The 72089-nt window shown below is 40.6% G+C and overlaps 1 protein-coding gene across 1 annotated transcript; it reads left to right on the plus strand.

Annotated features, from left to right (window-relative positions):
- The first annotated feature begins 20687 nt into the window (after positions 1-20687).
- On the plus strand, positions 20688-22795 carry LOC148031069 (uncharacterized). Its single transcript, XM_087685665.1, has 3 exons — positions 20688-21645; positions 21814-21874; positions 21947-22795. Exons 1-3 carry the CDS (start codon positions 20909-20911, stop codon positions 22382-22384), a joined length of 1236 nt encoding a protein of 411 aa, XP_087541791.1. The 5' UTR covers positions 20688-20908; the 3' UTR covers positions 22385-22795.
- The last annotated feature ends 49294 nt before the right edge of the window (positions 22796-72089 follow it).

A 72089-nucleotide genomic window follows, 5' to 3' on the forward strand; every position in this document is an offset into this window, starting at 1 on the left:
AGAAAGAGAGAGAGAAGGAGAGAGAGAGAGAGAGAGAGAGAGAGAGAGAGAGAGAGAGAGAGAGAGAGAGAGAGAGAGAGAGAGAGAGAGAGAGAGAGAGAGAGAGAGAGGACTCACCTTGGATCTTTGGTGTGGACGGGTGGTGGCGTTGCTTCCTTCCTCTTCTTCCTCTCCTTGGTGAGTTGTTCTCCCTTGATGCTTACTACTTGTTGTCTCCTCTCTTTGCCTCTTGTTCTCCTCTCTTTTGTTCTCTCTTTCTTCCTCTCCCTGGCTTTCTTCTCTTTACATGTCTTCTTTCCCTTCTTGTCTCTTTGAAGTGAAAGAAGAGGTGAGTCATGAGGAGATGAGTCATGAAGAGACTAGTGGAGATAGATTGCAGGCTGAAATCAAGCTTCAGAACGTGCAAAAAACGTAGGAAAGGCGCAGTTTGAAAAGAAATTGCTTGTATCTTTTGAAATTTGAGGTTTGCGTCTATTTCTGCACGTATATGCGCGTCTAACTTTACATAAACGCGCTAATAGACGCGGAGTTAGACACGCAGATAGACGCATATGTAGACATGCAGTTAGACACAGGTATAGACGCACATTTAGCGCGCTTGCATTTTTATCATAAGTTTTTGTATTTAAGATAAGTTTTGATAGTAAGTTCTTATCATAAGTTTTTATGTATTTATGATAAGTTTTGTGTATTTAAAATTGAATATCTTAGAATAATTAATATGCCTTGAAGGTTTTATGTAAACATATTAATAACAAATTTGATGTTGTCATGAATTAGGTTTAACTCGTCATCACCTAGTGCGGTGCATGCTGATGAGTCAACAAGCACATCCTCAAGTGAGGAGCATGGATACAATGAAAAATTAAATGCATGTGTGATCATTGTCGAGGGTATATTTTTTGAGCACGTTGAGTTGCAATGTCACACCTCAGCATGTATGGAGAATGGGATCGAGAAAAATCATTGGTATTCATTGTTTTTAACACTAAGATTGCTAGTCTATGTTACTCAATATATATCAACGTACATGTAACTCCCTTTTGTGGTTGAGCAGGATGCAGTGCCACATCCTCAGATGCTCCCTCCCGGGCATCGAGAGGCTGTGAAACGTTGACGCAGGGAGGCAGAGTCTTCAAGAAGAGTGGAGACTGACGACCATGATAGTAGCCCTCATGAAATGCCCCATCAAGTTGTAGAGGATGAGATTTTGGACAACAAAATACACGATTTATTTTCGCAACCGGTTCGGGGAGAAGGTCACTCTACGAAGGCAGATGACCCACTATATATAGCATCATCTACTCCGTTGTATGACGGTTGTACGTACTCCGTTCTTCGTGCGTCCCTCGAGATACTTAACTTGCAAACAATTTATGGATGGAGTAATGTCAGTTTGAATGCGTTATTGAAGTAGGTATCAATTCAGTTTGGTTTATGAATCATAATATTAATTGTTCTATTTTGAAATCAGACACAAATATATGTTGGTGGTTTTTTAACTCACTTTTTAAAATATATATAGGTTATTATTACAAATACTTCCAAAAGGAAACAAATTGCCAACTAAGAGAGAGCAAGCAAGACATTACTTGACATCTCTCTGGGAGGCCTCGATTATGTCAAGGTCCATGCATGTGTTAATGATTGTGTCTTATTTTGTGGGATTCATGAGTTCGCACGAGAGTGTCCTGTTTGTGGTGAATCAAGATACGAAGTGGAGATGAAGTCAATGGATGTGCCTCGTAAGGTTTTGTGACATTTTCTGATTGTTCCACGTATTCAACTTATGTTCAAGTGTAAGTCTATTGGAAAGCTCATCTCATGGCATGCTAGTCATCATTCAAGTGATGGAAAATGGAGGATCCCTGCAGATACACCGACATGGCAACATATAGACAATTTGTGGTCCATTTTTAAAGAAGAGCCAAGAAATTTGAGATTTGGTTTAGGTATGGATGGAATCAATCCATTTGGCATCAAAAGCACATCATACAGTGTATGGCCAGTGGTATTGGTGAACTATAATATTCCTCCATCCATGGCAATTAAAAAGGGACATGTAATGTTGTCCCTTCTGATTCCTAGAATGCACAAGGTAAAAAACATGGACATTTACTTAGAGCCTTTTATTGAAGAGTTAGAAATGTTATGGGAAGGTATTGAGGTGCACCATACAAGCGCATCTGCATCCTCTAGAGATTTCACTTTGAAGGCCATGTTGTTGTGGACCATGCATGACTTTCCAGGATATGGAGAGTGTTCAGGTACATGTATATAACTCTATATTTGAAATTCAAGACTTGAATCAATTACATGTTATTAATTCACTTGTTTGTTCAGGTTTAACCACATCAGGATATCATGCATGTCCTATTTGTGGTCCCTCTCTAGTTTCCTCTAGGCCGGTACGTTTAAAGAAGGTTATCTATGACAATCATAATTGATTTGACCATCCCAAATATGTTCTCCCTACTAATGGAATGACTCCACAATCTCTAACCATTCGAGATTGGAAGGAGAGATGGATTAATGCCGACAGCCACCCTCCACTCGGCATGAGTCAGGAAGAAGAATATTTCTCTCGATTTACTTTAAAGTATTTAGCATCATGAATTGTTTACATAATATATTGTTTGTTTGTTAGGTTCTCTATATTTTTTCGTCTTTCATATTGGACTGAACTCAGGATCAATCACCTGTTGGACCCCATGCACATATTAAAAAATGTTGTATCTACATTATGGGATCACTTGATAGGGGCTCGTGATTTAGTCAATGTAAGGGAGGATTTACGTAACATTGGTCACATGAGACGAGCCTGGCCACGCATTGGACCTAGAGGAAAGATTGAGCTACCCCATGCACCTTGGATGTTTTCAAAGAACGAGGAAAAAATAGTGAAGGAACAGATATGTAGCTTTCAAACACCCACAGGATGTATGAGATGTCTTAAGGGAGCCTTCATAAAGAAAAAGAAAAGAGGTGTGGAGCAACTATCTGGTTTGAAGTCCCACGATTGGCACAAAATGATTCAAGTAAGGGTATCTCTAACCATGAGTATAGTAATTAATGAAGTAACTATGTGTAAACTTTGGGGTATGATGTCTTTTTCCTCAACTAATAATTTGATCTATGAATATTATTTACATTCAGTTCGTACTTCCTACTAGCATATCCCATTGTGTATCCAAAGATGTACGTGATATCATTTACAAGATGGGAGAGCTTGTGAGGTGTGTATACATTGTATTTTTTCATTATATATTGCATACATCATGTAGTGAACCTCTTTGAATTTCTACACAAAAATAAACAATTTTCAAATACATCCTGACAGATACATGAGCTCGAAGGAAATTGATCCAAACACATTACAAGATGCTCGAGTATTATCTATTGAGGTGGTTTGTTTGGTCGACTACTCAATTACATTTACTCGTACATTTGATTGATGAGATCGCACTTTGTGGAGCAGTTCATGCAAGGTGGATGTTTTTTCTTGAGTGCTTCATGAAAACCTTGAAAGATTTTGTGAGGCAAAAAGCACGGCCTGAGGAAAGCATGGCTGAGAGTCGGTTAGTGCAATCATCCCTTGTTTATATCTCTGAATATCTTACTGAAGTGGACCCCTCTCAACCACGACTATGGAAAGACGATGAAGACTTGAGGATGACCTCTATAATACCTCAAGGAAAAGGTTTCTAGTTATATTTTATATAATAAATTGACATGTTTGATCTTAATCTTTTACTACTAGTGCACATTATTCAATGCTATTTGGTGTGAGGGTAAACATCTTCGAACTCAACGTATAGATGAAAAGAGAAATACCCAAGATTGTGGTGTCCTTGCTTACTTCGAGGATGCCAATGCTACCATGGAAGGTTATTGTGGCTTGATCCAAGATATTCTGAAGCTTGACTTCAGACGATTTTTTATATATGTATTGGATGTGAAGCGGTTTAAAGAAGTGGTAACAAATGGTGAGCATTGCACAATCAGACGTCATCCAAGTGGTTTTGTAATCATTGACTCTACAAAATTTCACCAAAACAAGAATGACACATTAGTACTACCACAACAATGCAAGCAGGTATATATGTAAAAGCTAATTTTTTTATATGTATACATGTGATACATATACACAATATAATAAGTATTTAAGTTTCTTGCTTTTGTTTTTCAAATACAGATTGTGTATCATCCAATGGTAAACAATAACCGATGGTGGTATGTCATCCCTATATCTAATAGTTCAAAACCAATATATGGTAATATTACCGACATAGAGATAGCAAATGACAATCCAACAATTAATGTTGATGTACATGATGATACCATAATGGATGATATGCATGATATAGTACAAGATGAACCTCGCGAGGATGTTCAAGGAAACACAAAAGAGGACAATAATGTGGTTGATGATGATCAAGTTATTGAGCAATATAGCAACACATCTGATAGTGAGATAGACTTATTTGTTTCGTTACCTCTTGGTAACATAGACTAGAAGTAGATAATTTAGCAAGGGCTCATCTCATTGAAGATGAGATGGATCATTCATTGTAACATACTTAATTCGCTTAATGATTCAATGTGTATTCGATCTTAATTCTATGGAAAATATCATATGCACATGTGCATACTCAAGAATCAATAGTCAAGTTTAAAGCTAAATTGGATTTTCCATCACAAAAAGGAAGTATTTTTTATCATCTTCAAGTAGAGAAATTACGAGATACATGCAATGCTTGCTACTAATTGTATAATAAGGTTTGTGTCGACGCTTGCCACTAATTACTTATATCAGGCTTGTCAATTGGAGGAACTGCCATTCATTAGAGAGCAATGCAAAAATAATTATTAACTTTGGTTTTTTTATTATAGTAAGTCCAATTTCAGGTGGTTAAATAATTACACGTCTAAAAACGCGTCTATATTCGCGTTTATCTACGTGGATATATAGACGCAAAATTCACGTCTATTTACATGCTCTTTTACACGCGCATATAGACGCAATGATAGACACGCCCGACTTTGCGCATCTAACATGCGCGTCTATGCCTCGTTTCTGTTGTGGTGCAAGGATATTAGGAGTTACTAGATTCATCATTTTCACAAGTTGTTACAAATAGTAGCTGCCATGACAAGTAACTGCAAAAAATTGTAAGTGATGGTGACTAGTAGCTAAAAATACCAAGAAGTGACCAAGGCAAGGCCTTAAATAATAAAATAATAGTTTTTAGAGATATTAAGCCATTTTCAACTCTTTCAATTGTATCTTCATTCATTGTCCACTATCAAGACCAATCCACAAGTGATAAAATGCTCATAGCATGTAGAGAATGATTATTGAAAAAATCGAGTGTGCTAGTATCATACAAATAGTATGAACTTGCAAGTAAAACTAAAATCTACTACATGCTTGCACACACTAAATATCCCACAAGAAAAATAGGATTATTCAATGCACTCATTTTACTATTTGATGGCAAGCCACAAAGGCCCAATCAAAAGATGGGGCATTTTAAGTAGAGAAGAGAGGAACCAAAGGGTTGAGCATGCCTATCAAAAAGGAAACCCTATGCATATAATGTAGAAAAATTAATAGAGAGATCATTCTTGTTCATGCAAACTTTTGAGGTGTTACTTCCATCTCTTATTTCTTATTTCCACAATAGCTAAATCTTTTGTGTGTGTGTATGTGTGTGTGTGAGGGTGAAGACTTCTCTTGCTTCTCTTCTTCCCCCCCCCCCCCCCCCCATCTTCTTTTTCTTACCATACCATGTGGTGTGTTAGGCATTCATAGCTACACGAGGGTATACGATGTCAAAATGGACTGCTCTAGAGACATATGCATTTATCACCTTGATTGTTGCCCTCCACCTAACTCCATCTAATAACACCTTTTCTCAAGGTGATCATCACCTTAACTATATTCACCTTTACTCCACCTAATATTACGTCTAATGCATCCCAAGATCCCCACAACTCAACTACATCACATCGACTCCACCCCATTACCACATGAATATGTGAGCATCAACATTCGAGAGTTGTTTAGAAGGGGATCAATCACCTTCATAGAAACCATTGGGACTTATCCTCACCTCTAGTGCATTAAATCTTTAAAGACCACTAACATAGATAGGAAGTAGATTCATCACCTCTACCACCCTGAAGGGACATCTAATGTATCCACAAGACTTGGAAGGTGGTCATCCTAGTTTCGAAGGTGATAATCAAGTTTTAGAAAGTGAACATCACCTAACTAGAATAATGAATACTGGAGAGAGAGGTAAACACACATCACCCTACTTAGAATCACATTGACTCCTTTTTGGGCATAAGTTCAACTATGAAAAAATTTGTAGAGGTTAAAGAAAAACAAGTGTACATTTAAAATAGGTAACTTACAACTATGTACATTGACAAGATCAAGGATGAAGAGCTTTATAAAGACCTAACTGGCAATTTGAGTCTAGCCTACAAGAATAGTCTACATGGAGTGTTTGGTTTTAAAATTGAAAAGTTTGAGAAGGCAATAAACACAAGCAAAGATATCTACCTTTCATTACCATCATCATGCCTCACCTCACCACTTCAAGGAGACCCAAAACAACTAGCCATATAATAGTGCATGATCAAACCTTTCATTCTTGCCTAAGCAACACCACACCTGGAGCACGTCAAACACTAGGTACATGCGAGTAACTGTGATAAACGTTTCACAAAAGGGGATCACCCAAAGATATGAATGGATTGTATAGTTGAGAGGCTAGCATGATCAACATGATTCGAGTAGAGGAGCCAGTAAAATGGCATTTCCACTATCACTACAAGATATAGGCCTTATACCGACGTTTAAAGCGACGAAAATACAAACAACAAAATTTGCCCCCGTCGTAGCAAAAAGCGTCGTTATTAACGATGCCATAGAAACGTCGCTATCAGCATCGCAAATGCGATGCTGATAGAGACGTCAATAGCGACGCTGATAGCGACATTTTGCGACGCGCATAGCGACGGCAATAGCAACGCGAGCAGTAAAATTTGTGACGCTAATAGCGATGGTAACAGGGATAATTTTTTTTTGTGGCAGGGCAATAAGCTGCCCTGCCACATATAGCACTATGTGCTATATGAGAGCCATACAAAATAGTTTCTGTACTACTGTATACAAAGCGCTTGCAAACAAAAAGAATGTATACTGAAATCATAAAATTGATACATGAAATAAATACATAATCGCATAAAAAGGAATTGGTACAATCATGACAAGATATCACTAATACATAGAAAATTTCTACATAGATCAGGCGACTAAAAAATAAAGGTGTGTGAGCTCCAAGGATCCAAGGGTGAGCTACAAATCCTCGTCCCTCGAAAGCTCGTCCCGCCACCACAAAGGAGCATCGAACAGACTCTGCAGAAAAAGAAACAACACATCAATCCACCATACAATAATGCATTCAAATATCTCATGGTAACTACGGATAAGAAAGATGAGTGATTTACAAGGCCTCCGCGTCTATACAATCGGTCGATCAATGCATTGAGACCGTGCCTCTCTGCATATCAAGTCTCAAGGCCTATTGGATCGCGATTTTTAATGGAGTGCTGCAAAGAAAACAAAATGCTAACTGTTAGAAACATGATTGTCAGTACAAAGAATATTTCAAAAAAACAAACAAGCAAAACAAAAGAAAAACTTACAAAGTCCTCCAAATATGTCATGTGCCCACCACTCCCAAGATGATGGACCACTCCGGCCTCAAGTCTTGCCCTTGTCGCCTCGCGCTGCTGACTCCAACGTCCTGGAGAATCTGTAGCCTCCTCCCTCAGTCGGTGCCAGTTGTCTGCATCTAATCACTCGGGCTTTGCAGCCCCACTCTTGATTGCCTTGCGTGCGTCGGATCGTCTGTGTGACATGTATGCATGCATGCAATCCATCATCCATCCCGTAGAGAATTTATCTATTGCGGCTGGCACCAGAAACGCCTCGTGCAAGGATGCTACTATGTAGTCCTTGCTCCCCTCCGGTATGTTCTTCCAATGATCCAGGACGTTGTGCTGAAAAACTTGTTGGCACAACTCTCTCATGCGAGCCATCACCCTCCTCCCCTCATCATTCATGATGATGGCTCCTGACCTACTATCGACCAGATATCCATAATCCCTAGGAGTTTGCCTAAGATGGGTCCTCTCCCATCTGCGTCCACACTCCTGGGCATATCCAGGAGACCCCTCTACATCCGGTGTACCGACGGGGGTAATCTCTATCGGAGTGGCACCCAAAGGGGTGCCACCTGCTGACGGCTGCACAAAAGCCGGAGTAATTGGAGTAGACGTCCCCATAGGTGTGACAAATCCTGGAGGCAACGCAGCTCTAGCTGAACAACGAGATGGAGACACCACATCCTGACACAACTCCGCATACACTGGAAGGTTGATAGACATGTCACCACAAAAGAATGAGTCCGCCTCGTTCTCAAAAAATTCCTGGACTCCTGTATTTCCATCATTGTTAGCTGATGATGGCTCCAAGCTTTCGACGGCCTCCAGCCCTTGCAATATTGACTTCTCTATTTGCATATTATCTTCATCTATGCTCAAAACATCGCTTTGATCATATACTCTCGCACTTCGGGGAGTTGAAGGTATAACATACCACCATCGAGGTTGTCAGGGGTTTGGATAGAAGATTACCTATTCACAAACATGTACAAGAGAGTTCAAACCATTGTGACATAAACCATGTCGTAATACAATTAGCAAGCAAATGACTCCATGCACCTGTTCACAATGGGCCGGCAACACAAAGGTGTCGCGCAAATCCGTCCATTTTTTTTCGGAATCTATTTCGAGAAATACAGATGGACCTCGTCGAACTGTTGCTCCAGCTCCTCTAAGTACCACTTTGAACCACTGCACATCGAATAATATCATGGAGAAGCTACGGTAATCCACCGTAATAATACTTTGCAAGTTCCCAAAATACTCCATCTCATCCACAACCGTGTTTGGATCTGTTACTCGTCGCCGGCTCTCTTGCTCAAACCTTACCATGACATCACAGTCCATTGTGGAGCGCATTTTGTCAATATGCTCCATGCGAAAATGTCGTTCGTGCGACTATGCTGCACTATATATTTTGTACTGTACATTGAAACACTCAAATTAGATGTCACATATAAAATTTAGATACGACAGATTCTAAACCCCTCATCACCTTTGGACTACATCCCCTCGAGAATTCCCACTCCTCCATTGAGACCTCTATCCCTTCGCGAGATGCTGCAGTCAAGGCTCCATGCAACCATCGCGTTGACATAAACCACGGCATCTCCTCCATGCCTTCCGGATATCGAATCAGTCGATGACACGTACTACGTCGGAATTTGGCTCGCGCTTTCTCTCGATTTTGCCTTGCAATCTGGTACTTGGCGAGCCACATCTCCATGGAGGCATGGTGCAACATACAAAAGCGATTCACCTTCTCTTCCATTGAGGCATCCATTCTTTTTTCTACCCCATTTCCAACCACCACATCTCTAGTCAGTCTATCATCGTCCTTCAGCGTCCATAGCATTTCATTGTCTGGTTCCACCATTGATAGCCATTGTGAAATATACACTAACGCCTCTGACACCAACCAACCTTCGGCCATGCTACCTTCTGGCCGAGCTCGTTGTCGGACAAAGCCTTTCAGGGTTTTCATGAAGCGCTCCAGGAAGAACATCCATTGCATATGGACAAGTCCAGCAATCTCCACTTCGTCCACAATATGCACAAGAAGGTGGATTTGTATCGTGAGCATGCTAGTAGGTAGGCATTTCTCAAAGAGACAGACCGTCTCCACTGCTCCCCGCCTCGTGGATTCAATAGAGGACATCTTAATCTCTTTCTGTGAGATCCATTGCACCAAAGTCGACAACTTGTAAATGGCCCCGCGAATTTCTAGAGTAAGGCATCTTGCGATCGCGATCGGTAGGACAAACTGCCACAAATGAGAAAGCATTATGAATAATAGACACTTTCCAAATTGCAAAATGCCCACGCTAATTACAATCCATTCGTAGCACAAATCTAACATATCTTATGCCAATCATGGGATTTTAGCCTTGATAATTGGTCGTCTTTAGAAAATGTAGACCTGAAAGAATGCATCATACCCTTCGGAGTGCATATAGACTTGATTACTTGCTTCACAATGCACTCTTCTTTAGTGGACAAAACCCAAGGAGTGCGAGGAAGCTGCACGCAACCATCAGTACTCGACTGCGGCCAAAGCGCCTCCATCTTATCTACCTCCTTCAAATCCATTCGTGCCCCTATAGTGTCTCTCTTTCCTGTGATGTGGTCCCATAGCAAGCTGCCCACATTCTTGAAAATATGCATGGGATCCAACAAGTGGTTGACCTGTGAGTGGGTCCAATATGGCAACTCGTAGAAAACTAAGAATCGTCGCATTCCATTTGGATGTGATTCCGCATGGACCATTTTCAGCTCGTACTAGCTTGCGGCGTTCATACGTGTTGGAGGTCATCCAAGGAAACCTTCCCTGAGTTCATGATCCTCCGGCAAGAAAGCGGCATGTCCTTGATATACCATCTTCTTCATGGTTCGTGACCTTCGGGAGTCTAACAGTGGCCCGCACAATGGACATGCATGATAACCTGAGGTAACCAGACCTATTCCAACACCACGACCTAGTGAATACTTGATTGAATGAGATAAAATCTAGATATTACTAGCGAGAATGGAGGCCTGCTCACCTGAGCACTCTTCCAATCCTGGAAAGTCATGCATCGTCCACATGAGAATGGCTCGAATATTGGCTGACCGCCGACCATCGCGCCTGCTCATATCTTGCATAGTGACCCCCTCCTCCCACAAAATCTTAAGCTCATCGACTAATGGACGAAGATACATGTCCATATTTTTTACTTTGTAGCGGCCTGGGACGAGCAAGCTAAGGATGAGATGTCCTTTCTTCGTAGAAAGCCATGGAGGGATGTTGTAGTTGACAAGGACTATAGGCCACACACTGTAAGAAGTTGAGCGCAGACTGAATGGGTTCACGCCATCCATTGCAAGACCGAGCCGAAGATTCCTTCGCTCTCGTGTAAAGCCTGGAAAGGTAGAGTCAATGTGGCTCCTTGCGCGCGAATTCGCTAATATTCGTTGAACTCCATCCGTGGACCTATTCTGCACATGCCACATTATCAAGCTCGTCATGCCGGACGTACGAAACATGTGGTTTATGCGGGGGATGAGAGGAAAGTGTCTGAGAACTTATTGAGGGATGGTTTGCCCTTGCAAGTCCTGTCGATACCTATGAGCACCACACTTTGGAAATGTATCCATAGTCTCGTATTCTCCTCAAAATAGTATGCAATCGTTGATACATGCATGGATGTTATTGTAGTCTATGCCAAGCTTTCGTAAAACATGTCGTGCATCATCACGAGACTCAGGCATGGTATTTGCAGGTGGTAATATATGATATCTCAATAACCTGAAAAAAATCATAAAACACCTTGAAAAAGCACAAATGTTTGTATTAATAGTGTCAAAAAAAAAATCAATGAAGCCTATGTGCAAGGTACCTGAATAACTCGGTCACACTTGTATCGCTCCACCCGTATTTTGCTTGCACACTTAAGAGTGTAAGCAGTATCTTCAACCGAGATACTTGGCACCCATCATATAATGGTATGGATACTTCTTCTCTAAGCGGATCAGAAGTCTCGACATCCATGGGAATCAATGCATCGATCATTGCCTCCATCTCAGGCTCCAAGATTGTAGGTAGGTCTGGAAGGTTGTCTGTCTCCTCTGGCATTGACAATATAGATTGGCCTTGCGAGTGGTGGATTGGCTCCTGCACTCCATCCATCGCACGCCCATGAACTCTTCTAATTGGCCGCAAAGGGTGCACTCCCCCTTAGGACGAGACATCACCTCCCTGGATAGAAAATTTGCCAGCAAGACCCAATCTTATTGTACATGGTTTTCAATTAGCTTGCGAGTACAATGCATGCTTGATATTAACTTCAAATTACCGTTTGCTGAAAATCCGCAATCGCCTGATAAATGATCTTAGATTGAAACTCGCCAAATCGTCGTACGTGTTCTATAGACAATCGGTGTTTTCGTCTAATTGCCAACTTGCATTGAGAGCAAGGACATGGGACACGCTGATTAAGATACGCCTCGCGATCTTGAACAACAAGACCTTCTTCGTTTTCCATCTTATCTACATTACAACAAACAATTTAATGACTTGTAATACAATTTGGAAAAATGAGGCTCAAATGGATAGCTTTATGGAGATGTATGTCAAGTTGCTGTCAAGATTGTGGGAGAGAAGGAAGGAGTCTCACTTGTAGCTTTCTTACTTGCACAATGGGGGAATACACACAAAGGTGGAGGCTGAAAACAATTTTCCTCTTCTTAGTTATGTAAGCCAAAAGAACTCAAGTATATAGAAATAGAAGAACCCTATATATGGGTCTCAAACCAAACTCAACTAACTAAGGTGGCATACTAACTGAGCCATGAACTAGAGTAGATAAGGATAGCTGTCATCTAGCTATTATTCATGGGCGGTGTACCAACCTCATCTGCAACTGACAAGTCGGTGACATAAATGCACAACGATCACCGTGGCATATCACGAGTGGAGCTTGATATCTCAACACTTCCCCTCGAGCTCAATCCCAATTCCTGCACACCAAGCAGGTCTCTGAACCTGCGCAGCTTCTCTGCGCCCAATGCCTTCGTAAATATGTCAGCTACCTGATCCTTTGTGCTGACATAAACTAGATCAATAAGACCTAGTAAAACCCTCTCCCGCACATAGTGATGATGCACCTCAATGTGCTTTGTTCTAGCATGATAGATTGGGTTATTTTCTAAGTGTATACTACTCATGTTGTCACAATAAATTACAACTGGCCCATCTGTAGGCTGATGTATATCATAAAGTAGCTTATGCAACCAAGCTACCTCACATGTAGCCATTGCTGCGCCCCTGTACTCAGCCTTTGTGCTTGAAAAGGCAACTGTAGGTTGTTTCTTGCTGCTCCAAGTGACTGCAGCACTCCCAAAAGAGAACACATATCCACTGGTAGATGGTATATCAGAAATACTACCAGCCCAATCAGCATCAGTGTATCCATGCAACTATATCTGAACCCCAGTCTCATAAAGTAGTCCATACTGCAATGTGGACTTCACATACCTGAGTATGCGTCTAGCCGCATCCAAATGCAGTTTCCTTGGAGCCTTCATAAACTAACTTACCAATCCAATAGCATAGCTCAAATCTGACCTAGTAATAGTCATATAAATCAAACTTCCTACTATGTGTCTGTACATAGTAGGGTCTTCCAAAAGCTCACCTGCATCTGCGCTCAGCTTCACATTCTGCTCCAAAGGAACTGAAATAGGCTTACAGTCTGTCATTCCATATTTGGACAGCATGTCCAATCCATATTACCTCTGTAAGAGCCGTATCCCACTTGGTGATCTAATCACCTCAATGCCCAAGAAATAACGCAGCTCTCCCAAATCCTTCATCTCAAAATTCTGCTTCAATAGCATTTTTACATGAAGGATATCTTCATCATTGTCACCTGTCATAATCAAATCATTAACATAAATGACAAGTAGCATAATACATTTCTCTATTTTTCTCACATAAAGTGGGAAATCTGCCTTGAAAATCTGAAAGCCAATAGTGACAAGATATTGTCCTATCTTGTCAGACCATGCTCTAGGTGCTTGCTTCAAGCCATACAAGGCTTTCTTCAACCTGCAAACAAACTCAAGATGAACAGCATGCACATAACCTGGTGGCTGCTCCATATATACCTCTTCTTGCAAATCACCATGTAAGAAGGCATTCTTTACATCCATCTGATGTAAAGACCATTCCTTTGATGTAGCCATAGCAATGACTGCTCTTACGGTTGCCATCCTTGCAATGGGACTGAATGTTTCTTCATAATCAATGCCATATGTTTGTGCATACCCCTTGACTACTAATCTTGCCTTGTATCTGTTCACAGAACCATTTGCATTGTGCTTCACCTTATAAACCCACTTACAACCAATTGCATTCTTACCTTTAGGCAAAGGTACCAATTCCCATGTAGCATTTTCTTCCAAGGCATCCATTTTTTCATCCATGGCTTTCTCCCATTTTTCTTTTCCCATGGCTTGCTCAAAAGAAGTGGGTTCTGGTTCCTGTATCACTTTGACCATATAGGCATAGTGAATGGCTGTAAATCCATCATATTTCAGCCTATCCACAGGATACCTAGCTCTGGTAGACCTGCGCAAAGTAGGTTCACTCCCAGGTGCTCTCAAAACATCCCTGGTCTTCCTTACTCTAGGTGTAACAATAGAAGGAATACCCAATTCATCAACAATGCTTTGTTCTGAGCCATTGGATTCACCATCCACATAAGAATGACCTGCATTCACATCAAACATGGGCTGATCTACCTTCTTTTTTCCTTTTCGTGAAACCTGCATACCACTATCTGCATTGTTTTGAGGAGATTCTCTTGATCTCAATCTGCCTGGCCATGGCGAAGAATGTGAATCACTGCTAGAGGACACTCCAGGTCCACTAATATTTTGTGACCATTGCTGTGAATTCTGTGCAGTATTACCATTTTGTGCATCTACATCATCAATCACATTTACTGGTTTATACCAGCTACTCATCTCATCAAAAACAACATCTCTGCTCACTGTAAACTTACGAGTAGAAGGATTATAGCATCTATACCCTTTCTGCTCTGCAAAGAGTAACCAATAAAGATGCATTTCTCAGCTTTTGGATCCAACTTGAATCTCAACTCATCTGGCACATGAACATAGGCAATGCAACCAAAAATCTTCAAATGAGAAATATCTGGTTTCCTACCAGTATACCTCTCCTCTGGAGTCATCCCATGTATTGCTGCAGTGGGAGTCCTGTTCATTATGTAGACTGTTGTAGCAACTGCTTCAGCCCAGTAAAAATCTGGCAAGTCTTTTTTGTTGAGCATGGCACGAGATACCTCTCCAATATGCCCGTTCTTTCTTTCTGCAATTCCATTTTTTTGTGGGGTATGACTGCATGAATATTGCTACTTTATGCCATGCTCTTGCAGGAACCTTGCAAACTCATTTGAGAGGTACTCTCCCCCTCCATCTGACCTTAGGCATTTTATTTGCAGGCCTGTTTCTTTTTCAACCATAGCTTTAAGAGTTTTGAAATGCCCAAAAACTTCACTTTTCTTTCTCATAAAATACACCCAAATTTTCCGCTATAGTCATCAATAAAAGTGACAAAATAATGAAAGCCTCCAAGAGATGCAGCTTTAGCAGTCCACACATCAGAGTGGATTAATTCCAATGGCTTCTTACTCTCTTGAACATGTCTAGGAAATGGTTTCCTTGCCTGTTTTCCAAATTGACAGGCTTCACATACCTTATGCATTTCTGCAACCTTGAATTTAGGCAATCTTGCAACAATATTTTGGGCTTGCATTGATTTAAGTCGCTGTACATTAACATGACCAATGAGTTTATGCCAGATATCAATATCTGTAACTACACCGGTCCCATGTGCAAACATTGCTGCACTCAATTCAGGCATGTCTACATCCAACGTAAACATTCTGCCCTTCTTCTTTCCTTTTGATATCAAGTGACCTTTATTTTTCATATCCTCAACAAAGCATCCATGAGAATTAAATCTGACCTGCAAGCCCTGCTCAACCATTTGACCAATAGAAACCAGGTTCTTGGTGATATTCGGGACATGAAATATATCCGACAGGTATTTCTTTTTCCCATCTTGCATAGACAAAGGAAATTTTTCAATCTGCATAATAGGATGTGCAATATCATCACTAGTCTCCATACATCCTGGTTTTTTCATTTTCCTTGCATTCTGCATTCATTCTGCATGACCTGTCATGTGGTTTGATGCACCTGAGTCAACATACCATACATCATTTCTTTCTTCTACACTTGTCACAAAATTGGTCATGTGCTGCACCATAAACAAATGCTCATTTCTATCATCACCCTGTCTACTAGAAGATGCATAATTCCCTTGTTGCAAATTTCCATTCATGATGTCATTCTGCTTTTTATAGCAGTCTTTAGCCATATGACCCATTTTACCACAGTAGTAGCATTCAACATTGCTGTTTGCATTTTGGCCTCTTTGCCATCCACCACGACCTCTTTGGCTCCCCCTGCCTCTAGAGTTACCATGTCCTCCTCCATAGGACTGGTTTTCTTGAGTTTGTTGCATATTCTGATTTCTACCACGGCCTCCAAATTGGCCTCCTCTACCTCTGCCTCTACCTCTTCCAGCATTTGAGTAGAAGACAGCTTCTTTTGAAGTTCCTCCTGAAGAAGATGCACCACCATTTCTCTGCTCCTCAGAAATTAGAGGGGCAATCAACTCCTCAAAATCAAGAAATCTTTCACGGATGGAAATGGATGTTCGGAACTGTGCATAATCCTTTTCTAGACCATTCAAGGTCACAGAAACTAAATCATCATCTTCCACTGGCAACCCAACGGAAGCAAGTGCATCTGCAATCTTCTTCACCTTTATGTGGTAGTCATTGATGCTCATACTTTCTCTTTGCACATTGTACAACTTTTGCTTGAGCTACATTTTCTTGGCTTGCGTATTTGTGCTATACATTTTTGACAAAGTATCCCATGCCTCCTTTGGCGTACTTACTTGAATATGCACAATCATAGAGTCTAAAATGCTGATAGACAGCCAGTACATAACTTTCATGGCTCTCTCATGCCATGCTTTAAATGCCTGCATTTGCTGTTGATTGGGAACATCAGGAAGAATTGGTTCTTCTTCATTTCCTGCAACGAATTCCCAATATCCTTTTTCCATAAGGAAATTCGTCATTCTAAACTTCCATGCTTGGAAGTTGTTCTTGTCAAGCTTTTCAATGACAATCTATGAAAGAGAATCAGACGCCATTACAGAACACTGCAAAAAATTATATCACTGCAAAGAACAGAGCTTCAGCCTCACAAGGGCAAATCTGCAAAACTGACGAAAGTGGTATTTGACTACACAGTCACTTCCTAGTGACGATTTTTCATCAACAGGAAACAAGGATGATTCTGTAACTCCCAATGTCTCTGCGCACAGACATATGATGCAATTTCTACAGTAACTTTTCACCGATCTGTAGAACAGTGGTCGCCCAATATAAAACAGGGCCTTTTCCTAAGTGTGTGCAGAAAACTTCTGCCTCCAAAACAGGCCCCGAAATGGCCTCAAATAGAAAAAACAGAGCAACTGATGGGCTAAAGCCCTTGCCCGTAGCATATACTGCCCTCTTGCTACACCGCGAAGGGCGTCTTAATCTGAGACAATGCACTCTTGCACTTTCTGGCTGTGCTACCTGCAGAGACTTGCTCCCAAAACAGAAAAATGAAAGCAACACTGGTCCTCTTACCAGAATACCGCGAACTTGGTTTGCTTTCTTGAGCTCCTTACCACGAACAAGGCTCTGATACCATCTCAAGATTGTGGGAGAGAAGGAAGGAGTCTCACTTGTAGCTTTCTTGCTTGCACAATGGGGGAGTACACACAAAGGTGGAGGATGAAAACAGTTTTCCTCTTCTTAGTTGTGTAAGCCAAAAGAACTCAAGTACATAGAAATAGAAGAACCCTATATATGGGTCTCAAACCAAACTCAACTAACTAAGGTGGCATACTAACTGAGCCACGAACTAGAGTAGATAAGGATAGCTGTCATCTAGCTATTATTCATGGGCGGTGTACCAACTGCATCTGCAACTGACAAGTCAGTGATATAAATGCACAATGGTCACCCTTGCATATCACGAGTGGAGCTCGATATCTCAACAGTTGCAAGTTGACCATAAGCTCTTGCTTGAGAGGTTTTAGCCTCTGCAAGAGATTGATAAGAAAATTTTGTAAAACATTGAGGTTGATATTGATGCATCCATGGTGTTGAAATCTAAACTTCAAGATATAAGAAATGCTTTATTGATTGATGTAAAGAATGCATGGGACATAGTAGTTGAGAGATTTATTAATGTTATATCTCGGCCATATACCATGCTCAAGGATTTGTTTGTCCCGTTAGATAATTATTCATTATTGTAAAAAGAAAAAAGCATTGGTTCATAAGGTTCATGAGTTGAAGACTAAATGTTTGGACTTGACTAAAAGATTGGATAATGCCTTAGATGCTAAAAGGAAAAGTGATGAATATGTTACTTCATCATTGCAACAAAAAGATTGGTGACAAGGACGCTATGATTAATGACGTTCTTCACGAGGTGAATATAGAGTTGAAGGTGTCTTCTTGTATGGCCATTATACCTTATATACCTAGCTACGGTCTCTAGGTTATGTACTTTGAGTATCTTAGAGGGGCTCTACTAGGATTACTTATACAACTGCACTAGAGGACTTTGAGTATAAGTAATCTTAGTCAACAAAATTTATGAGCATCATTGAGGATCTCTTAGTCTAATAATAAATCAGTCTCAACAAAAAGCATCTTAGTAATGTGGTTTTTTTGTCCTAGGTCCATGTATAAAAAGTAATGCCATCTATGAAATTTATCAACTATAGTTATAAAATTTGTTCCAATCAATTCTACTCATAGTCATAACATTTGAAGAAAATATCCTATGCTCAATTTAAGGGATTTTTCTTCTATAGTAATACTTTTGGGTTCATTTTGACGAAGCACCATAATGACCATTAGCTAGGGTATCATTTTCTTTTAGTCTTTCCGTTGACTAATTGGCATAATTACAAATTTGTTATGCCTATAAAGTTAATACAAAAACAAGGAATTCTGCATATCACAATTAGATCCCCTACTTGGACATTATGAAGGATATGACCAAATTTAAGCCATCTTAAAGAGTCACCAATGTACGTGGCCCATGGCAAAGCACATTGCATACCATTATCGATAAGTCTATTATCGTGCATCTTAAATCTCCTAATTAGACTTTATAAAGTGTATGACCAATTTTTAGCCCTCTTAAGGAGTCGATGTAATGGTACCCATTAAAAAAAAGCAAAGTGCATACTATTACCATAATCATGGATATGTTATCGTTCCAATATATACACACACAGGTGGACTACATCTTGAGTAGACAAAAGTTATCCATTTGAGTAGACATACATCTCCATAAAGCTATCCATTTGAGTATACATCTCTTTCTCTTTCTCTCCCTCTCTCTCCCTCTCCCTCTCTTTCTCTCTCATTTCCTCTCCCTCTCACAATATATCCTAACACTCTCCAAAAGCAAAAGGGAGAGGGAGAGAGAGAATGCACTCTCTCTCCCTCTCCCTCCCTCTCCCTCTCCCTCTCCCTCTCCCTCTCTCATTTCCTCCCCCTCCCTCTCCCTCTCCCTCTCTTTCTCTTTCTCTTTCTCTTTCTCCTTCTCTCTCTCTCTTTCTCTCCCTCCCTCTCTCTTTCCCTCTCTTTCTCTCCCTCCCTCTCTCTTTCCCTCTCTTTCTCTCTCATTTTCTCTCCCTCTCACAATATATCCTAACACTCTCCAAAAGCAAAAGGGAGAGGGAGAGAGAGAATGCACTCTCCCTCCCTCTCCCTCTCCCTCTCCCTGTCCCTCTCTTTCTCTTTCTCTCCCTCTCTCATTTCCTCCCCCTCCCTCTCCCTCTCCCTCTCTTTCTCTTTCTCTTTCACTTTCTCTCCCTCTCTCTCCCTCTCCCTCTCTTTCTATCTCATTTCCTCTCCTAAACAAGCAAAAGAGAAAGTGATTTAAACCTTAAACAAGCAAAAGAAGGAGAGAGGGAGACTCACCGATGAGATATGGTGAGTGTGGGGCGGCTCCTCTTTGCAATGAAGGCTCCTCCTCTCCTTCGCGAACAACGGCGGCGGCGGCGGCAAGTCTTCTTCCTCTCCTTCTCTCATGACGGTCGCTCTCTCCCTCGCTCTCGCTCTCAAAACACAAAACGCGAAAACGCGAAATAAAGCCGCGCTCGGTTTCGGCCCGTTTTTTTTTCCTGTGGACCGTCACTATAGCGACACCGCTACCCGCCGTCGCTAATCGCCGTCGCTATAAGCTCAACTCCTTGTAGTGTATTGTCATTGGATTAACAATTATTATCACATGACAAAAAAAAGTTTGAGGTGATCGATTAGTTCCTAAACTAGCAAAAAGAGCCCTAGGGGGTTTGTGGCTTTATTTGATGGTGATTTTAGGGTCAAGAATAAATTTGCTTGGTAAAATTTTGGGTGCATGGTGATTTTAGGGTCAAGAATAAATTTGCTTGGTAAAATTTTGGGTGTTTATAAACAACATAGTCATTCACATTGATAAAACAGTCTATGCTTTCTAGTAGTCTATAATGTCACACAAAACTATTAGGAATGAAGGAAAGGATTGTGTATGTGGGGAAGGACTAGGTGTACTATGTTTCTCATACTTAATCCCTTGAGAAGATGTCATTGATAAAGGCTGTTGTAGACCAGGAGAATAAGAACACTCGAGGCCTCTCTGGCCTCGCCAACTTCCAGAAGACTTCCATTTGGCGTGCTATGGTGGAAGGGCCTGGGTATATTATGGTCTATGACCGTGCCAAGTGGTCAGCATGCCGAGAAGGCAAGATAAAGAGAGGATTATCGCTTCTATTTGGGTGACGGTCGATCTTCCGCACAGGCTTCCATTAAACCAACAGCAGTGTGGAAGTCAGTTTCGGAAGGAAGAAGGGGAGGATTTGTACAGTAAAGACCCAGGCACATCCGCAGAGAACAGGAGAGAGGAAGGCTGTAATTTATTGGAAGCAGACAGCCACTTTTGCATATCTTGTGAGGTGATAACAGGCAAGATGGCAGCCCCTCGCACTGATCCGCAAGTGCCCATCGTGCCCATCGAGCCGAAGGTCGACGGTACACGCCTTATGCGTGCCACGGAGTGGCATGGCAAGAAGAATATCAAAGTAAACAAGGCTCGCCCTATGCCGCTCGTCACTCACCCCGCTGATGCCACCCTCCGCATCACCAGCACCTGCATCTGTGGTTCTGACCTCCACCTCTACCTCGGTTGCATCCCTGGCATGCAGCCTGGGGACGTCATGGGCCACGAGTTCATGGGTGTCGTGGAGGACGTCGGCCCCGATGTGAAGAACGTCCGCAAGGGTGACCGCGTCGTGGCCTGCTTTGACATCGGCTGCGGCCGCTGCTTCTTCTGCGCCGACAAGCTGTACAGCTGCTGTGACCTCACCAACCCTAGCAAGCAGGAGCAGGAGCTGTATGGTGACCGCACAGCTGGGTTCTTCGGCTACTCCCACCTGACAGGCGGGTGGCCCGGTGGCCAGGCTGACTATGTGCGTGTGCCGCTGGCTGATACCAACCTGCTGAAGGTACCTGATGATCTGCCAGATGAGAAGGTTATTTTCCTCTCAGACATACTGCCGACCGCCTGGCATGCCAATGAACTTGGTGAGGTGGGTGAAGGTGATAATGTGGCGATATGGGGTGCTGGGCCTGTGGGGATTCTCACAGCACATTGCGCAAAGGTGCGCGGTGCAAATGAGGTGTTCCTCATCGATGAGCTTGATTACAGGTGAGGCCATTATAACAATGGAGAGCAGTCTCAAATGATCTTATATATTAATTGTAAATGGTGAGCAGAATCAAAGATCTTGCAGACTTCTGCACAAACCATTCGTGGATTGATGGGGTTTTCTTTCTGCACAAACCATTCCTGGGATTAATGAGGTTTTCTTCTCAGGCTGGAGCATGCAAAGGGCAAAATGTCCAACTTGAGAACCATCAATTTCAAGAAGGAGAAGGTATTAAACTCTGATAATTTGTTGGGTCTTTCCACTTGGAGAATATTGGTTCTGATTAAACAGCTGAAACAGGTTTATGATGCCATAAGGAGTGTGCTGCCATTGGGACCGGATGTTGCGATTGACGCTGTGGGGATGCATTACGCGCAGTCGATGTTACTAAAGGTGGAGATGGCAACAGGGGCTGTAACCGACAGCTCCGAGATTCTGAATGAAGCTGTCTATAATGTGCGGAAGGGCGGCAGGGTGTCGGTTATTGGGGCTTATGCGGGATACACCAGCCACTATAATGTGGGCGCCTTCATGGAGAAGAGCGTGACGATGCGCGGGGGGCAGACGCCTTGCCAACGCTACTGGCCCATACTGCTGCCCATGGTGCACAAGGGTGAGCTTGATCCCACCATTGTCATCACGCACCATGCCTCCCTCGATGAGGCGCCCCGCATGTACAAGATCTTCAATGACAAGGAAGATGGATGCATTAAGGTGGTGATGCACCCACATCAATAGGCAGCACGGTCGACTCGGAGTGTGCGGCATCCGTGATCTTTGTTTAGACAACACATCATACTCATCCTACACTCTTTAGAATGCCATGATCTTTGTTCAGACAACACATCATACTTGAATCCTACACTCTTTTCAAACTATGGATTCTTTGGTCATGAATCCCATGTACAGGACAAGCAAATAAAATACTGCGGATTCTTCTGTGAGAATCATGTGTATATGCCAGGAATATATATAATACTATTAGCGTTTGTAACTAAAGTCCCAACATTGGAACAACCCATAAGAGGAAAATATGATGTTGATTAACCAACTTAAGTTCCAACTTAAGTTCAACATTGGAAGAACCCATGAGAGTATTGTGGCTAATAGTATAGTGTTGTAGTCAATGTATTGCAAATTAGTAATCTAATGTTTGTAGCCATGGTTGTGGCCTCAATGTTGAGGGAAAAAGGCATTTGACATGCGCACATGCATATGTACTACACGTGCATGCCCACACAACAATTGTTCTTTCCCTTCTAAGTTGCTTATGGGGACCAAGGGTCTAGGCCTCATGTGCATCTTCTTGGATGAGAAAAGAGACCTTAGGGGAGATTGAGGAGAGTCACCTTTTATACTATTATTTCAAGCTTTGTCTTAGTGGACATTGCATTGCTACTACACGTCACACTTCATTCAGGTCATGTTACAATGTTATTTCAAGCTTTTGCTTAGTGAACATTGCATTGCTACTACACGAAATGCTCATTCGCGTCATGTTACAATGCTAAAGACTAAAGCTCAATGGACATTGCATTGCTACTACATGACACTCCTCATTCACCTCATGTTACAATGCTAATAGACTCTCCATTATCCAAGATTAAGTGATAACTTATGCATTTCAATTTGCGTGCTTTAATTGCTTGTTGTAATTGTTGATTAATCATGTCATTAGTACCCTCTTTGAGAAGAAAGGCTTGTTACATGGTTCCATTTCTAGGATACTATCAATTCCCCTAACTTGGTGGGTCTAAGGCACTTAAATGAAGGTCAAAAGCTTTGCTCTAGTACCAAAGTTGTGTTTAGTTGAGCATTTACAACAATAATCTTTTCTTATAGTGAGATAGGATCAATTAGTGATGATGCATCTCATTTTGAAAATGCACGTAGTGAATGGGAAAATTTGGTGCCTAATCTTAGAAGAAGCTTACAACATGGTCAACAAGGAGAAAAATGTAGTTATTGACTAAGAAGCAAGTCCTTCTAGACCACAAGATGCTAATGACCAGGAAGGAAGTGAAGAATATGATTATCAAGTTAAGGCTCAATTAAAAGCAATAGATATGGGAATATATGGCACAACTCCTTATGGTATGCAACAATCAATGCATAGTGTGCAAAGCTTAATGTGTCCAGGTATGGCTACTAATATGCATATCCCCACGTATGGTAGATTTGGCATGATATTTGGGGCATAAAGTGGAATGTATGGTAATGCATTTGCACCTCATGGTGGTGCTCTTGGGGCTCAAGGAATGATTGTTGGTCATGCAAATGCTTTTGAGGTGTTGTTCATGATGTAAATATAGCAAATGCACCCTTTTTGTAGCATCATAACCAATGTTTGATAACTTGACTCCTAAAGTAGTTGCAAAGGACTATGATGAGGGTGGAAAAGAGATGAAGTTTGAGGCCTTCAACAGGACACACAATAGGTTGAAAGCTTTAACTTTTATTTTGTAGTTTGATATAGCCTATTCAAGACCCTATTTGGGAGGCAACTTCACTAAATCCCCAAATATTTAAAAGGTAGCCACTTTTTGGAAGGGAAAGGCATTGCAATGGTGGACCACACTCTTGATACAAGGTAGAACACTGTAAACTTGGATACAATTTAAGAAAAAAATTGCTTCAAATTTGTCGAGTAGTAATTTGAAGTGGACATTATGATAGCGTGGAATAACCTTGATGCAATGCAATGCAATAATGTGGAAAATTATAATAAGAATTTTTGGGATGTCTTGCTATCAATGACTTATTATCATCTAGTTCCTATTCATGAGCAAGTGCAAAAGTATGTATGTGAGCTGCCTAAAAGGAATCATGCCCTTTTAATTAAATCCATGGTATCTAGCATGTCTTAGCTTATAGAAGCATCTACTATAGTGCCTAAAAGGAATCATGCCCTTTTAATTAAATCCATGGTATCTAGCATGTCTTAGCTTATAGAAGCATCTACTATAGTTGATGCATTGCTGGGTGTGCACTTCTAGGAGAGTGGTGTGGATATGAATAAGAAGTTTTCAAAGGTTGAGAAAAGGGAAAGATCTAAAAGTTAGGATAAAAAGAGGCAAATAAGAAAAGGGCTGGAAGATAGTTGCACAACGTAGGGAATTGATGGTTACAAATAATGCTTTGTTTGTGAATAGTAGGGTCACATGGCTAATGATTGTGAGACATATGCAACAAGTTAGAAAATTAGAAAATCAAGGGAATCCCAAGGGAAAGAAGCCCAAAACATCCATTGGTTTGGTTCCAGATATTGTTAGTGATTAACCTAATGATGATGCTATTGAGCTAAGCAGCGTATGCGGCAAAATCAAAGATCAACATGCATTAAACTTCTTTGTTAATGGAGCTCAAGCCAACTTTATCTCCATGTATATGGTAGCCCATCTAGACATTGGAGAGGATGAGATGGGACCCATGGGAAAAGTTGGTAAGGCATGCAAGGGGCATACCAACTTTATCTTCATGGACATGGTAGCCCATCTAAGCATTAGAGAGGATGAGATGGGACCCATAGGAGAAGTTGGTATGATATGTAAGGAACATGTGGAGCTTGTCATGCCACTCATTGGGAATCTTTACTTGCATATTTAGGGATGTGCAAATAATGAAGAGTTTTTCATTGCGCACCACTTGAGGGTTGTGATGTCTTGCTTAGCATGCCTTGGTGTCATCATGTGCATGCAGTGATTGATTTGCATGCTAGAGTAATCACTATTTGGTGTAAGGGCAAGGCCTATACCTTGGATGTTAAATTGAAAGGAAAATCTGTCAACTTTTAGCGTCCTTGATTTTCATTAGGATAAGGATGATCATGAAAATGTTGGGAACATATCTAAGTTAGAAAGGATCCTATGTCATTTCTAAAAATGTATGTTGATTTCTTTTCCTAGTCACTTTTGGGGTAGCTACCATATGAAAGGTTGAAAGATCATGGCATAGATTGTATCCCTAGAAGTCGACCTCCTAATAAGCCGCCCTATAGGGCAAGCTCAATCCAATGGGGGATAACTTGAGTTAACTGAATGAGCTAGTGGAAAAGGGTGATTCACCCCAACTCATCTTCCTTTTGCTCCAATGCTTTTGGTTCAAAAAAAGGATGGATCATGGCATACATGCATTGACTATCATACTTTGAATACAATCATGAGAAATAATCAAATTTCAATCCCTTGGATCGATGATGGTATGGATAAATTGTAGGAGGTATCCATATTCAGCTGTGTTGATTTGAAAAGTGTGTATAATGAGATTTGCATTAGACTAGAGGATGTGCCTACGACAGCTTTCAGGAAATCTTTTGGGTTCCATGAGTTTCTTAGGCAACATAGGGGATTTGTGGGTACTTCCTTTAACAACATAATTGTCTATTCAAAGAATGAGGTAGAGCATAGGTGAAATTTGGACATTGTGCTCAATAAGTTGTACAAGTTGGCATGAGATTCACTTTTTGGGACACATTATGTTGGTTGATGGCATTTTTATGGAACTTGCAAAGGTTGAGACATCCATGTTTAAAGAATATGCATGAGATCCATAGTTTCTTAGGTCTATGTTCCTATTATAGAAAGTGGGTATATAACTTTTTCGAATTGTATCTCCACAATATACTTTGCAAAAGAAGGGTGTTACTTTTAAGTGGATAGTTGTGGAAATTTCACCATTTGAGAAGTTAAAAGAAAAGATGACTTCATATCATGTGCTTATGTTTTCTAATCTACAGATGACATTTGTTGTTCAACGTGATGCATATAGGAAATGCATAGAGACTATTTCAATGCAAGATGGTTGAGTTGTGGCATATGAGAATCGTGGTCTCCATGGTGTAGAAAAGAATTATTAAGTTTATGAGAAAGCATTTCACATTGTAATTCATGCACTTTCGGCATGGAAACACTATCTCCTAGGGACTAATTTCATAATACAAATGGACTTCCAAAGATTGTGCTACTTTTTTATTCAAACTAAGTTGTTTGAGAAGCACATGAGATGTGCCACTTTCTTATCTACGTTTCACTTCTAGATGGTGCACATAGATGGAAAAAAGAATATGGTGGTTGATGCATTGTCATGTAAGCCTTAGATTTCAACTGTCACTATCATATATCACACTGAGTTGAATACTATGAAAGATTAGTATACTACTAATTCAGATTTTCTGAATGTATTTGATTAGCTTTGCAATGGCCAGAGTCATGAGAGCTTTGTGCTTAGAGATGGTTTTCTAATATTACATGGAAAACCATGTGTGACAAAGCAATTGAGGCCTAAGGTGATAATTGAGAGTCATGATCCTCCTTATGCAAGGCATAGAGGCATTGATTCTATAGTTAAAGTAGTGGAGAATTTCTTTTATTGGCCTTCTTTGAGACATGATGTTGAGCAATTTGTCAAGATGTACATCGTATGTCAGAAAGTAAAGTATGATAGGAAAATTACATCAGATTTATTGCAACCCTTACCTATTTAAGATATTAGGCCTTTGATAGAACATTGCAATAGACTTTATCTTTGAGCTTCGCACTAGGACACCTATTGGGGAATGATGGGATACAGACCATTATTTGCAAGCTAAATATTAAGTAGGGTCGTTTCATTTTAGTGAGGAAGAAGATAAAGGTTCATCATATGAAACACTTATTTTTGTAGTAGCAAGTGTTTATGTATCATGGCATACTAGAGTTAATCATTAGTGATCGAGACCCTCGAATTACTAGTTTGTTTTAGAAGGGGATATTTGAAAATATGGGTTTTACATTGATATTTTCTTTGTATTTCCATATGAAAATAGATGATTAGTCTCACAAAAGAGGCAAATTCTACAATGCTTGGTCTCTTGAGATGCTATGTTCTGAGCATAAGTCACAGTGGGAGCAATATTTGCCTTTGATAGAGTTCACATACAACGATGCAATTCATTGTTCCAATTGGAAAACTCCATTTGAGATTGTGGAAGGTAGCAAGAAAGTCCCCCATATTTTTCACATAAAGGACAAGATCTTGAGGTTGATTAGTATGTAGAAAACATGGATGCACCCTATGCAAATGTTATGTTCTTCAAAGGTCTGAAGAAAGCTCCATTTGAGGTTTTGGAAGGTGGCAAGAAAGTGCCCCCTATTTTGTACACAAAGAACAAGATCTTGAGGCCCATTAGTATGTGAAAGACATGGATGTAGCCTATGAAAAGGTCAAGGATGCTCTTTAGAGTATCAAAATAAGTAAACGAATGCATTTTTTATCACCATAGATGTGATTTGCGGCTTGTAAAGTGTGATAATGTGTTCTGTTTTGAAAAAGCAAGGTTGAAAAAAATAAAAGGTAGAGAGAGGTTGTATCCAAAGTTGAGTATGAGATGTTTTAGGCTTTCCAAGTGTTGGAGAGATTCAATTATGTTTCTTATAGGCTGAAATTATCTCCACATTGACAAATACACAATGCCTTTCATGGCGTTTCCATGGTGGTGTGCATAAGGATGTATGTGCTAAATTTTAGCCAAAAGTTGAAGAGTTGGATGAGATATTGATACCAGATCAGAGTTTAGCACATAAAGAGAGAGATATCAAAGGTAAAGTTTCTATAAGGTATTTGGTGAAGTTTCAAAATTACTAATGGATGATGTTGGGAATAAAGGGCAATGTACCTGCCCACTAGGCTTGCCTACTCGACATTGTACTCTATGTACTATATACCTGTCTAGAAAACCACAAGAGGTACCCTATTGTACCCACACACTATGTCATTCTCTCTCTCTCTCTCATGCACAATATCCACCATTGAATCTGCATTCTCTCTTTGATCCGTGCACTTCAAACTGGTATCAGAGCTTGGGATTTGGGAGCAAGAGCTTGTGCAGCAGGGGAGCAACAGTTGGCTTGAAAGCTCATAGCTATGGAAGCCATGGAAGCTATTCATTGAGTTTTTTCTTAATCTCATTTGCTTTGTCATCTATCAGAGCACCTCTAAACTTCATCAGGGTAGAGCTGGGCATTATTGAGTGTGTCTTGAGCTCTTTTGGAAGAGCACTTCAAGCTGGAAATAGGACGTCCATATTGCTTTGCTTCTTGTGAAGCATAAGCATTGCCATTGCCTCTGAGCTTCGAGAGGGAGCTTGGGAGGGTCATTCAAGGGGAGCTTGGGAGGGTTCTAGACAGATTGACCACATGCCACTATTTTTCTCATAACTTGAGCTACAAAACTCATATTCAAAAAATGTTTTCATGAAAATGAAGCTTTCTTTGAGATCTACGACTTTATAGAAGAGCTTGTGACCTAATTTGGAGTGCATATATGTCAAAAATTGAAAACATAGAGGCTATTTTTTCAGGAGTGTGTATACAGATCTTGGTTGTAGGCAGATCAACCCACTATCTTGATCATCTCCTTCATCATTGACAACTCCATAACCATCATTGGATACTTGAGAGCTCACTCTTGAGCTTGGCATTTGATGTGAGCTTGGTGTTGGTATTGGGAGTGTTTTACTCAGTTTCTTGGACTATTCATAATAGTTTATAGGACAACATCATTGACAGTTCATGCATATGCTTGAATAGCATTGGTCATTTGATGCTTATACATGCCCAAATGGATGCCTACTTGTCATGGGATGTTATGCCTATCATTTGGTACTAATTTGGAGCTGACTTTGGCATTGTCATTGCTCATTTTGACAATGAATTCATTGCTATAATAGCTGGGGTTGAATGCAATTTTGTCAGTGAATGATGTGCCTATTGGTTGCAGGCACTATCTCGAGTACTCAAAGTGATGTCTAGATGCTTATCTTGGATGTCATATATTTGGGAATAATTTTGGGGATGCTTTGAGCTTGGGACATTTTGTCTTGGTTGGAAAATTATACTTTGCAAGTACCATAACAGAGAGGGTATTTTGGATAGTTGGATGGTTCCCATTGAGGTCCTTATGTACTGATTTGGTACTGATATTGTTGACATATGCTTGGACATTGGGTGCACATGCTTTATGTCTCATTTTTAAGCTGAAACAAATTAGTCTATGCAAGCATTTTGGTGCTGTTTACAATGATCAATAGATCTTGGTGGACAGTTTCCATCTCTTCTTGGTCACTCGTTTTTTGATAGATCTAGCTTTTCCTCTTGTCATTTGAGTTGCAATCATGGCTAGCAGCAATGATAGTAGTCATCTTATGCACATCAAGAAGCTTGGAGGGGCACATAACTTTGCAATTTGGAAAATGCAATGCTACAATGTCTTGGTGCAAAAGAAACAAGTGAAGCCTATCAAGTTGAAAGGAGCATGACGAGCAGACATAGAGCAAGAGGACTGTGATGAGCTGAATGAGTTGGCTCATTCAAACAATGAACTGTTAGTTTCCAATGCTTTGGTGTTCAACATAGAAGGGATTGATTTTGCCTCTGCCATTTGGAAGCGACTAGAGGAATTGTATGCTTAGAAGAATGTTGCAAGTAAAGTCTATTGGCTGAAGAATTGATGGATTTATGCATGGAGGCGATAGCCATGTCTATACACCTCAGTGAGTTTAATTCCATTTTCAGTCAGTTGGTTTCCTTAAATTTCAATATTGATGATGAGTTCAAGGCTACATGAGCAACTCAAATGCTATACTAATGTACTTTGATGTAGAGAGTTCTCTACTTATGGAGGAGATGAATGGGCAAAACAATGCATCTATAAGTCATCTAGTGCTTTGCATACTAGAGACATGTCTTAGCAGAGGGGGGAATATGAAATCAAAAAGAGAAGGGAAAGAGTAAGAATATTGATGATAGTGAGGATGAGAAGAAGGACAGACAACTAGCTAAGAAGAGCAGTGCTAAGATTGAAGAAGTGAATGTAATTAGCCATGAGAGCGATAGTGGTCATGATACACTCATTGTCTCTTCTTGCTTCAGTGCATATGCCTTGGTGGTAGATACAAATGATGACATGCATACCTAGATCTTGGATTCATGTGCCTCATTTCATGTCACTCCTCATCATGAGTGGTTCTCGGACTACAATGGGGGTAGACATGGTGTTGTCCACCTCGGGACAACTATGCATGCGACATTGTAGGCATTGGCAGTATGCAACTGCAATTTCAGCATGGATCTGTATTTACTCTTCAAAATGTACAGCATGTACCCTAGCTCAAAAAGAGATTGATCAGTACTGGGCATCTAGATGATGATGGTATTTATACCACCTGTGGTGATGGGAAATGGAAGATCTATAAGGGATCTAGGGTTATTGCCAAAGGATCAATGAGTGATACTTTGTATTTGCTACATGTATCTAGTGTGCATGACCATGTTGTTGCCATGATTGAGAAACCAAGTGTTTCCTTGTGGCATGCCCGCTTGGGACACATAAGTAAAATTACAATGAAAGTACTTACTCATTTGGGTTATTTGCCTTGTCTTTGATATGTTGATTTTGAGCAATGTGATCATTGTGCTTATGGTAAACATGCACAGACTTCACATAAAAGTCTCTTTCATTGAAATATTTGCCTTTAAAGCTAGTACATTCAGATGTATGATAGATGCTAGAGTTATCTCTAGGGGGAAAGAAATACTTTGTCACATTTGTCAATGATGCTATATGGAAAGTTTGGGTGTATCCTATTGGTAGTAAGACTGAGGTTCTTGAAAAATTTAAGAAATTCATGACATTGGTTGAGAATATGACTGGTAAGACACTTAGTGCCTTTGCTTTGACAATGGTGGGGAATATGTGTCCAAAGCCTTTTAGTACTTTTGTGACAACAAAGGGATAAAGAGGGAGCTCACTGCCCCTCATAATCCACCCCAGAATTGAGTTGCAGAGCATATGAATTAGACCATTTAGGATAAGATCTGTACTATGACGTCTCATGCTGCATTACCCCATGGTTTTTGGGTAAAGGTTGTTATGACAGTCGTTCACTTGATTAATCGGTCAATTGAATAGGTCTTTAGGGGGGAGATTCCCTCAAGAAGAGTGATCACGCAAGCCACCTTCATATTCTCATCTAAGAGTGTTTGGATGTGAGGCCTTTGTGCATGTCCATAACGAGGAAAGGCACAACATTTAGCCAAAGTCCTATAAATGAATTTTCCTAGGATATGGTGATGAGGGTGAAATGGGGTACAAGTTATGGGATCTCAAGAAAAGGAAAATAGTACACAACAATGATGTAATCGTCCATGAAGATCACATGCATAAGCAACCCAAAAAGATAGAGGAGGTTAGAAGGGTTATTTTCAAGGAAGATGTACATGTTGGACACTAGATTGTGCCCAATAGACAACAATAAATACATAGTATAAATGATCCTAAATATGCAAAGAATGATGATGAAAATGGTCGACAAGGTATTGCTTATGATGCCCCACAATCTTAGTGTGAAAACATGTAGTTTGGATAGCTAGATGTGGTAGGTTAGTATGTTGAAATTTTAGAACAACAAGCTGTAAATGTAGATTTGTAGGCCCCATAGCCTACAAATGTTGAACCTTCACTTCACAGGTCAAGTCACCTTCAAGATCACCTGATAGGTTTGTTCCTAGTGCTCAGTATGGTGCTGATTATGTGGTAACTAACTATGGGGAGTCATCATGCTTCAATAAAAAAATGACTAGACAGGACAGCAAGAAGTGGTTTAAAGTTATGTTGACAGAGATGGAATCTCTTGAAAATAATGGTACTTGGGATTTAGTGCATTTTCCTAATGGGCAAAAGATACTTCAATGCAAGTGGGTTTATAAGATGAAAGTTACTTCTAGTTCCTTGCCAAAGTACAAAGCATGGCTGGTTGTAAAGGGGTACAAGTAGGAACATTGGATTAACTTTGGTGAGATCTCCCGTGAGATCTTCCCTCCTATAGTCAAGATGGCTACTTTGAGAACCATCTTGGGTTTGGTTGTAGCTGAGGATATGGAACTCATCTAGATGGATGTAAAGATTGCATTCTTACATGGTGATCTACATGAGGACATTTATATGTCGTAGCCAAAGGGTTTTGTGGCAAAGGGCAAAGAGAAGATGGTAGGTTAACTCAAAATGAGTTTGTATGGGCTGAAACATGCACCTCAAGAATGGTATCACAAGTTTGATACATTCATGCGATCTCAGGGCTTTCATAGGAGGCAAATTGATCACTCCTTATATACCAAGAAGGCGGCATATGGCAACCTAATTATCTTGCTCTTGTATGTGGATGGCATGTTGATTGCAAGCAAGGATGTTCATGCCTTGAACTCTTTGAAGAAAAGTCTATATGGTAGCTTTGACATGAAGGATCTTGGTGATGCAAATCATATTCTTGGGAAGTGGATACTCATGGATAGACCAAAGGGGCTCCTCTATCTGTCTCAACAAGAGTATGTATCCAAGGTTTTGCAACGTTTCAATATGGAGGGGGGAAAAGTGATTGGGGTTCCATTGCCCCCATATGTGAAACTCAGTGTAGAGGATAACCTTACATATGATGATGAGAAGGCTAAAATGGCCAAGATTCTATATGCTTTAGCTATTGGTAGTTTGATGTATGCTATGGTTGATACATGTGGATGTTGCCTTTGCAGTGGAAGTGGTTAGTAGGTACATGGCAAACCTTGGCAAGAAGAATTGGGAAGTAGTGAAAGGTATTATGAGATACCTCAAAGACAAAGGATTTGTGCATCTGCTTTGGTAAGGAGACTGCATATCTCATTGGCTTTACAAATGCAAACTATGTTGGACATGTGGATTGTAGGAAGTCCACCTCATGGTATGTATTTACCTTCATGGGGGGATCAGTCTCTTAGATATGAACATTGCAAAAGTGTGTTGCACTGTCTACTATAGAGGAAGAGTATGTGGCTACCACTGAGGCATGCAAAGAGGCCTTATGGCTATCACGTTTGATTGTTGGGCTTGGTATTACCAAGGTTCTTATCCTCCACTGTGATAGTCAGAGTGCTATCATGTTAGCATGGAACCCTATCTTTCATACAAAGACAAAGCACATACAAGTGAAGTATCATTTCATTAGGGAGGTACTTGACAGCAAGAGCATTGAGCTGGTCAAGGTACACACTGATGATGATCTTGCAGATTAAACTGAGCTCTAGTGCATGTGGGGCAACAACTCTGCGCTAGAGCTATATACCCACCTCATCCCAAGACCACATCATGATGGATCTCATTGAGCATTATGTAGCCTTTTCCATCTATGTTTTGTGCACTAATGTGCAAGAGGATAGTGAGAAAGATATCGACGCACACGGACATTGATGACAAGCTCAACACATACAGACATTGATGATGGACCGCCTGGTTAGATGGGTCCACATGTCTACACTTAGCACATTGGTGGTCATTATGACTCTCACATGGCCACTGACTCATTACTTATTATATTCAGGTTGTTACACCTATTTACAGCTGGCATAGTTATAGCGCCAGTCGACTAGTATAGTCGGTTATGCATTGTTTCACTTAGTAGGCCACTTTCCTTTATGTTGTATCTTATCTATACTTTGTGTACATTGTAAAGTGTGTGGAAGAAGAAGAAGAAACCAGCAAGAAAAAGTTTTGGCCTCCATCTCTCTTCTTGTCTCTTAAGTGAGCTTCTCCTTGTGCATTCTATGTGTGTTCGGCATATCATCTTTCTTAGCATAACATTGGGCTGCAATATGACATGTTTTGCCACAGTAATGACACACAATACCAGAGTTGTTAGAATCTTTGTTCTGCCATTCACCTCTTCCTCTAAATCTCCCCCTGCCTCTAAAGTTACCACGACCTCCTGAAACCTGCATATCGCCAAATTGCTGATTCAATCTGTTTTGCTGGTTGTCACTACCACGTCATGTACCACGGCCTCTTGAAGAGAACCTGCCACGTCCCCTTCCTGAACTGGAGTAGAAAGCTTGGACCTGTTCACCACTTCTTTCAATGTCTCACTCTACATGTTGATCTCTTCAGTGATCATAAGAGAGACCAACTCATCGAAATCTGGGAATGGCTTTCTAACATATATGGAAGTTACAAAAGACTTCCAAGCCTTTTCATTGTTAAGTCCACCCAAGGTAGACGACACCAAATCATTATCATCGGGCATTGCATCAATCGCTGCCAAGGCATCTGCAATGCTCCTTACCTTCAGTGCATACTCATTGATAGACATCTTCCCTTTCTTCAATGTATTCAACTCTTGCTTGAGTTGAATCTTTTGTGCCTTTGTATTTACAGAAAACATACTTTCAAGTATGGTTCAAGATGCATATGAATATGTCCCAGCATATTATTGTCAATTACTGCAGACAGCCAATACATGACCTTTTTATCTTTTGCATTCCATTCCTTCCGTGCCTTTGTCTCTTCTGCAGTTGGAGGATCACTCACCTCTGGCTCCTTTTCTTCACCTGAAACAAACTCGTAGAGGCCTTTTCCAATAAGGACATTCGTGACACGAAACTTCCATGATGGGTAGTTGTTCTTGTCGAGCTTCTCAATGATGGGGCTTCCACTGTTCTCTGCCATTATCACAAAACTAATACCAAACAGCAAGCAAATCTTCTGCAACCTTTGACCTGTAGTGCACAGCAATACACCAGACAGCCTTTTTCACTGTTTGCTCAACAATACATGCAATCTGCAACCTGTTTGTAGATAAACCTTATGTTTGCTTCCTGCAAACACCTCAAGAATTACAAAATTTCAATCTGTAACTTGCGCACCCACTTTCGGTCAAAACAACCGAAATCACAGTGTACCCTGAAACTGCTGTCCGCAACCTTGCGGCTCTAAAATGGGGCCTGAAACGGCCTCAGATGCCCAAAATAACTGCGGGAAAGCCATAAAGGGCCTATCTGCAAAATACGCAGCGCTCTTTGCGCACTCCAAATCTCATTGCAATCTGATATTTTTGCTCAACCCTGCTTTCGGTGCCTCCACAGGCACTATCCAAGAGAGAGAGTGGCAAGTTGCAGCAAGGAAACTATGCATCGTCTTCATGGCAGAATAAAGAAAAAAATGAACGTTAGTTTGTTATGCAACATATGCTGAATGCTGTTACAGGAAAGGGAACACATGATGATGTTTGGTATATTGATTCAAGTGCATCCAATCATATGACCAACCATGCAGAATGGTTTGGAGAGATACAGAATTCGCAAAATGTAGGTTATGTGCAGACGGGTGATGATTTATGCCACCCAATTTCACACATTGGAAAAGTTCCCTTGTCCTTGCATGATGGTAAGACAAAGAGTCTTTCAGATGTATTACATGTGCCATCTATTACAAAGAACTTGGTGTCAGTCGGTCAAATGGTAGAGCAAGGGCTGCAAGTCAGATTTAATGCAAAGGGATGCTTTGTAGAAGACTTCAATGACAAGTGTAGGTTGGTAGCAAAGGGAAGTAGAGTTGGGCGTATGTTTACTCTGGTTGCTGGAATTCCTACTATGAATGCTGCTATGTATGCTAAAGGAAAAGGTGTTGTTGCAGATAATGAAATTTGATACAAATGCATAGGACATGCAAATGTACAAAGGCTGAAATTAATGTAGTCCAAAGGGTTGATTACAGGTTTTCCTACATTTAGAGTTGCAGATTTTCATAAGGTATGCAAAGCATGTCAGTTTGGTAAGCAGGCAAGACAACCCTTTTCATATGACAGAAGTGTAAGTAGAAATATCCTTGATGTTGTGCATACATACATTTGGGGGCCTGCACAAAATGTATCTCTTGGAGGCAGTTCATACTTTGTCACATTCATTGATGATTGGCTGTGGATATATTTTATGAAGGAAAAGAGTGAAGCGTTTGAGCACTTTAGAACTTTGAAGGCTGTAGTTGAAAGAGAAACATGCTTGAAAGTAAAGTGCTTGAGGTTAGATGGAGGGGGAGAGTACCTCTCAAATGAGTTCAGTGATTTTCTGAGGTCTCATGGGATAAAGAGATAGTTCACATGCAGGTATACCCCACAGCAAAATGGGGTTGCAGAAAGGAAAAACAGGCATATTGTAGAAGTTGCACGCACCTTCTTATTCTCTTTCTCTCTCTTCAAATCTTCTCCTCTCTCCTCTTAGCATCATTCATTACGTCAATGTTCTTCCCTTTCTCTTGGTTATCCTAGCTGGATCTCTCACTATTGGTGGCAACTCTCTGAAGTTCTAGAGGCTACACTATCTCAGATCATGGCTCTAGAGCTCCTCTTCTTAAGCAGGTTGTCCACACGTATGGCTTCCTCAAAGACTCTAGCTAGCACGTCCCTTTGCAGGTTTGAGTTGCCTACCAAGGCCTTGTAGATCTCTTGGCTCCTAATTTCACTTATGAAGATGGTAGTGAAGAATATGCCAAAGCATTTTTGGTCTTAGGCTGTTCATACTGCTGTTTATATTATGAACAGAACTCCCACAGCTGCAGTTCATGGTATGACCCCCAAAGAATGTTTTACAGGTAAGAAGCCTGATGTCTCACACTTGAAAGTGTTTGGCTGCATTGCGTATGTTCATGTGCCAAATGAGTTGCGGAAGAAAATGGATCCAAAGGCTGAAAAGTGTGTCTTTATTGGATACTCTTTAGAGTAGAAAGGGTGTCGCTGTTATAACCCTGTCACATGTGTAAGTTCAGAGTGAGCAAGGATGTCATCTTTGATGAAATGAGCAGTTGGTATGCATCTAGTGGTGATGCATTGGATGATGATGATGATCATGACACTCATGTGCACACTAAAAAGCAAGAATCACGAACTCTTAGTGGACTAGAGACATCATCTGGTAGTCCTTGGTCTGGGAGACTAAGGAGTATCTCTACATCTTCAGGTGCATCTAGTAGCACTACAGGTAAAGACAAAGGAAAGAATAAAGTGTCAGATGGCATTGATACAGTTCTTGATGGAGACTCCAGTGGCTCAAAGAGCTTAGATGATGAGCTTGGTATTCCTTCTGTGAAGACACCAGGTGTACAGAGAGCTCATAATAGTGTAAAGGCTCCATTAAGTGATCTAGTGGTACGCAGATCTATCAGGCTCGGATACCCTGTTAAAAGATTTGGTTTTGAAGGTTATGCAGCTCACCATTATGCTTATATGGTGAAGCTAGTTGAGGATGTTGAGCCCACATGTTTTGAGGAGGCTATTGGTCATGCTCATTGGGATGCAGCAATGGATGAGGAGATGGTTGCATTAGAGGCCAATAAGACTTGGGATCTAGTATCATTGCCAAAGGGCAAGAAAGCTATTGGATGTAAGTGGGTTTATAAGATTAAGCACAATGTCGATGGTTCTATTAGTAGGTACAAAGCTAGGCTGGTTGCAAAAGGCTATGCCTAGACATATGACATAAATTATGATGAAACCTTCAGTCCAGTTGCTAGGATGGCAACTGTCAGATGTGTGATTGCTTTGGCAATAGCCAAAGGTTGGAGGTTGTAGCAAATGGATGTGAAGAATGCCTTCTTGCATGGTGATTTGCATGAAGAAGTATATATGGATCAACCAGCAAGTTATGAAGATTTAGAGTATCCCACGTATGTGTGCAGGTTGAAGAAGGCGCTCTATGGGCTCAAGCAAGCACCTAGAGCATGGTGTGACAACATCAGAGAGTATCTTGTCAATATTGGCTTTTATGTTTCTGATGCTGATCGCTCACTTTATGTGAGAAAGGGAGATGCAGGTTTGGTTATCATAGTCATCTATGTGGATGACTTGATTATTAGAGGTGATAGTGATAGTGGGATTACTAAAGTCAAGGATTTTTTGAAGAAGAAGTTTGAGATGAAGGATTTAGGTGAGCTAAGGTACTTCCTGTTGAGATATCGAGCTCCACTCGTGATACGCCAGGGTGATCGTTGTGTATTTATGTCACCGACTTGTCAGTTGTAGACGCGGTTGGTACACCGCCCATGAATAATAGCTACATGATAGCTATCCTTATCTACTCTAGTTCGTGGCTCAGTTAGTATGCTACCTTAGTTAGTTGAGTTTGGTTTGAGACCCATATATAGGGTTCTTCTATTTCTTTGTACTTGAGTTCTTTTTGCTTACACAACTAAGAAGAGGAAAACTGTTTTCAGCCTCCACCCTTGTGTGTATTCCCCCATTGTGCAAGCAAGAAAGCTTCAAGTGAGACTCCTTCCTTCTCTCCCACAATCTTGACATGGTATCAGAGCCTTGTTCATGGTAAGGAGCTCAAGAAAGCAAGCCAAGCTCGCGGTGGTCTGGTAAGAGGAGCCGTGTTGCTTTCATTTTCTGTTTTGGGAGCAGATCTCTACAGGTAGCACAGCCGGAAATTGCAGGAGTGCATTGTCTCAGGTTGAGACGCCCTTTGCGGTGAAGCAAGAGGGTAGTATATGCTGCGGGCAAAGGCCTTTAGCCCTCGGGGACCCTGTTTTTTTTATTTGAGGCCATTTCGGGGCCTGTTTTGGAGGCGGAAGTTTTCTGCACGCACTCAGGAAAAGGCCCTGTTTTATGCTGTGCGACCACTGTTCTACAGGTCGGTGAAAAGTTATTGTAGAAATTGCATCGTATGCTTGTGCGCAGAGACATTGGGAGTTTCAGAATCATCCTTGGTTCCTGTTTATGCAAAATCGTCACTAGGAAGTGACTGTGTGGTCAAATACCACTTTCGCCAGTTTTGCAGATTTGCCCTTGTGAGGGTGAAGCTGTGTTTTTTGTAGTGACAGAATTTTTTGCAGTATTCTGTAATGGCGTCTGATTCTCTTTCACAGATTGTCACTGAAAAGCTTGACAAGAACAACTTCCAGGCATGGAAGTTTAGAATGACGAATTTCCTTATGGGAAAAGGATATTGGGAATTTGTTGCAGGAAATAAAGAAGAACTAGTTCTTCCTGATGTTCCCAATCAACAGCAAATGCAAGCATTTAAAGCATGGCATGAGAGAGCCAGGAAAGTTATGTACTGGTTGTCTATCAGCATTCCAGACTCTATGATTGTGCATATTCAAGATGCAAGTATGCCAAAGGAGGCTTGGGATACTTTGTCAAAAATGTATAGCACAAATACGCAAGCCAGGAAAATGCAGCCCAAGCAAGAGTTGCATAATGTGCAAAGAGAAAATATGAGCATCAATGACTACCACATGAAGGTGAAGAAGATTGCAGATGCACTTGCTTCCATTGGGTTGCCAGTGGAAGATGATGATTTAGTTTCCGTGACCTTGAATGGTCTAGGAAAAGATTATGCATAGTTTCGGACATCCATTTCAGTTCATGAAAGATTTCCTGATTTTGAGGAGTTGATTGCTCTTCTAATTTCTGAGGAGCAGAGAAATGGTGGTGCATCTTCTTCAGGAGGAACTTCAAAAGAAGCTGTCTTCTACTCAAATGCTGGAAGAGGTAGAGGCAGAGGTAGAGGAGGCCGATTTGGAGGCCGTGGTAGAAATCAAAATATGCAGCAAACTCAAGAAAACCAGTCCTATGGAGGAGGACGTGGTAACTCTAGAGGCAGGGGGAGCCAAAGAGGTCGTGGTGGATGGCAAAGAGACCAAAAAGCAAACAGTAATGTTGAATGCTACTATTGTGGTAAAATGGGTCATATGGCTAAAGACTGCTATAAAAAGCAGAATGACATCATGAATGGAAAACTGCAACAAGGAAATTATGCATCTTCTAGTAGACAGGGTGATGACAGAAATGAGCATTTGTTTATGGTGCAGCACATGAACAATTCTGTGGCAAATGCAGAAGAAAGCAACGATGTGTGGTATGTTGACTCAGGTGCATCAAACCACATGATAGGTCATGCAGAATGGATGGAGGATGCAAGGAAAATGGAAAAACCAGGATTTGTGGAGACTGGTGATGATACTGCACATCCGATTGTGCAGATTGAAAAAATTCATTTGTCTATGCAGGATGGGAAAAAGAAATACATGTCCAATGTATTTCATGTCCCGAATATCACCAAGAATCTGGTTTCTGTTGGTCAAATGGTTGAACAAGGCTTGCAGGTCAAATTTAATCCTCATGGATGCTTTGTTGAGGATATGAAAAATAAAGGTCGCTTGATAGCAAAAGGAAAGAAGAAGGGCAGAATGTTTACGTTGGATGCAAACATGTCTGAATTGAGTGCAGCAATGTTTGCTCATGGGACTGGTGTAGTTGCAGATATTGATATCTGGCATAAACGCATTGGTCATGTTAATGTACAGCAACTTAAATCAATGCAGGCCCAAAATATTGTTGCAGGATTGCCAAAATTCAAGGTTGCAGAAATGCATAAGGTATGTGAAGCCTGTCAGTTTGGAAAACAGGCAAGGAAACCATTTCCTAGACATGTTCAAGAGAGTGAGAAGCCATTGGAATTAATCCACTCTGATGTATGGACTACTAAAGCTGCATCTCTTGGAGGCTGTCATTATTTTGTCAGTTTTATTGATGACTATAGCAGAAAAGTTTGGGTGTATTTTATGAAAAAGAAAAGTGAAGTTTTTGGGCATTTCAAAACTCTTAAAGCTATGGTTGAAAAAGAAACAGGCCTGCAGATAAAATGCCTAAGGTCAGATGGAGGGGGAGAGTACCTCTCAAATGAGTTTGCAAGGTTCCTGCAGGAGCATGGCATAAAGCAACAATATTCATGCAGTCATACCCCACAACAAAATGGAATTGCAGAAAGGAAAAACAGGCATATTGGAGAGGTATCTCGTGCCATGCTCAATGAAAAAGACTTGCCAGATTTTTATTGGGCTGAAGCAGTTGCTATAGCAGTCTACATAATGAACAGGACTCCCACTGCAGCAATACATGGAATGACTCTAGAGGAGAGGTATACTGGTAGGAAACCAGATATTTCTCATTTGAAAATTTTTGGTTGCATTGCCTATGTACATGTGCCAGATGAGTTGAGATCCAAGTTGGATCCAAAAGCTGAGAAGTGCATCTTTATTGGTTACTCTCTGCAGCAAAAAGGGTGTAGATGCTATAACCCTTCTACTCGTAAGTTTACAGTGAGCAGAGATGTTGTTTTTGATGAGATGAGTAGTTGGTATAAACCAGTAAATGTGATTGATGATGTAGATGCACAAAATGGTAATGCTGCACATAATCCACAGCAGCAGTCACAAAATATTAGTGGACCTGGAGCGTCCTCTAGCTGTGGTTTACATTCTTTGCCATGGACAGGCAGATTGAGATCAGAAGAATCCTCTCAATGTAATGCAGATAGTGGTATGCAAGTTTCACGAAAAGGAAAAGAGAAGGTTGATCAGCCCATGTTTGATGTAAATGCAGGTCACTCTTATGTGGATGGTGAATCCAGTGGCTCAGAACAGAGCATTGATGATGAGTTGGGTATTCCTTCTATTGTTACACCTGGAGTAAGGAAGACCAGGGATGTTTTGAGAGCACCTGGGAGTGAACCTACTTTGCGCAGGTCTACAAGAGCTAGGTATCCTGTGGATAGGCTGAAATATGATGGATTTACAGCCATTCACTATGCATATATGGTCAAAGTGATACAGGAACCAGAACCCACTTCTTTTGAGCAAGCCATGGAAAAAAAAAAATGGGAGAAAGCCATGGATGAAGAAATGGATGCCTTGGAAGCAAATGCTACATGGGAATTGGTACCTTTGCCTAAAGGTAAAAATGCAATTGGCTGTAAGTGGGTTTATAAGGTGAAGCACAATGCAGATGGTTCTGTGAACAGATACAAGGCAAGATTAGTAGTCAAGGGGTATGCACAAACATACGGCATTGACTATGAAGAAGCATTCAGTCCGGTTGTAAGGATGACAACTGTAAGAGCAATCATTTCTATGGCTGTATCAAAGGGATGGTCTTTACATCAGATGGATGTAAAGAATGCCTTCTTGCATGGTGATTTGCAAGAAGAGGTCTATATGGAGCAGCCACCAGGTTATGTGCATGCTGTTCATCCTGAGTTTGTTTGCAGGTTGAAGAAAGCCTTGTATGGCTTGAAGCAAGCACCTAGAGCATGGTCTGACAAGATAGGACAGTATCTTGTCACTATTGGCTTTCAGATTTCCAAGGCAGATTTCTCACTTTATGTGAGAAAAACAGAGAAATGTATTATGCTACTTGTCATTTATGTTGATGATTTGATTATGACAGGTGACAGTGATGAAGATATCCTTCATGTGAAAATGCTATTGAAGCAGAAGTTTGAGATGAAGGATTTGGGAGAGCTGCGTTATTTCTTGGGTATTGAGGTGATTAGATCACCAAGTGGGATACAGCTCTTGCAGAGGCAGTATGGATTGGACATGCTGTCCAAATATGGGATGACAGGCTGTAAGCCTATTTCAGTTCCTTTGGAGCAGAATGTGAAGCTGAGCACAGATGTAGGTGGGCTTCTAGAAGACCCTACTATGTACAGACGCATAGTAGGAAGTTTGATTTATATGACTATTACCAGGCCAGATTTGAGCTATGCTGTTGGATTGGTAAGTCAGTTTATGCAGGCTCCAAGGAAACCACATTTGGATGCGGCTAGACGCATACTCAGGTATGTGAAGTCCACATTACAGTATGGACTATTTTATGAAACTGGGGTTCAGATACAGTTACATGGATACACTGATGCTGATTGGGCTGGTAGTATTTCTGATAGACGATCTACCAGTGGATATGTGTTCTCTTTTGGGAGTGCTGCAGTCACTTGGAGCAGCAAGAAACAGCCTACAGTTGCCTTGTCGAGCACAGAGGCTGAGTACAAGGGTGCAGCAATGGCTACATGTGAGGTAGCTTGGTTGCATAAGCTACTTTATGATATGCATCAGTTTACAGATGGGCCAGTTGTCATTTATTGTGACAACATGAGTAGTATACACTTGGCAAATAACCCAGTCTATCATGCTAGAACAAAGCACATTGAGGTGCATTATCACTATGTGCGAGAGAGGGTTTTACTAGGTCTTATTGATCTAGTTTATGTCAGCACAGAGGATCAGGTAGCTGACATATTCACGAAGGCATTGGGCGCAGAGAAGCTGCGCAAGTTCAGAGACCTGCTTGGTGTGCAGGAATTGGGATTGAGCTCGAGGGGGAGTGTTGAGATATCGAGCTCCACTCATGATACGCCAGGGTGACCGTTGTGTATTTATGTCACCGACTTGTCAGTTGCAGACGCGGTTGGTACACCGCCCATGAATAATAGCTACATGATAGCTATCCTTATCTACTCTAGTTCGTGGCTCAGTTAGTATGCCACCTTAGTTAGTTGAGTTTGGTTTGAGACCCATATATAGGATTCTTCTATTTCTTTGTACTTGAGTTCTTTTGGCTTACACAACTAAGAAGAGGAAAACTGTTTTCAGTCTCCACCCTTGTGTGTATTCCCCCATTGTGCAAGCAAGAAAGCTTCAAGTGAGACTCCTTCCTTCTCTCCCACAATCTTGACACTTCCTTGGCATTGAGGTGATCAGATGTGATGATGATATATGGCTGTCCCAAAGACAATATGGCTTGGATATGTTGTCCAAGTATGGTATGACAGCATGCAAACCACTTTCAGTCCTGTTGGAGCAGAATGTAAAGTTGAGTACTAATGTTGGGGATGAGATAGAAGACCCTACTATGTTCAGGAGGATAGTGGGGAGTTTGATCTACATGACCATTACAAGGCCAAACTTGAGCTACGTTGTTGGTCTTGTGAGTCTGTTTATGCAAGTACCTAGAAATCCACATTTGGATGCAGTCAGACGCATATTGAGATATGTGAAGTCCACATTACATTATGGACTTTTCTATGAGGCATGTACAGATGTACAGGTGTTTGGATACACAAATGCAGATTGGGATGGTAGTATGTCTGATAGAAGATCTACGAGTGGATACATGTTCTCTCTTGGTAGTGCAGCACAATTGCTTGGAGCAGAAAAAGTAATCTACAGTTGCTTTGTCGAGTACAGAGGCTGAGTATAGAGGTGGAGCTGTTGCAGCATGTGAGGTAGTATGGCTACAAAAGTTAATGGTTGATTTGGATGTGTAGGTGGAAGGTCCAGTTGTCATTTATTGTGACAACATGAGTAGTATACAGTTGGCTAGGTACCCTGTGTTCCATGCCAGGACAAAAATATTGAGGTACACTACCACTTTGTGAGAGAGAAGGTACTAGCAGGTGAGATTGACTTGGTGTATGTCAGCACATAGGATCAGATAGCTGACATCTTCACGAAGGCATTGGGTACAGAGAAGCTTCAAAAGTTTTGAAGCTTACTTGGAGTTGCAGAGATGCAGTTGAGCTTGAGGGGGAGTGTTGAGATGACAAGCTCAACACATACGGACATTGATGATGGACCACCTGGTTAGATGGGTCCACACGTCTACACTTAGCACGTTGGTGGTCATTATGACTCTCACATGGCCACTGACTCATTACTTATTATATTTAGGTTGTTACACCTATTTATAGCTGGTATAGTTATAGCACCAATCGACTAGTGTAGTCGGTTATGCATTGTTTGACTTAGTAGGCCACTTTCCTTTATGTTGTATCTTATTTATACTTTGTGTACATTGTAAAGTGTGTGGAAGAAGAAGAAGAAACCAGCAAGAAAACGTTTTGGCCTCCATCTCTCTTCTTGTCTCTTGAGTGAGCTTCTTCTTGTGCATTCTGTGTGTGTTTGGCACAGCATCTTGAGCAAGTCCCCCCACCACGCGACTCTTGATAGGGAGCCTAAGGAAATCGCTCTCGATCTAAGTGAGGAGGCAATATAGAGCTTAGCTATTGTAACCCACCTCCCTACCCTGCGCAGATGTTGACCACTGAGCCACCCCTTACTTCTCTCCATGCTCTCACCATCAAGGGGTTTGAATACCTATTCATGCAAGATGTGTTGGAGATCTTGGAGATAAGAGAAGGAGAACTATATTGTATCATGGAACATGATGCACTAGATGATTTTATAGATTTTGATGTACAAGATGCACCGCCATATGTGGATGAGGTAGGTCAATATGATGTCACAAACATCAATGACATCTTTGCCATCGTGAGCATCCAAAGATAAATTAGGGATGTGGCACCAGAGTATGACATCTCTTACCAGGTGTTTGAGCGCTTACAAGAAAGTCTTTTTTGTCCTCAACCTGACTATATGATACCTTTCTAGGAGAGAGATGAGCACGGCTTGATTGTAGGAGCAAACCTAGATCCTCCATTACAACGGTAGATAGATGACGTAGAGAAGGTAATGTTTTCAGTTTTCAATGCAACTTCACCCATAGGGCCTCAAGGGCACAATGACCCACATAATGAAATTTGACCAGGATCGGACCCTTGTAGGAGCTGGGATCGAACAAGGATCCTTCAAGGGCTCTGATCCCAGTCAAATTTCATGATGTGGGTCCTTATGCCCTCAAGGCCCTATGGGTGAAGTTGCATGAAAACTTGAAGTACATATCTTTAATACTCTGTGAATAGTGAATCTAATATTAAACTTATGTGATGCAGGACATTATCTATATAGATGATTTTTCATCTAAGCAAGGTGGCCGATTTGGTGGCCAAGGAAGGGTACATGATTTCGCATGGAAAGAGTACATTGACCAGCTTGTCAACGACATAGTAGTATTTCATAAGACATGTTCTTCTACTTTTGTTGAGGACTTCTTAAATCTGAGGGCATAGGTTGGCCCCTTCAAGACCATCCCAACCAACTCCAACTTGGAGAAAGTAGTGTTGCTTCGACGTTCAAAGCTGCTCTACTTGTTCACAAGTACTAGGTGTAGCCTACTTTTCTCCATGGTGGCCCATGGTATTGTTGCTGGAGTTGAAGACCCTAGTGTTTTTAGGTAGGAACTTCTAGGGCAAAATGTATTGTTACCTATTATAAAGAGAAACTCTAACCACATGGGGAGCCTAGCTCCAAGAAGCATAGGATAGATTGGATGTACTTACTACCTAACCATGTCTCTTTTGCAATGTAATGCAGTTTTTAATCTTCTCTTGTATTCATAAAAACCAATGTTGTTGGAATTGCGTGCAATATAGTTTGTGATAATGTGTCATTTATTATTATTTGTATTTAAATGCAATACTTATTTTTTAGATTTATATGCAACATGATTCCTCATTTAAATTTAATACACAATGCTTTATCAAATTTGTGCATAACATTTATTTATCTAAAGACACGTAAGGATAACTTAAATAAATAAGTAAAACAAATAACAAGATACTAAGCAAAAGTAAGATGCGCCACAAAATTTTATTTATATTCATAACAATTTACAAAGGATCCGATATAAGTAGGGTTTTACAAAACTGCTTCAAAAGTTAGCTTCCATAGATGTCTCACTAGTAGATCCTTCTTGTTGCTGCTCTCCGCTAGGACTATCCCTCCATCATCAAAAGAATCTCAATATCCGTAAATCCCTCTTAGTTGTGGTGACCCTCTTTGCATGCACTTTTGCATAAAGCGAGGCTCCAAAAAAGTCAATTAGGAAGGCTTTAGTAGCTTCTTGTAGTGCAAGGAGAGCCTTGGAAATCCATCGATTAGGTCGATCCACACTTGAACTATCGAGGAAGTGCCTCTTGCTATTTCTAATTAGTATGTTCTGCATTGTCTCTTGCACCACCTTTTGGAATGCAGCCTTTGGTATCAAGAGGAGCATGGTCTTTTGATAATGGCGGATCTCTTGGAGGGCCACTATGCCTAGCTTCCATCGACACTTGTGATGGTGGCATTGTGGTGGTGGTGGTGGTGGAGGAGTAGAGGGAGGTTGCCTCTGCATGTTAGTTCTTGGGGGAATCTCGAAGCTGCTTGCTTGGTGCGTGCCATGTTTTCTAGGAGTGAGAACTTGATACATAGAAATCAAATGGGTAAATTGAGATGAAACTTTTAACTTATAGCCAAATTTTTTAAAAATTCATAAACTTGAATTGATGTATCCAGATTTCAAAAAAACATGACTACTAATCGGATTGACTTAAAATTTTAAATGTGGACTCTTCTAGGACACATCAAGCCACCCATAAAAAAATTGGCCCCAGGCCCCATCAAAAGCATTTGGAACACCTAGTTGGAGGCTCACGTGTGGGGCCCTAAATCTAGGAAATCGAGGCTCCACACGTGAGCGTTTGACCAGGTGTCCAAGAGAGGCTTCTAATGGGGCCAATTTTTTAGTTTTCATGAGATCTTATGATGCCTAACACATGGGTGAAGTTTCAGCAGATTATGATCTATAAAAGTGTTGATTGAATCTTTTATTGGAAAATGCATTAATTGGATTATACTTCACTGAGAATTTAAAAAATTCATAGACTGTGTATACTTGCATATTAAATCTACTCTCAACCAAACTACATGAGACATTGGAAACTTAAAAATTCACAAAATACAAATCATAGGCAAAATGGAATATCATATATGGGATATGTTATTGACAAACCATAAAATACAGTAAAGATATAGTGCATCTACCCAAGTACAATTGCTCACTAATGTGTGTGTGATTGCACATAAAATTTATCCTCAACAAAACTACTTTGCATATTGTAGCCTTTTAGACTTATACATGATTCCTTGCTCTTCTCAATGTATAAAGCTAAACATCTCCTTCAAAGAGAGACTAACAAGATCAATAGCAATTCATAAATTTTTAAAAAATATCATTACCTTACAAAAGGAGTATTATGGGTATATTCTTGGACTCTTGTATCATCCCCTTCAATTAAAGATTGTCTTAGCATTTAATTGATTAAATAAATATATTAATATGTGCGAGTTTTACATAACTATTTTAGCATGTATTTACATATATAATGTATCCAAATCTTTCATAGAGGGAGCATGTGCTTCATTTGTGGTACTTGCCTGGTCAATATCAATCACACCATTGTCCTCTATAATGTGTAGATTCAGTGAGTCGACATGTGACCCAATCTCCTTTGAGGGTGGAACTTGTCATGCATTCATAAAAATTAAGAGCTTAGAACATATATATTAGAAAAGCACTAGAAAATTTCTAAATAAGGCATGGCATTGACAAATTGAACACATACTTTGGTGCTCATGAAATTGTGCACCATATAGCTCCATGGACCTTCCTACAATGGTCCCCATTCTTATCCCATTCAACATAAGAACCTCAATTTGATGTTTACATATATTCTCTATTTGTGATCAATCAAAAGTACAATATGCCCAACTACAATCAGTGTTTCAAACATGGTATCAACAGCCATCTATTATGCAACTTTGTATTGAAGCCTAACCCCAATCATCAAAACAAGCTTCACATGAGAATTATGAATTTGTTTTTCTCTTTGAATAGAGTTTTCCACAATCTTAAGAACATTAAAGATCTTTTTGAAACCAGAATATTTTAGCACATCTTGATTCCAATAGTACACATGACAAGAGCACACCAACTTCTCAATTAAGCAATCAATGCATCAACCATGTAAGTTACGTCACTCACTAAAAAAGTGACACTTCAAAGCCTAGTGGTAAGACTCAATGGTACCATTTGTTTCTAGGTTTCTTGGTTTGCATGAGGGATATCCAATATCAAAGGGTTATCCCCATCATCATAAAGTTAATAGAAGAAGTTACCATGAGGATTTGCTAAAGCCCAATTATGGACACTTATAGCATCATCTGAAAAATCAATCTTTAGAGATAGCACATATAGCTTCTTGGTAACTTTTAATATGTCACAAAGTGTTAAGTGTCAAGATTGTGGGAGAGAAGGAAGGAGTCTCACTTGTAGCTTTCTTGCTTGCACAATGGGGGAATACACACAAAGGTGGAGGCTGAAAATAGTTTTCCTCTTCTTAGTTGTGTAAGTCAAAAAGAACTCTCATACAAAGAAATAGAAGAACCCTATATATGGGTCTCAAACCAAACTCAACTAACTAAGGTGGCATACTAGCTGAGCCAAGAACTAGAGTAGATAAGGATAGCTATCATGTAGCTATTATTCATGGGCGGTGTACCAACCGCATCTGCAACTGACACGTCGGTGACATAAATGCACAACAGTCACCCTCATATATCACGAGTGGAGCTCGATATCTCAACACTCCCCCTCGAGCTCAAACCCAATTCCTGCACACCAAGCAGGTCTCTAAACTTGCGCAGCTTCTCTGCACCCAATGCCTTCATGAATATGTCAGCTACCTGATCCTCTGTGCTGACATAAACTAGATCAATAAGACCTAGTAAAACCCTCTCCCGCACATAGTGATAATGCACCTCAATGTGCTTTGTTCTAGCATGATATACTGGGTTATTTTCCAAGTGTATACTACTCATGTTGTCACAATAAATGACAACTGTCCCATCTGTAGGGGCTGATGCATATCATAAAGTAGCTTATGCAACCAAGCTACCTCACATGCAGCCATTGCTGCGCCCCTGTACTCAGCCTCTGTGCTCGACAAGGCAACTGTAGGCTATTTCTTGCTGCTCCAAGTGGCTGCAACACTCCCAAAAGAGAACACATATCCACTGGTAGATCGTCTATCAGAAATACTACCAGTTCAATCAGCATCAGTGTTTCCATGCAACTGTATCTGAACCCCAGTCTCATAAAGTAGTCCATACTGCAATGTGGACTTCACATACCTGAGTATGTGTCTAGCTGCATCCAAATGCGGTTTCCTTGGAGCCTGCATAAACTGACTTACTAGTCCAACAGCATAGCTCAAATCTGTCCTGGTAATAGTCATATAAATCAAGCTTCCTACTATGCGTCTGTACATATTAGGGTCTTCCAGAAGCTCACCTGCATCTGCGCTCAGCTGCACATTCTGCTCCAAAGGAACTGAAATACGCTTACAGCCTGTCATCCCACTTGGTGATCTAATCACCTCAATGCCCAAGAAATAACAAAGCTCTCCCAAATCCTTCATCTCAAACTTCTCCTTCAATAGCATTTTCACATGAAGGATATCTTCATCACTGTCACCTATCATAATCAAATCATCAACATAAATGACAAGTAGCATAATACATTTCTCTGTTTTTCTCACATAAAGTGAGAAGTCTGCCTTGGAAATCTGAAAGCCAATAGTGACAAGATATTGTCCTATCTTGTCAGACCATAATCTAGCTGCTTGCTTCAAGCCATACAATGCTTTCTTCAACCTGCAAACAAACTCAGGATGAACAGCATGCACATAACCTGGTGGCTGCTCCATATAGACCTCTTCTTGGAAATCACCATGCAAGAAGGCATTCCTTACATCCATCTGATGTAAAGACCATTCCTTTGATGCAGCCATATCAATGACTGCTCTTACGGTTGCCATCCTTGCAACTGGATTGAATGTTTCTTCATAATCAATGCCATATGTTTGTGCATACCCCTTGACTACTAATCTTGCCTTGTATCTATTCACAAAACCATCTGCATTGTGCTTCACCTAATAAACCCACTTACAGCCAATTGCATTCTTACCTTTAGGTAAAGGTACCAATTCCCATGTAGCATTTGCTTCCAAGGCATCCATTTCTTCATCCATGGCTTTCTCCCATTTTTCTTTTTCCATGGCTTGCTCAAAAGAAGTGGGTTCTAGTTCCTGTATCACTTTGACCATATATGCATAGTGAATAACTGTAAATCCATCATATTTTAGCCTATCCACAGGATACCTAGCTCTGGTAGACTTGCGCAAAGTAGGTTCACTCCCAGGTGCTCTCAAAACATCCCTGGTCTTCCTTACTCCAGGTGTAACAATAGAAGGAATACCCAACTCATCATCAATTCTCTGTTTTGAGCCACTGGATTCACCATCCACATAAGAGTGACCTGCATTCACATCAAACATGGGCTGATCTACCTTCTCTTTTCCTTTTCGTGATACCTGCATACCACTATCTGCATTGCTTTGAGAAGATTCTCCTGATCTCAATCTGCCTGTCCATGGCGAAGAATGTGAACCACTGCTAGAGGATGCTCCAAGTCCACTAATATCTTGTGACTACTGCTGTGAATTCTGTGCAGCATTACCATTTTGTGCATCTACATTATCAATCACATTTTCTGGTTTATACCAGCTACTCAACTCATAAAAAACAACATCTCTACTCACTGTAAACTTACGAGTAGAAGGGTTATAGCATCTATACCCTTTTTGCTGCAGAGAATAACCAATAAAGATGCACTTCTCAGCTTTTGGATCCAACTTGGATCTCAACTCATCTGGCACATGAACATAGGCAATGCAACCAAAAATCTTCAAATGAGAAATATCTGGTTTCCTACCAGTATACCTCTCCTCTGGAGTCATCCCATGTATTGCTGCAGTGGGAGTCCTGTTCATTATGTAGACTGTTGTAGCAACTGCTTCAGCCCAGTAAAAATCTGGCAAGTCTTTTTCGTTGAGCATGAAATACATTGGACATGTATTTTTTTTTCCCATCCTGCATAGACAAATGAAATTTTCCAATCTGCACAATAGGATGTGCAGTATCATCACCAGTCTCCACAAATCCTGGTTTTTCCATTTTCCTTGCATCCTCCATCCATTCTGCATGACCTGTCATGTGGTTTGATGCACCTGAGTCAACATACCACACATCGTTGCTTTCTTGTGCACTTGTCACAGAATTGTTCTTGTGCTGCACCATAAACAAATGCTCATTTTTGTCATCACCCTGTCTACTAGAAGATGCATAATTCCCTTGTTGCAATTTCCCATTCATGATGTCATTCTGCTTTTTATAGCAGTCTTTAGCCATATGACCCATTTTACCACAGTAGTATCATTCAACATTGTTGTTTGCATTTTGGCCTCTTTGCCATCCACCACGACCTCTTTGGCTCCCCCTGCCTCTAGAGTTACCACGTCCTCCTCCATAGGACTGGTTTTCTTGAGTTTGTTGCATATTCTGATTTCTACCACGGCCTCGAAATCGGCCTCCTCTACCTCTGCCTCTACCTCTTTCAGTATTTGAGTAGAAGACAGCTTCTTTTGAAGTTCCTCCTGAAGAAGATGCACCACCATTTCTCTGCTCCTCAGAAACTAGAAGAGCAATCAACTCCTCAAAATCAGGAAATCTTTCACGGACGGAAATGGATGTTCGGAACTGTGCATAATCCTTTCCTAGACCATTCAAGGTCACAGAAACTAAATCATCATCTTCCATTGGCGACCCAATGGAAGCAAGTGCATCTGCAATCTTCTTCACCTTCATGTGGTAGTCATTGATGCTCATATTTTCTCTTTGCACATTATGCAAATGTTGCTTGAGCTGCATTTTCCTGGCTTGTGTATTTGTGCTATACATTTTTGACAAAGTATCCCATGCCTCCTTTGACGTACTTGCATCCTGAACATGCACAATCATAGAGTCTGAAATACTGATAGATAGCCAGTACATAACTTTCCTGGCTCTCTCATGCCATGCTTTGAATGCCTGCATTTGCTGTTGATTGGGAACATCAGGAAGAACTGGTTCTTCTTCATTTCCTGCAACAAATTCCCAATATCCTTTTCCCATAAGGAAATTCGTCATTCTAAACTTCCATGCTTGGAAGTTGTTCTTGTCAAGCTTTTCACTTACAATCTGTGAAAGAGAATCAGATGCCATTACAGAATATCGCAAAAAAATTCAGTCACTGCAGAGAACACAGCTTCAGCCTCACAAGGGCAAATCTGCAAAACTGACGAAAGTGGTATTTAACCACACAGTCACTTCCTAGTGACGATTTTGCATCAACAGGCAACAAGGATGATTTTGTAACTCCCAATGTCTCTGCGCACAGGCATACGATGCAATTTCTACAGTAACTTTTCACCGACCTGTAGAACAGTGGCTGCACAGCATAAAACTGGGCATTTTCCTAAGTGCGTGCAGAAAACTTCCGCCTCCAAAACAGGCCCTAAAATGGCCTCAAATAAAAAAAACAAGGTCGCCAAAGGCTAAAGCCCTCTCTCGCAGCATATACTGCCCTCTTGCTTCACGTCGAAGGGCGTCTCAACTGAGACAATGCACTCTTGCAATTTCCGGCTATGCTACCTGCAGAGATCTGCTCCCAAAATAGAAAATGAAAGCAACACTGCTCCTCTTACCAGAACACCGCAAGCTTGGCTTGCTTTCTTGAGCTCCTTACCACGAATAAGGCTCTGATACCATGTCAAGATTGTGGGAGAGAAGGAAGGAGTCTCAATTGTAGTTTTCTTGCTTGCACAATGGGGGAATACACACAAAGGTGGAGGTTGAAATCACTTTTCCTCTTCTTAGTTGTGTAAGCCAAAAAGAACTCTCATACAAAGAAATAGAAGAACCCTATATATGGGTCTCAAACCAAACTCAACTAACTAAGGTGGCATACTAACTGAGCCACGAACTAGAGTAGATAAGGATAGCTGTCATGTAGCTATTATTCATGGGCGGTGTACCAACCACATCTGCAAACTGACACGTCGGTGACGTAAATGCACAACGGTCACCCTGGCATATCACGAGTGGAGCTCGATATCTCAACATTAAGAAGGTGTATCTTATAACTTGGAATGTGCCTACAACAACACTTTTTTAATGTGATGTCATATGAAAGTAAATTTCTTGTGTTTCTAGCTCCCTAAAGCTATCATGCTTTGGTTTTTTCAATGATACTTCATTCAGCTTTTTTTTCCACTAAACACAAAAGTTTGTGGGGACATTGAATCTCTTATTTTTTCCCTTGATAAAATCAACATTGCAACCCATAGGAATATAAGCTATTCTCATGATCTCATATTTTGAAGAGGTATCCACTAACTTCTCCCATTGCAGGGATGAAGCATAGGTGGGCTCTTGTGGCATTAACTAAACTTGAAAATATGTTGGCATTTTGAAATATAATTTCATAGTAAATTTTCAACCAAAGGATGCAAAATCATGGTTCTTATTGAATAATTTTAGTATTTATAGATTGAATTGCTAAAAGTAACCTTTTTTGTGCAAAGTTACACTTAATCATGCCTTGTATAGATTGTGCTATAATAATTATTCAAATAGTAACAAATTCAAAATGAGTAATGATGTATAGCTCACATTGGTACTCAAAGTAGATGGCTCACAATGTATAGATATAATAAAATTTTGAATATATTTCAACAAGAAGTTTACATTTTCATAGATGAGATAATATAAGAGCCATGCCCAATGATATATTGGGTATTGGACCGATGACTTCCTTGATAATAAATCTTAAAAGGTACTTTTACTTATGAGTAACATAGCACCAAGGCCAATTCAACAAGAGATACAAAAGGAGAGGGATGTTGTGTTGAGGTAAATGAGCAAAATCCTAAAGAAATTTATGAAAAATATGGTAGCATCAGATGTGTTGAGTGAGTGCACCCTTGAAAAGCACAATAGAAAAATTAGGATGGTGGATCAATACAAACCATCAGCTAGTGTTGATATACCTATCACTCAATGCAGTGCTATCAATAGTATCAAACCACAATGTAGAAAGAGTTTTAACAACATCAACTAGGCATATAAGAATATTATTTGTGTTTTATGGAAGACTAAAGGTATTTCCAATAATAACAATAAGAAAACTTGAAATATAGCCCACATGTTCAATTTTGAGAGAGAGAGAGAGAGAGAGAGAGAGAGAGAGAGAGGTACGCACCTTCCTACTTCCATATAAATCACCACGACCTATGCTACCATGTTTGACGTTTTGCAAACACTAAGACTTTGATCTATGGCCTATGAATGGTAGTGTTGCTCTGCACCATTTTTTGTTGTTGTAATTAACAACCACCTCCTCTAGTTAACCTTTCAATTCATTCATATCTTTGATTACTGAATGGGAAAGAAAAATCAAGGAGAAGCATGTCATGTAGACCCATGTTGTAGTAGAATATTTAAAGAGGGCACCGAGGGTCTCATCATATAGCAACACATTCTAGAAGCCGAGGAATCATAAGCAGAATCCCATTGAGATCAAGGAGGATCTTCTATCTGATATTGCACTTATGATCTTATCCTTTCTATTATAAGATTATGTGACTATATTCAGTGTGCCAAACATTTGTGAGCTCCGATGGACCGCTAGAGTTGATCACAATAGGAAAACTCTTCCCACTTGTGGAAAACTTTCATGTTTGCACTAAACTTTCAAGTTACAGCCTTCCTCTTCTCTACAACAGATGGCAACACTATATCTCCTTTCTCTCCTACAAACTAAAAAATCTAAAATGAAGATCATGAGGGGGGGAGAGAAAGGGGGGGGCTTGAAATATAGCATTGCATCCTCATGCTAGGTACATTCCCACTCACAAATCTACTGCTTCTCCTTTTCTGAAAACAAATAGTAGTCAGTCTGCTATAGCTACTTAGGGGGTTGGGTTGTGTGTGTGTGTGTGTGTGTGTGTGTAAATTGCACATGTTATTGCTACAACCCCATCTTCTAAACCTTGTATGGTAGGAGAAAGAGAGTGAGTGAGAGAGAGCAAGCAAGAGAATGCAATGTAAGCTTTTGAAAAAGAGATAGAGAGAGTCTAAGTCTAGATTTACATCAAGGCAAACACTTTTCAACCCCTATTTTTTCTAGGCATGGATTTTTGACAACAACCAAGAAAGTTTGGTGATCCCCTTCATAGTGTCTGCAAACAATCTAAAAAGGTGAACTTTAAGTTGTCCTCCCCACCCTTTCACCCTCTCTATGGACATATTGTCAACCTTTGTTGAAAAGTCCCCATCCTTTCACAAGAACTTGACATCTTAATTGCCTCAAGCTAAGATCTTAACAATGTTTAAAATTCCCCATCTTAACAGCTTGACATCTCAACTGAGTAGCAATGAAAATGAAATAATTTTGAAGGTAGATGTGGCATTCTAAAGGTACCAACCTTGTACTTGTGTGCTTCAGCAATGAAATGAACTATCACACATTGGAGAGGCTTGACAATGTTTTAAAACTCTCACTGTAACTAGCTCTAAAGGCAGTAGTGGCATCTAGAAAAATGTTTGGGTCCCAATGATTTGGACATATTTCAAATGCTCCGCAAATATTGAGCACAACCTTCGTATGCAATTTGAAGTAAATTCTCAAGGTGTTTCAATAGCAATAATAGGTGTCAAAACAACAATGCAATAGCTTGCAACAGTAGCAAGAGGTTTCAAGATAGCAATGCAACATCACATATACATCTAATTCACTCTTTTCCTCTAGAGCATCAATCGAGGTTTTCATCCTCATTTTTTTTCATTTTGCATGTAGTTGAGGTGCCAATTGAGAAACTCCCTATACATGGACCTTGCTACATTGTCTCTTCTCTCAAATTTTGTATTCATAGTTTGATTCCCAACAATTTCCTTCATAGAAGCATCTTCTGCACCTTGCCCTCTTCATAGTATGTCACCCACATCTTGCACTGTCACAATATGCTCTTTGTTCAAGGTCAATGTAGTGTGCATTTGAGCCTCACTATTGATGTAAGAGCTATGTGAGTATAATGCCACTTCTTCTACCCAATCAATTATGAAAGAATCTCCATGCACAATACACATATTATGCATCACCAAACATGTTACAACCATTCGATGGACAGTCCTAACATCCATATCTCACCTTTTGAGTAGAATTCTAAACTTGCACTTTTTCCAAATGCCTTCTCCACTAGCATATAAGGACTAGATTATATGAAGTTACAATGATTCTTCAATCTATTCAATCCATCCTTGGAGCCCTTGTAAGGAGGTAGCATGTAGTGCCTTGTAGGGTATGCACAGTCACCAAGTACATATTATCCCCCCTAATCTAGAAACCAAGGATGCATCTCTAGTAAGAGTGATTGTGATTGTTGAGCATCATAAACAAGATTTGTACAAGGTTTAGGATGTAAATCACCATCTCATTATTAGAACTGCATCTACATTATATAAAATGATGCACACAACCGACAATGAAACTATGTTTCCACAAAACCCACTTTACAAATGGAGTCTTCAATCCTGAAATATATGAATTCAAGCACGTCTGCATTAGATGAATCCCATTACACAATTTTGCATGAAAATGTTGTGTAAAAAATATCAAGTATCAACTATGTTGCTAAGAGAATCAAACATAAGCACGGGAATGTGAACATGGTCCAACTACTAGAAATGAGAAATGAGTGAAGGTGTGATGTAACAAGATGTCACCATTCTTTTGCTTCCTCTAGGAAGCAGACCAATGCACAACCTAAAGTCTTTGAATTTCCAACTTCTTCTCCTCATTTTCTTCCCTTCATGCATCAACAACTTCCCTTTGATCATTCATAGCCTCTCTCCTTTCAACAGCATGTTGAAGATGGGTAAGTCTCTATGTCATTTTTTAGTTACTTGTGCAATAAAGCTTTCTAGTAGACCATCACACTTCTTGGCATGCAACTAAATTCTAACAGGAGTGGATGATGAAGAGTTGCCTTATGGCATATTCGATCTAGTTTGTGTTGCTTGCTCATTCAATAGTGGGGTTTGTCATGTTGCAAATACATGATTGTACACATGTACATGCACTTGCAATCATGCATATAATCATCAACTACATGGTACCGTTTGTATGACAGTTGTAGGAGAACATAACATGGACAAGATTGCTTTTCATAGTGTCATGCAACAAGATTGAGGAGAGATAGATAGGGAAACATTTATGGTTGTTGGAAATAAAAAATGTATCTTAGAAAATTATGCTCACATTTACCCTTTTTTTTGCATTATTTTGATTTTTCACAAGGTGATTTTATGTGTGGGTTGTTTCACACAATTATGATAACAAATGAGACCCACATGGATGATTATGAGGAGACACAAGAAATGGAGGAAGGACTCCAAATTTGTAAAATGCCACACAAATTATATGCCATGAAGAATTGATAGATAATTATGAAGGCAAGAAAGCATTGTTGAGAATTGATAGATAATTATGAAGGCAAGAAAGCATTATATGCCAATCACACCCTATGTATGCCCCTTTGTATGGAACAACTAGGCTAGGAAGGTGCAGTTCATTCTAGGAAGAGAGACAGATCCCATAGGCACAGTGATGAAATGTGCTACCAAGCAATCCTATATAATGATGTACTTGACTATCACTTTCAAATGATGATAATGCAATAGTACTTATCTCTTTCTGTCAAGTCTCTGTGTCATTGTCAATCTTACACAAGATTGTGTTTATGAGTTCAAGTCTCAATCTTGAAACCTAATTCACTTGTGTAACAATTGTCTTCTTTGTCAATGTCAACATGAGTAGTATCTTCATCTTCCATCCTCCATAGCTTCCGCCTTTGCCATGCTCTAGATCCCGCATTTCTAACATGGTATCAGAGCCCAGTCGGGCATGGCATAACTCCCTTATCTGCTCTCTCGGTCCCTCTTAACCTCAGGACAGCTCAATTCCAGCTCATGGTTCCATTTCTTACCTCCATCTCTACTTGACCTTCCTTGGCAGCCATAGCTAGCAGCACCCTGTCAACTTGAAGCTCCTGGATATCTCTCCATAAGTCATATCTGAACCTGCTCTCTTCTAGACATTTGTTCCTTGACTCCCAAGGCTTCTTTCTATCACTTAAGAGCTTGACATTGGCTACTCCATAGCTCAGCATTGCTTAAATTGTCAATCACTGCCATAGCCCAAATCTGTGACCTGCACGACATACCTTGATTAGAGTCCCTGGATCTCCCAACACAAAGCATATTTCCTCTTGCTTCCTTCTAAGGAATCATTCCTCACATCAGGAGGCTTCATCCCAGCACCAACAACCATGACATTGGTCACCCTCTGCTCCAACATTGACAAAATCGTGAAAATCTATATAAACTGCGCCTGTTCACAGTATTCTTCTCTACGCATGCAGTACAGGCCGTGATCTGGACGAGGAGATTAGGGCTTTGGTAGAGCACCACATAAGCTACATTTCCATAAAAAAAAGTTATGAAAATGGTCCACCATAGCTCCTGCAATGTTAGAAAAACCAGGCCCCTGTCTCAGAAACCCTAAAATCCACCATAGCCAAAATCCTTCAAACTCAAAAATTCTTCATTCTCTCTCTCCTGACACTCAACCCAAGCTTCTGTCACTCTGATCCACTGTGTTACTGAAGTTCCCAGCAAGAAAAAGATTCAAGAATATAAGCATCAAAAAAATCAAAGCATCAAGAATCATCATCAAGTTCAACCATAGTATCTTTTGATACTACATAGTGTGTTTTCACATTGCCATTGGTTGTGTCTTCTAATACATTAAGATTTCAACTTTGTGCTAGAAAGTTTCAGAAATTTTAAGCTGATTCCATCATGGAAATGTCAAGCATGAAGTCTCTTGGGTGGTTACTTGTTATAAAGAGTAACATTACTCTTGTTGCCCATTTACATTGCATGCAAGACTTGGCTATCTTACTTGCAGAAAGACATGGAGCTGTGTACATCAAAGTTCAATCAATGAATCCATCAGAAGATTTTGAAGACATTTCCACTACCTCAAAGATGATACCTTTGCTTGAGGGGGACATGGACATGAAGATTAAAGCTCCAAGCAAAGTTTAAGAAGAAGCAGACCAAACAGACAATGAAGAAGAGAATAAGGACAATAAGAAGATCAGCCATGAAGACCAAAAGACCACATCATTCAAAACTGAAGAACCAAAGATGAAAGACAAGAAGATTTTCCATGCTAACAAAGAGAAATCATATTGCTGAAAAAGACCACAAGGGCCTATCGGTCCTTGTCTCTCATTTTCTGTTTTAAAAGCATTGTACCTGCCTTAATGTTCCTTTCATAAGCTTGAAAAAAAACTCCTCATGTAGCCTTGTACTACAGCCTCTGTACACTTTGTGAGTCCCCTGTTACAGCCTCTAGATGTCCACCATGTTTATGGTACCCACACTTAGCCTTTTCTGCGACAGCCTCTGGTGTTTTTGCCATGTTTGTGGTATGCCCACACTTTGCAGGTGCTGCTCTCGCTAAAGCCTCTACACACTTTGTACTTTCAGGTTGTGATTGAGGAGGGGTGTTGAGAATCTGCCAATCACACCCTATGTATGCCCCTTTGTATGGAACAACTAGGCTAGGAAGTTGCAGTTCATTCTAGGAAGAGAGACAGATCCCATAGGCACAGTGATGAAATGTGCTACCAAGCAATCCTATATAATGATGTACTTGACTATCACTTTCAAATGATGATAATGCAATAGTACTTGTCTCTTTCTATCAAGTCTCTGTGTCATTGTCAGTCTTACACAAGATTGTGTTTATGAGTTCAAGTCTCAATCTTGAAACCTAATTCACTTGTGTAACAGTTGTCTTCTTTGTCAATGTCAACATGAGTAGTATCTTCATCTTCCATCCTCCATAGCTTCCGCCTTTGCCATGCTCTAGATCCCACATTTCTAACAAGCACAAGGTTGGATAATTAGTTATCATCCTTTCTTATCTTCATAATTCTAGAATTATCTTCACGCTTTCACAATAGATACGAAAGAGAGAGAGAGAGAGAGAGAGAGAGAGAGAGAAGAGGCCCAAGTACAATTCTTTATTTGGATGAAGCATCGAGTACCCACTCTCCCCATCGACACTTCCCAAGATCTCTCCATTGATTACCTCTAGTTGACAAGGAGATCGCGAAAGTCAAGACAAGGAGTAGGGATCTCCGACACTAAGGAGTCCTCCGAGAGGAGTGAAGCTCGCATTCCAAGCTCCGAAATGGCCCCAAAGCGTAAACTCTCCCAAGTAACTGGAAAAGTTGTGACTACAGAAGGGGATTTGGGAAAATATGCCACCATCAACACGAATGGGTTATCGGGCGCATAAACACTAATTTGACACTCCAAAACCAGATACTGCTACCGTATCTAGTACTTGAAATTGAACATTTAAGCATGGAAATCATTAGGAGGAAGTCATATTTCGCATCACATAACTTGTATAACTCTAAATTTACTTGAAAAGGCTTAATAACCATGATTTTCCTCGAATAGACTGAGCATATATGGGTTGTTGCAGTAATTAAGCCAAGAATTAGGTTTGAACTTTCGTAAATGCATTATATATTGCCTGTGTATGTAAATATTCTGTATAGGTCAATTGCATCCTATAGACCATTGGAGTGAATTAACTCGCATTTACAATGAACTCATTACACTCACATTTAAATAATTAGGTCACGCCTTATGAATTGCATAAATGCACTAGAAGGAATTTTTAGGAATGGGAATTCCACATCGTATCATCAACTCAGCATCAACTCAGAAAATACTTGCATCTAGATTTGCATGGCATCATGGTTAGCCTTAGTTGCACCAAATAATAGGGATGCATCTAAAAAGGTAGATTTAAGATACACATGTGAAGTGCTAAGCTTAATTGCAAGGGCCAGTTTGGTAAATGAAATCCTACATAATAAGTGAGGCTTTTAATTCGACTCAACTAGGGTTCTAATCGAGTTGCCCTTACAACCATATTTTGACTTAGAGTCAATATGCTCTTTGGTCTCTACCCCAATAGCCAATTGCGATGGATCCAAAACACTATTGGGTATATCATTTTCAAATTATGATACATCTCAAAGCTAACACAAGAAAGCTCCAATGTCGTACTCACAAGAAGAATGACTATTCGCCAAGTTACATTCGATGCTTGAAACTATTTCAAAATGGTAAATAGAATTAGTTTACGCTTGACTTGCGAGAGGAGTGAACACAAATTCCTGCTATCTTGAGGGAAGGAAACACCAGGATAAACTTAGAACCTTGAAAAAATTTTAAGCTGGGAAAATGGTTACCAATTGACCAATTGAAATCCTAGTTTGAATCATGTAGATCTAGACCTTAAGATAAGGACTAAAGGTTAGTAACTTAGTGAAGCTACCATCCAAAAACTATCAGATAAAAATCCAATAGCGTAATTGCTCGCTCCTATTACATAGGAGTGAGGTAGGAAAGAGGGTATTCTCTATCTCTAAGAAGATAATGGAAATTGACGCCAAGGCAAGAAATACCCAAGAAGGGGATCGCTAAGCATTTAAAGATGGGAACTCCACCTTAGCAGATGACTTGAGCACTCGCCTTCATTGTTGTTTGTGCTTGTAAATCTAGATTCAATGTCTATGAAAGGAATGTATAATCCAAGCTCACAAAATAAATTTGAATAATGAATCAAGTTGAATTCATGGAGGGCATGCCAAGCTACCCCCAGCTAGCCACCAACCCTAGCCAAGGGGGTTCAAAATAACCGTGACGGGAATGTGGACCAAATCCGCCACGAGAGGTCTCTCTGTGGGTTAGTTTGAATGTAGGAGGATGCTTGGATGCCAGGGGGCTCTGGTTGTAAATTTCCTATCTTCGGGCTCTACTCAAATTATCTATGTGACTCGGGACAGATTCTCGAGGCCCTATTACTAGTACAAGGGTAGAAACTTTGAAGAAATAAGATGCATCTTTATGGATTGTGGGATCCGTCCTTTTTGGATAAGACTCGTATTTCAGTTAAGATGCTAATATAAATTTTACTTCCAACTTATCTAAACTATTTTCATGTCAGTGCCATAAGTTACACAAAGGAACCATGTTCTCTAAAAGGCTTAATTAAGGAAGTTGATTTTAAACGTCACACATAAATGTGATAGGACCTAATTAGATAACTAAAGAATGCCTATTGAGGGAAGCAGGTAGGTGGAACCTGGATGGGTTGGTCCTAGAGAATCGAGAGGCTTCTCACAAGGTTTTACCAACGTTTGACCTTTAGGTATTGTTAAGTTAGAACCCGATTCATGCCGTTTTAGAGGACCGGAATGGGAATATGCATTATGGGCACAGAGGTTGAGCGGTGCATCCCTCTTGTTTTTCATTCTCTTTGAACCAAGTGTGGCATGGGTCTGCTTCAGCTAGGGTATCTCTACAGAAAGTAGGATATCTAATACCCAACGTTAGAATGCTGTTAGGAGACCTTGCCCACTTGAAACCCAAATTTTAGGTCGATCCTAGTGGGTTCGGCCACAAACATTCCGTTGCAAGGCGGACTCAAGAAACCCTAGGTGACAAATCCCGGAATATTCCATGGGGGTACCGGGCAGCGATGCTTAGATTCATTTCTCAATGGACCACTAAAACGTGCTTGGACAGCCGATATGTAGGCATGTTACATTGGTCTACCATATCTCTAAATGGAGCCATCAGATTTGGAGACATATGTGTGAAGATCTCATGTAGCTCCTCGTCAATCATCTCTTGACTCATTGTGAGGATCCAAAAAAAAAACAAAGGTCACTTGCACATACAAAAATTGATATTAGCATAATCAATATAAAGATTCAAGTAAAGCATGGTAATAAGACTCTTAAAAAAATGATCTTACTTAAAATGCATATTCTAGAGTATCCTTATAAGTGATTCATCAACGAATTGAGTAGATGGATGCTCCAAGTAGCCTATGGTCCCATGTCAATCTCCTAACACAACTCTGCATACACTGGAAGGTTGATAGAAAGGCCACCACAAAAGGATGAGTCCACCTCATTCTCAAAGAATTCTTGGCCTCCTGTCTTTCCATCACTGTTACCCAATTCTCCCTCCTCTACATGCTCCAAGATTTGGGTGGCCTCCACCCCTTGCAATATCAACCCCTCTATCTACATATTGTCCTCATTTATGCTCAGAACATTGCTTTCATCATATACTCTCGCACTTTGGGGAGCTGAAGATACAACATATCACCATCGAGGTTGTCGAGGTTTTGGATAGAAATTTATATGTTCAAAATCACATACAAGAGAGATTTAACATTTGTGACATATACCATGTCGCAATAAAATTTTAAAAAATATGAGTTCATGCATATGTTCACAATGGCTAGCAATGCAAACATGTGATGCAAATCCGTCCATCTTTTTTCGAAATCTATTTCAAGAAATCCAGATGGACCTCATCAAATAGTTTCCCCAGCTCCTTCCAATACCACTTTGAACCACTGCACATCAAATAGAATAATGGAAAAGCTACGGTAATTCACTGTGATAATACTTTGCAAGTTTTCAAAATACTCCATCTCATCTATAACAGTGTTTGGATCCATGGCTTGCCGTCGGCTCTCTTGCTCAAAATTTACTATGATACCACAATCCATTATGGAGTGCATTTTGTCGATACACTCCACATAGAAATGTCATCCGCACAACCATGCCACACTGTATATTTTCTATTGTATATTGAAATGGTTAATTAGCTACACATATTAAATCTAGATACATTAGCTTATAAAACATGTGGTCACCTTTGGACTACATCCCCTCAAGAATTCCCCACACCGCAGTTGAGACATCCACCCATTCGCAAGAGGTTGTGATCAAAGATCCATGTAGCCATCACATTGACATAAACCGCAGCATCTCCTCTATGCCCTCCAATTATTGAATCGATTGATGATATGTCCTACATCGAAATTCCAATTGCGCTTCTTCTCGATCTTTCATGGCTTACTTATACCTAGTGAGCCACGTCTCCATAGAGGAATGGTGTAATATACAAAAATGATTCACTTTCTCCTCCATTACAACATCCATCCTTTTTTCTATCCCATTTCCAACCATCACATCTCTAGTCATTCTATCATCATCCTTCAGTGACCATAGCATACTCTTGTCGGAATCCATCATTGCTAGCCATTGTGAAATATGCAATTACGCCTTAGACACCAACCGACCTTTAGCCATGCTACCTTCTGGCCAAGCTCGTTGTCGCACAAATCCTTTCAGGGTTTTCATTAAGCGCTCCAAGAAGGACATCCATTGCGTATGGACAGGTCCAACAATCTCCACTTCATCTACAAGATGCACCAAGAGGTGGCTTTGTATCGTGAGCATGTTGGTGGGCAAGTACTTCTCAAAGAGACTAACAGTCTCCACTACTCCCTGCCTTACATTCAATAGAGGATGTCTTGATCTCCTTCTATGAGATCCATTGCACTAAATTTGACAACTTGTAAATCACCCCATGTATTTTTGGAGTAAGGTATCCTACGATCGTGATCATTAGTACTAACCACCAAAAATTGAGAAGCATTACAAACAATAACCACACTTTAAATAGCAAAATACGCAGCCCACCTACAATCCTTTTGTAGTATAAACATGATATATCTTATGCTAATCATGGGATTTTAGCCCTAATAATTGGTCATCTTTAGAAAACACGGATCTAAGAGAAGGAATCATACCCATTAGAGTGTGGATAGACCTAATAATTTACTTCACAAAGTGCTCTTCTTTAGTGGACAAAACCCAAGGAGCGCGAGGTAGTTGCAAGTGACCATCAATACTCGACTGCAGCCAAAGTGCCTCCATCTTGCCTACCTCCTCCAAATCCATTCAAGCCCCTGCAATGTATCTCTTTCCTATGATGTGGTCCCATTGTAAGTTGCCCACATTCTTGAAAATATGCACGGGATTCAACAAGTGGTTGATCTGTAAGTGGGTCCAATGTGGCAATGCATAGAAAACTGAGAACCGTCACATTCCATTTGGATGTGACTCCATGGTGTGGACCATTTTTAGCTTCGTACCAACTTTGGGAATTCATTCATGCTAGAAGTCATCCAAGAAAATGTTCCTTAGTTCATGAACCTCTCGCAAGAAAGAGGAGTGTCCTTGATATACCATCTTCTTCATGGTTCATGACCTTCTCGAGTCTGATTGTGGCCCACACAATGGATATGCATGATAACATGAGGTAATCAGACCTGTCCCAACACCTCTATCCTGTGAATACAAACTTGAATGAGCTATGATAGATATTACCAACAAGAACGGAAGCCAACTTACCTAAGCACTCCCTCAATCTCGGAAAGTCATGCATGGTCCACATGAGAATGACTCGTATATCGGCGGATCATCGACCATTGCACTTTCTCATATCTTCCACAATGACCCCCTCCTCCCATAAAATTGTAAGCTCATCAACTAATGGATGGAGATATATGTCCATATTCTTGACTTTTTAGTGGCCAAGAATGAGCAAGCTAAGGATGAGGTGTCCTTTCTTCGTTGAAAGCCATGGTGGGACGTTGTAGTTAACAAGGACTACATGCCACACAATGCAAAAAGTTGAGTGGAGACCAAATGGATTCACACCATCCATAGCAAGACCAAGTCTTGGCTCATATGCAAAGCTTGGAAAGGTAGATGCACGTGAATCCGCTGATATTCGTTGGACTCTATTTGTGGATCTATTCTACGCATGCCACGTTGTCAAGCTTGCCATGCCTGATATACAAAACATGTAATGTATATAGGGGATAAGTGAAAAGTGTCTAAGAACTTTCTAAGGGATGGTTTTCCCTTGCAAGTCGTGTCAATACCTGTGAGCACCACACTTTGGACATGTCTCCATAGTCTTGTATTCTCCTCGAAACAACACGCAATCTTTGACACATACATGGATGCTATTGTAGTCCATGCCAAGCTTTCATAAAACATGTTGCATATCATCACAAGACTCAGGCATGGTATTTGCAAGTGGCAATATATGATACTTTAGCAACCTAAAAATAAATCATTAAAACCTTGAAAAAGCACAATTGTTTTTTATAATGGTGTTGAAAAGAAATCAACGAAGCGTACGTAGAAGATACCTCAACAACTCGGTCACACTCACATCACTCCACTTGTAGATGATACCAGCCGGGGACGACTAGTGTCGACTCAGGGAGGAGGTTACAGATTCTCCAGGATATTGGAGACAGTGTAGCGTGAGGCGGTGAGGGCACCACTAGAGGCCAGAGTGGTCCATCATCTTGGAAGTGGTGGCCACATGACATATCTGGAGGACTTTGTAAGTGATGATGGCTCTTGACCTATCATCTACAAGGTAGGCCTACCCCCTAAGATGGGTCCTCTTTCACCTGCGACCATGCTCGTGGGTATATCCAGGAGGAGACCCCTATACATCTGGTGTACCTACCACGGTAGTATCTCTCAGAGTAGCACCCATAGAGATGCCACCTACTACGGACAGCTGAGAAAAAGCCGAAGTGACTAGAGTAGACATCCTTGCAAATGTGACAAATCCCGGAGGTGACACAACTCCAACAGAACGACGAGATGGAGACACTGTGTTGGTACCTCCATAGCAACTACCTAAATCACGCTCTCTCAAAGTGTCATGAGAGCGAGGAGTATCACCTGTATCCCGAGCAAACTGTGGGTTCACTGCATCCGGATCTTTGTAGCATCCCCCTGAACCACTCTCTCCATCTGGCCCAAGTCTCGAGTGTCAACCTCGTCTGCTAGAAACTAAAGCATTAGAGCGCGTTGAAGTAGATCTAATAGAGAGTCCTGATGGTGTCCGAGACAGCTCCTAGTGTGCCATATCTTTGAATCTTGCCATTTGATCTGGAGACATATGCGTGAAGATATCCTGTACATCCTCGTTGCTCATCCCTCGACTCATCGTGATGATCTAAATATTCACAAAGGTCACCTGCACAGACAAAAATTAATGTTAGCATAATCAATATAAATCATACAAAGCACGATAATATAAATCTTTAAAAAATGATCTTATTTAAAATGCATGTCTTATGTACCCTTATAAGCGATTCGTCAATGAATTGAGTAGGTGGATGCTCCAAGTATGAAGTACCCTATGGTCCCATGTCAATCTCCTAGCACAACTTCGCATACAATGGAAGGTCGATAGACATGTCACCACAAAAGGATGAGTCCACCTCGTTCTCAAAGAATTCTTGGACTCCTATATTTCCATCATTGTTACCTGATGCTAGCTCCTCTACATGCTCCAAGATTTTGGTGGCCTCCACCCCTTACAATATCAACCCCTCTATTGGCATACTATTCTCATCTATGCTCGAAACATCGTTTTGATCATATACTCTCGCACTTCGGGGAGCTGAAGGTATAACATACCACCATCGAGGTTGTCGGGGGTTTGGATAGAAATTTACGTGTTCAAAATCATGTACAAGAGAAATTTAACTATTGTGACATGTACTATGTCATAATACAATTAAAAAACACATGAGCCCATGCACCTGCTCACAATGGGCCAGCAACACAAAGGTGTCGCGCAAATCCGTCTATTTTTTTTCAGAATGTATTTCAAGAAATCCAAATGGACCTCGTCAAACTATTGCTCCAGCTCCTTCAAGTACCACTTTGAATCACTGCATATTGAATAGAATCATGGAGAAACTATGGTAATCCATCGTGACAATACTTTGCAAGTTCCCAAAATACTCCATCTCATCTATAACCGTGTTTGGATCCATTGCCCGTCGTCGGCTCTCTTGCTCAAACCTTGCGATGATACCACAATTTGTTGTGGAGCGCATTTTGTCAATACGCTCCACGTGAAAATGCCATCCGCATGACCAGGCCACACTATATATTTTGTATTGTACATTGAAACACTCAATTAGTTGTCGCATATAAAATATAGATACGACAAACCCTGAATACATCATCACCTTTGGACTACATCCCCTTGAGAATTCCCACTCCTCGGTTGAGACATTCATCCCTTAGCGAGACGCTATGGTCAAAGCTCCATGCAACCATCACGTTGACATAAACCGCGGCATCTCCTCCATGCCCTCGGGATATCGAATTGGTCGATGGCGCATACTATGTCAAAATTCAGATCGCGCTTCCTCTTGATCTTATCTAGCTTGCTGGTACCTAGCGAGCCACGTCTCCATAGAGGCATAGTGCAACATACAAAAGCGATTCACTTTCTCCTCCATTACAGCATGCATTCTTATTTCTACCCCATTTCCAACCACCACATCTCCGGTCAGTCTATCATCGTCCTTCAGCGACCATAGTATAGTGTTGTCTAAATCCACCATTGGTAGCCATTGTGAAATATGCACTAGTGCCTCAAACACCAACCAACCTTCAGCTATGCTACATTCTGGCCGAGCTCATTGTCGCACATAGCCTTTTAGGGTTTTCATGAAACACTCCAAGAAGAATATCCATCATGTATGGACATGTCCAGCAATCTCCACTTCATCTACAAGATGCACAAGAAGGTGGATTTGTATCGTGTGAGCATGTTGATAGGCAGGTATTTCTCAAAGAGACAGACCGTAAGTGGTTGATCTGTAAGTTCCTCTCCCTCTCTCATTTCCTCTCCCTCTCTCTCTTGCCTTCTCTTTCTCTCTCATTTCCTCTCCCTCTCTAAATACACATGAATTTTAACAAAAACAAGTAAAAGAGAAAGAGAAAACATAAAAACAAAGCAATAAGGAACAATGCACTCACCAAAAAAGCTCGAAGAAGGGTTTGGCAGCTCCTTTTTGCGACGGTGGCTTCTCTTCGCCCTCCGTATACTTCCTCCTCTTCTTTGCGAAGGGCAGCGGCGGTGGTGAGAAGCTTTCTTTCGCCCTCTTTCTCTCTTTCTCTCCCTCTCCCTCTCCCTCTCAAATGCAAGAGGTTCACTCTCCCTTTCGCTCTCTCTTTCTTGTATGCGCGTAAAATAATGTGCTTGGGTTTTAGCCCACGCTTTTTTCGTCCGAGTACCATCACTATTTAATGTGTCGCTAGCGATGCCACTATTTTGCATTGAAAATTGCCATCGCTATACTTCCATACCCTTGTAGTGATATCCAATATGTCTATGTCATATTTCAATGTCTGCAACTACTCCTTTTCCTTAGCGTATATAACAATATTCATTGCAAGAATTCCAACATCTAAAGTGAACATGCAGCTAACTCTACTTCCTTTTGCGACCAATCTATATTTATCATTAAATTCTTCTACAAAAAAACTTTTGCATTAAATTGAACCTGCAACTCTTGATCTACCATTTGGCCAATAGATATAAATTCTTTGTGATTGATGGCAAATGTAATACATCGGATAGACTCTTTGTCTAGATATCATGCAATGACAAGGGACCTTTTCAATGTGTGAAATTGGGTGGCATGAATCATCACCCATCTGCACATAACCTGAATTTTATAAGTCTTACATCTCTTCAAACTATTCAATATGACTAGTCATATATTAGATGCATTTGAATTGATATACTATACATCATCATGTGTCCCCTTTCCTATTGAGATGACAAGCTCAACACATGCGGACATTGATGATGGATCGCCTGGTTAGTGGGTCCACACATCTACACTTAACACGTCGGTGGCCATTATGACTCTCACATGGCCACTAACTCATTACTTATTATATTCAGGTTGTTGCACCTATTTACAACTGGCATAGTTATAGCGCCAGTCGACTAGTATAGTCGGTTATGTATTGTTTGACTTAGTAGGCCACTTTGCTTTATGTTGTATCTTATCTATACTTTGTGTACATTGTAAAGTGTGTGGAAGAAGAAGAAGAAATCAGCAAGAAAACGTTTTTGGCCTCCATCTCTCTTCTTGTCTCTTGAGTGAGCTTCTCCTTGTGCATTCTGTGTGTTTTTGATGCAACATCTTGAGCAAGTCCCCCCACCATGCGATTCTTGACATGGTATCAGAGCCATGCCACTGAGAGAGGCTGATTTCAAAGGCTGTTGAAGTGAAGGAGAAGAAGCAAGGTTTGAGCAAGCAAGCCATGGGTAAGAAGCTCTCCCATCCCTCCATTCTTTCTCTTGGATAGTTCTTGTGGAGGCATCGGAAGCAGGGCAGAGCAAAAATCTCATATTGCAGTGAGATTTGGTGTGCCCCATTTTAGAGCCGCAAGGTTGCGGACAGCAGTTTCAGGGTACACTGTGACTTTGACTGTATTGATCGAAAGTGGGTGCGCAGGTTACAGATTTCAGATCTGTAAGTTCAAAGGTGTTTACTAGTGAGTAAACACAATGTTTATCTGCAAATTGGTTGCAGATTGCATGTATTGTTGAGCAGACAGTGAAAAAGGCTGTCCAGTGTATTGCTATGCACTACAGGTCGAGGATTATAGAAGATTTGCTTGCTGTTTGCTATTAGTTTTGTGATAATGGCTGAGAACAGTGGAAGCCCCATCATTGAGAAGCTTGACAAGAACAACTACCCCTCATGAAAGTTCCGTATCATGAACTTCCTTATTGGAAAAGGCCTCTACAAGTTTGTTTTAGGTGAAGAAAAGGAGCCGGAGGTGAGTGATCCTTCAATTGCAGAAGAGACAAAGGCACGGAAGGAATGGAATGCAAAAGATAAAAAGGTCATGTATTGGTTGTCTGTAGTAATTGACAATAATATATTAGGACACATTAGAAATGCAGAGAATTCATATGCAACTTGGACCATACTTGAAAGTATGTTTTTTGTAAATACAAAGGCATGAAAGATTCAACTCAAGCAAGAGTTGAATACATTGAAGAAAGGGAAGATGTCTATCAATGAGTATGCACTGAAGGTAAGGAGCATTGTAGATGCATTAGCAGCGATTGATGCAATGCTTGATGATGATGATTTGGTGTCATCTACCTTGGGTGGACTTAACAATGAAAAGGCTTGGAAGTCTTTTGTAACTTTCATATATGTTAGAAAGCCATTTCTAGATTTCGATGAGTTGGTCTCCGTTATGATCACTAAAGAGATCAACATGCAGAG

Source organism: Lygodium microphyllum, chromosome 9, assembly GCF_053477565.2.
Source record: "Lygodium microphyllum isolate KBCC chromosome 9, Lygodium_microphyllum_v1.1.10, whole genome shotgun sequence".
Taxonomy (NCBI): Eukaryota; Viridiplantae; Streptophyta; class Polypodiopsida; order Schizaeales; family Lygodiaceae; genus Lygodium; species Lygodium microphyllum.

Bases quoted from the DNA above. Each gene is read 5' to 3' on its own strand.
- LOC148031069 (XM_087685665.1), top strand. From the start codon at position 20,909: ATGGCAGCCCCTCGCACTGATCCGCAAGTGCCCATCGTGCCCATCGAG. The intron at 21,646-21,813 runs GTGAGGCCATTA...TTTTCTTCTCAG, and splicing joins ATCGATGAGCTTGATTACAG to GCTGGAGCATGCAAAGGGCA. The intron at 21,875-21,946 runs GTATTAAACTCT...CAGCTGAAACAG, and splicing joins TCAATTTCAAGAAGGAGAAG to GTTTATGATGCCATAAGGAG.